Source organism: Phocoena sinus, chromosome 2, assembly GCF_008692025.1.
Source record: "Phocoena sinus isolate mPhoSin1 chromosome 2, mPhoSin1.pri, whole genome shotgun sequence".
NCBI lineage: Eukaryota > Metazoa > Chordata > Mammalia > Artiodactyla > Phocoenidae > Phocoena > Phocoena sinus.
Window position 1 is genome coordinate 146,675,099 of NC_045764.1, and position 72,089 is coordinate 146,747,187.

Genomic DNA, 72,089 nt, shown 5'->3' on the forward strand with positions numbered 1-72,089 from the left:
TCTGAGATTAGGTTTTAAAAGACTATGGATTTCTTACAACTCTCGCCTAGGCAGAAGCCGGGTAGCACGTCATGAGGACATTCAAAAAGCCTATGAAGAGACCTACCTAGAGAAGAACTAAGATGTCCAACCAAAGGGCAGCAATGGATGTGCACCTCCCAACATTGATGTGAGTGAGTTCGGGACTGGAATCTCCTCCAGTAGAGCCTTCAGATAAATTCAGTGCTGGCCATCAGCTTGACTGGAACTTTCTGAGAGACCTTGAGCCAGAATCGCCTAACTAAGATGCTCCCACAGAAATTGTGGGACTGTTTAAGAACAGTAAATTATATTTTAAGCTGCTAAATTTTGAGATAATTTGTTACTCAGCTTTGGATAACTAATACATCTCTCCAGCAATTCTGTAGGGGAAAAAAGTTATGGGTGTGTGTTTCAGAAAAGGCTGTTAAAATGTTAAATGACTCCCGATGCACACACAAAATTATGAGGCACAGAACAAAGAGAAAAAAATCCATATACGCACAGCCTCAAATACCAACAGCAGAGCAGGTCTCAGCATTTGGCTGAATAGGCTGCTGCGAAGCAGATAGAATTTGAGAGTAAAAAGGTTGTGATTAGCTCCAAATAGCTTGCCCTATTAATGTGAGATTTTACCAGTAAAGACAAATTTCGTTCGGTCTTTTTTAAAAAATTTTTTTTCTATTTCTTTCTTTCTTTTATTTATTTATTTATTTTGGCTGTGTTGGGTCTTCATTACCTCATGCAGATTCTTAACCGCTGCGCCACCAGGGAGGCCCTCGTTGGGTCTTACAGTATCAGGACTACAAGTCTGAGACCCTTAAAGACTGCATCAGGTCTTTAAGGGTCTCCTGAAAGGCATAACATCTTAAAACAATATTTATAATAGGGTCATGAGAGAAAACAAAATCTAACTCTAATAATGGTTCATCTGAAAAGACTTTTAATGCTGAGATTACTTACAAAAGTGTGGGCACGGTTACTGGCACCAAGAAAGAATGTTGAAGCATCCAGAGACCATAGGAGAGGGAAGATACTTGGGCAAAAGGTAGGAATTGTGTTATCAGAGTGCACTGACAGGTGGACCCAAGGAGGAGGGGGAACTCCATCATAACTACCACAATGTCAGGACATGGCCACCCCCAACACCATGGTTCCCCAGGGAGAGAGAAAGTGGGAAAGAAATTTATTCATCTCTGTCTTCCCCCATCCTCCAGTCTCATGTTGGGGCTTTCCTTTGGGCAAAGCTGACCAGCAGCAAGAGGGCAAAGGAGCCCAGCTGGTGCAGGGGTCAGTCTCCCAGGGCAAAGCCAGACAGAAAAGGACAGAGAATGGATGGTGAGGCATGGCACAGTATTAGAGAATTTCTAGATTCTTAAAGAATTCTAAGGTCATCTAAGACAGTCCACCAGGCAGTCTGTGTAAATCCTCTTTACTTCACCTCCAGCAGATGTACCAAAACCTCCAATGGTAGCAAAAAGCATGGCCTCTGGAGTCAGGCAGGCCTGCTCCCCACTGCCAAGTTGTGTGACCTTGGGCAAATTACCTAACCTCTGAAAACTCAGGTTTCTTCTTTGTAATGCAAGCATCATAATAACAACCTCACTGGGTTGTGGTGAAATTAAATAATAAACACAAAGGTGAGGAAACTGGGCTCTTCCCTGACAGGGAGCTGTTGACCTAGTGAAGCATGAAAAATTTGATTACCAGATTCACAGTGCTACCTGACTTCCAAACTAGTTGAGTGGTTCATCAAACCATCTTCGTTTCTACTTAAACGCCCGTCAACTGATGCCTGGTAAAAGCATTCTGATACATTCATATAAACAAATACTGTATAGGTATATTTTAAAATGCGGTAGTTCTATATATACTGAAGTACAATGGTTTTCAAGATAATACTTATAATTTAAGATAGATACGGAGATAGATAGGTAGGTAGATAGATGGATAGGTAACCTCTGGAGCGATTCACAAGAAACAAGGAACAGTGGTTCCATTAGGAAGGATTTGGGAAGACTTGGGTCCAGCAGTAGAAGGAAATTCTGATTTTTATTATATAACCTTGATACCTAAAGTCTTTTGAGTTACATTCTTCTGTTTATTCCATTTTTTTCCACAACCATTACAAAACTACAAAAAAAAAAAAAATAAGACACTATCCCTACTTTCAAGTAGCTCCAGTCTAGTTGACAAAAAAGCAAGCAGATAACCATTATGCAGTGTAATAAGTGTGGCCTATCTGATTTTCCTTATTTAAAACTTGAAGACACACACACACACGCACACACACACACAACAATTGCCCCTTAAACTCCCTTTTTTTCATTGTACTCATCACATTCTAACATCTTATATAATTTATTTATTTATGATATTTATTGTCAGTCTCCCTCCATTCTATGAATGTGAAAAGTTTTGCCTGTTTTGTTCATTGATAGATCTCCATTGCCGGAAATGGTAAATTTTTTCAATGGGTGTTTGTTGAACTAATGTTGAATGAATAAATGTTATGTAATATAAAAGTATGAAAAAGGAGCTATCAGAACACAGCAGAAGGAACACAAAATATGTACACGGAGGTCAGTAAGGCTTCACAGTAGAAGTGACGTTTGTGCTGTCTTGAAGCAAATCTGAGTGACTTTGCCTGAAAGGCCTAATGCTCTAAGAGCAAGTAAATGAGAAATACAGAAAGATGAAACACACAGGGAACTGGAAGTCCAAAGGTATAAAGATATGAGAGAATGACATGTATGAAAAACTGAACATATGGCAACAAGTATGGGTTGCTGTTCATTGTTTATGATGGTGGGATGACGGGTTCTTGAAGATTTGTTACATTGCTATTTCTTCTATGTATGTTCAATTTTTTTCCATAACACAAAGTTAAGAATAAATGGGGGCTTCCCTGGTGGCGCAGTGGTTGAGAGTCTGCCTGCCGATGCAGGGGACATGGGTTCACGCCCCGGTCTGGAAGGATCCCACATGCCGCGGAGTGGTTGGGCCCGTGAGCCATGGCTGCTGAGCCTGCACGTCCAGAGCCTGTGCTCCGCAAAGAGAGAGACCACGACAGTGAGAGGCCCGCGTACCGCAAAAAAAAAAAAAAGAATAAATGAATAAGGGGCTTCCCTGGTGCTCCAGTGGTAAAGACTCCGCTCTCCCACTGGAGGAGGAACGGGTTCAATCCCTGGTCGGGGAACTAAGAGCCCTCAAAGATCCCACGTGCCGCAGGTTGTGGCTAAAATAAATAAATAAAGTTTTAAAAGAATAAACCTTTGTATAAAAAAAAGAATAAATGAATAAGTAAACCACTTTTGAAGAGTGTAAAAGAACTTTAAAAAATGTTTTCTAGGCAGGGGGACATGGCTGTGGTTACCAGCCACAAGTAACAGCAGCCAAACTAGGGTGGCAGTAGGTAGTAGGTGAAAAGGGTAAATACCAGAGAAGGAACATATAAGCCCATAGTTTTTCAGTTGTAAATGACAACTCAAACAAGCTCAAGTGTAAAGGGGAATCACGATTGGTTCACATGCTAGGAAGTCCAAGGAAGTATCTGGGCATTAAAAACTGCAGGATCTAAGAACTTAATGGATACCACTAGAGCTTTGTCTCTCCCTCATATCCTTTTTATCTCTGTTCAACTTCGGTTTTCAGATAGGCCTCCCCTAGGTGGTAAGCAAGATGGCCATCGATAACCCCCACCTCAAATCTTCCCAACTTAAAAAACCACTCTCCCCCAGTGTCCGTATATATCTCTCAGGGAAAATTCTGATTCTCTACTTGGGTCATGTGCTCCTCCCTGACCAAACACTACAGGGTAGAGAGATGGTATGATATGATTGGCCAAGCCTAGAATAGGCACTAGCAGAAGAAGATGGAGGCTCAGACACTCTTTCTGGTGTTCTGAGCACCCAATTCCAGTGTAGGGGAGGGGGAGTTCCACCTGACACCAACAAGCAATACTTCAGACACCAGCTGCGTGTCCTACAATTAACCTCAATTCTGACACTGTCTACCCAAAGATAGCATCAGACTCCACAGGTTCTACAAGACTGCCACCCCAGCTCCTACTTCGGATGCCAGTGGCAAGTCCAGGTTGTCACCTGTACTTCTGACCAACAAGCTGTAAATCAGAGGTTTCCATGATTCCCCCCCCACCCCGCCCCTCATGTTTGATAAATTTGCTAGAGAGGCTCACAGAACTCAGGAAATCCATTTACTCACTAGATTACCGATTTAGTATAAAAGGATACAACTCAGGAACATCCAAATAGTAGAGATGCATAGGGCAGGATATGTGGGAAGTGGCACGGAGCTTCCATGCTCTCTCCAGGCATCCCGTTCTCCCCAAATCTCCGTGTGTTCAGCAACCTGAAAGCTCTCTGAATTGTGTCCTTTTGGTTTTCTTATGGAGGCCTCATTACATAGGCATGATTGATTAAATAATCGATCATTGGTGATTGGACTCCAGCTGCAACTCCTCCCCCCTTCCCCAGAAGTTGGATGTCCAAGGGCTGAAAATTCCAGTCCTCTAATCACATGGTTGACTCCACTAGCAACCAGCCTCCAGCCTTAGGTGAGTTCCAAAATCATCTCAACAGCATAAAGAAAAGACACCTTCGTTGCTCTCATTATTCAGGAAATTCCAAGGGTTTTAGGAGCTCTGTACCAGAAACAGAGATGAAGATCAATTATATATTTCTTATTATAAATCATAATATCTAGACTTCCCTGGTGGTGCAGTGGTTGAGAATCCACTTGCCAATGCAGGCAACATAGGTTCGATCTCTGGTCCGGGAAGATCCCACATGCCGTGGAGCAACTAAGCCCATGCGCCACAACTACTGAGCCTGTGTGCCACACTACTGAAGCCCACACCCTAGAGCCCGTGTGCTGCAACTACTGAGCCCACACACCGCAACTACTGAAGCTCGCACACTCTAGGACCCGTGTTCCACAACTACTGAGCCTGTGTGCTGCAACTACTGAAGCCCACACACCTAGAGCCCGTGCTCTGCAACAAGAGAAGCCACTGCAATGAGAAGCCTGCACACCACAATGAAAAGTAGCCCCTGCTCACCGCACCTAGAGAAAGCCCGTGCACATCAACGAAGACCCAACGCAGCCAAAAATAATAAAAAATAAAACAATAAAAAATGAATCATAATATAGACACCATGATTGACAGCTCTACCAGGACCACATGGAATAGGGGAAGGAAGAATCCCTTAAGGAAGACAGGGTAGCAGATCCAAATAACTGACATCATAGCCCCCATGGAGGGCTACAATTGATACTGGAGATGGGAAGACTGGGGGGTGCAGAATGGACTGAGTAGCAGGAGAGTGTAAGGATAGAGAGAGAGGGCTTATTTTTCTAAATAAGACCAGACTGAACCAGGCTCTGGAATGATAGAGAAATTTCTTGTTGGGGTGGGGGTGGGGGGATGAAAATATGAAACTCACATTAGCCTCATGTGGTTAATGTTACATCTGGGGATGAGATAGTTAAAAATCTCCCGCTTGTCCATAGAGGGATTTTTGAAGGTTGAATATGGATTAAAAACTGGTGATGGAAATGTTGTAATTTTCTCAGGTAAATTGTGAAATTGAGTGCCATTAGAAAAACATCCCGAAAATAGCATTGGTTTTGTTGGCATGTGACCAAACCCTGAACAGCTTAGATTAGTATAAAAGAGATTCAAATATATGTCTTTCACATATGCTTAAGAAACTGAGCTGAAGGAAGAGAAAAAAGCAGCACATGCCATCTGTTTAGGAGGTAAGAAAGCTCCAGAGAGAGTTTGGAAAGAAAGGGAGGCTTCAGTCTTCTAAGACCTGTAGGCAGTGAGAAAGGCAGAGACGCAAAGAAACAGAAACAAGGTCAGGACCAAGGGCACATACAGAGCCTGAGGCCCATAAAGCCAGCAGGAGCACTGTGCCTTCTGCTGTGTACCACACCAAATTCTTCCCACCAAAATAATCCACATACAGCTCTAAGAAATCCTGCAACATGTCTCAGCGGCAATGAGCTATTACCATTAGTGGTATGATCATCCATAGGACTCATTGGCTTATGCCCAGTGCCTGCCTGTTAGGAATGAAGGAAGAGGTTTTGATGACATTGGGCCAAAGAATCAATGAAACCAACCGTGTAGCAGAAACCTACTATGGCTCAACCATTGTTCTCCCCTGTGAGGTTCATGAGCAAGCGATACATTCAAGAACCATCTATAGATGAGAAGTCAAAATATTACTTTATTTCCACCTGAACAGGTGCCCGATTTCTTAGTGCGGAGTTCTCCTGTAAAAACAAGATTGGAGAAAAAGTAAAGGCCAATAGTAAAGGCCTACATGAATGCTTCCCTCCCCATTACACACCAAAATCTCACCCTCTGTCCTGCCATACTGGGCCAGAAAGAGAAGCAATAAAAAGTATGGTTGGCTATGCATTTGAGGAAGAGAAAACAAGACGGCGAGATCCCGAGAGGAGGCTCTAGCTCAGCTTACCTATTCCTGCTGCACGAAATAGAAGAGAAAACTGCATGGAGGTTCAGAACCCTGCCCTTGTGAAATGTGGACCAATTAATTTCCTGGAATCTGCCCAATCTAATGAACAAGTCTTCTCTGGGAGAAAGCAAAGATCAGGAGAGAAGGGGAGAGATGGAATGTCCCTTTCCTTTAAATATTTTCTCCCCAAAATGTGGGCCATGGACCAGCAGTATCATCATCTACTGGTAGTTTGTTAAAAATGCACATTCTTGGGCCCCACCCTAAATTAGTAGAATCAGGGAATTGCTTTTTTTTTTTGCGGTACGTGGGCCTCTCACTGTTGTGGTCTCTCCCGTTGCGGAGCACAGGCTCCGGGCGCGCAGGCTCAGCGGCCATGGCTCACGGGCCCAGCCGCCCCGCGGCATGTGGGATCTTCCCGGACCGGGGCACGAACCCGTGTCCCCTGCATCGGCAGGCGGACTCTCAACCACTGCGCCACCAGGGAAGCCCAGGGAATTGCTTTTTAATAAGATCTCCTGTGGAGTCACATGCATGTTAAAGTTTGAGAAGCACTGAGTTTGTGAATCCTAAATCCATGCCCAAATTGTCTGTCGTTTGGATCTTCACTCACTTGCTAAAATAGTGCTCTACATATAGTCAATAGTTAATGAAAAGATGTTTGAGAAATTCTCTTTGGCACCTATTTAATTCCATTTGAAGGGAGGAGGCCATTTCTGAGAAACCAGCACACACTTACCAATGAGTGGCTTAGACAGAGACAGAAGCATACTAGAAACAAGCAAACAAAACTGTTCTAGACATACACACACGGCTCTGCAGTGTGGGACAGATGGGCATAGTCAGTTTCCTCTCACACCATCCCCCCCGCCCATAATATTCCCTCCCTTCCTCACTCATGCTCTCCTTCATCCAAGCTAGTCTGAAGCTCTTATGTTGAGCTCTGTTTCCCACACAGGATAGTACCACGTGTGTTACATGTCTTTTGCAGCTCTGTCCTCAAACCCAACATTGAAGAGTGAGACACTGCACCATTAAGCCAGGACACAGAAGGAAAACAAAAAGCAATTGGGCACATCAGTACTCCTCACATTTAAATACTGTGACCATCGCGACCCAATTCACATCTTATTTCTGACCGTAGCCAAATCCCAGGCCTGGATGTTCATCTAATATTTGCTTTCAGTGGCTCTTCCTACCTGAGTAGGAAGGTAACAATAAAAATTCAGAGCACCCAACTCCCAGTTTCTTCTCTTTGCTCTACCTGACACAATACCTTAAAGTGAAAAGGGCCAGGGGTTGGCAAATATGGACTGAGTCTGCCGTAACATTGCTATGTAATCCAATAACGATAAGATTTAATGAGTCATAATTAAAGTCATAATGTGTTGAGCGCTTACAATGTACTTCACAACAGCTCTATGAAGCAAGTAGTAACCCCGTTTAATGAGTGAGGAAATCTGAAGGTGTCAGAAGTTGAATAACTTGCTCAGGAAGCAGCAAAGTTAGAATTCCAACCCACACCTGTCTAAGTCCAAAGCCTCTTAACCACTGAACTAGTATGATCTCTCACTGACCAGAAACTACTATAAACTCACTGCGTGAGTAGAAAATCATTTTCCGGTTCTGAAGAAACTAGGGGCAGGACAGGAATAAAGATGCAGACATAGAGAATGGACTTGAGGACATGGAGAGGGGGCAGGGTAAACTGGGATGAAGTGAGAGAGTGGCATGGGCATATATACACTACCAAATGTAGAATAGATAGCTAGTGGGAAGCAGCTGCATAGCACAGGGAGATCACCTCGGTGCTTTGTGACCACCTAGAGGGGTGGGATAGGGAGGGTGGGAGGGAGACGCAAGAGGGAGGAGATATGGGGATATATGTATATGTATAGCTGATTCACCATGTTATACAGCAGAAACTAACACACCACTGTAAAGCAATTATACTCCAATAAAGACATTAAAAAAAAAACATTTTCCTTCTCTGGGGCTATGAGGAGGATTAGATGAGAATAAAGATGTTCAAGCACTTAGAAAAGTAAGGTGCTGTAACATATAAGGTATAATTTAGTACATCAAGGCTGTGTCCAAACAAAAACCCTCAGTACCACACAAGTGGTAAGTACGCGTGTGAAAAGTGTTCACCCTTGAAATTAGAGATATCCCAGTTTGTTCGATACACAGTTCTTATTTATCAAATTAGAAAATATTTTTAAAAATTTAATCCTCCATGGTGGCAAGGATGTTGGGAAACTAGTACGTTGCTGGTGGGAGGTCAAGCTAATACAACTTTCTAAAAAGCAGATTGAAGGTATGTTCCAAGACATTTTTAGACATTAGCATAATTTCTTGCAAGGAAAAACAAATTAGGACGAAAATTTAAGTATAAATATAGTTAGTTAAGAGCATAGATACTGAGACCAGATTGCCTGGATTTAAATCCCAGCTCTACTTCTTATTAGCAGTGTGACCTTGGGCAAGTCTCTGTGACCTGGTGTCCAAAATAGGGATAATAATAGCACCTATTTCACTGGATTGTTATGATATAAGTGGTATCTATTATTTGTATTATCTCAGTGTTTTTTATAACACCAAACAATTGGAATCAATCTATCTGACCACAGAAAAATGATTATTAAGTACACTATCCTGTAGACACAAAGGGAATATTATGAAGTCATTAAAAATAAGGCTTTAAAAGACTATTTAATCACATTTAATGTAAAGTAAAAAGAGCAGGAAACTGTATATATCGTCCCATACCACTCATGTTCATTGAAAGAGCACTTTGTCCAGATACAGATGTATAGAAAACAACCAGTAGGAATTACATCAAAATATTAACAAAGAAGATATCTGGGTGACCGTGTAGGGTTGGGGGTTTCTTTATACGTTTCTGTACTTTGCAAATCCTCCAGAGCAGTGTTTTTCACACTCTTCACAGGCATACGAATCACCTGGTAATCTTGTTAAAATGCAGATTCTGGGTCAGTAGGTCTGGGGTTTTGCAGATTCTCCACCTTTAACAGGTTCCCGGGTGATGCTGGTGCTACAGGCCCAAGGTGTCCACTTTGAGTAGCAAGGTTTTGGAGCAGGGGTCCTCAAACGTGAGTGTGCATCTGAACCAAGTGGGGGTGGGTGGATCCCACGCCTAGACTTTCTGATTTTCGTAGGTCTGGAGTGGGACCCTAGAAACTGCATTTCTGTTGTGCAGGTGATCCTGATGCTGCAGGTCTGGAAACCGTGCTTCAAAAACCACTGCTGTAGAATATATATACATACACTTTTTTCTCAGCATCATAAAGGAGGGGGGAGCACTAAAAAAGAGGCCAGCCTTCTCCACTGTTTACAAAATCAAATGCAAACCCTTCATCCAAATGCCTCCATAATCTAACCCAATCATTTCCAGTTACTTTTGTTTAAGCCATAAAAATCACACCACTAATGCCCTAAACACACCCAAGATTCCGAACATCATGCCCTCTGCTGTTTCCTCACTCTGGTTGGGATGTCATTTCCTTCTATCTCCTCATGCCCAGATCTTACCCATCTGTCAAGGCCTTCGAAGGCCATTTCCGGTACAAAGCTTCCCTTCCTTGGGGCTCCACGGGACTTTCTGTTCCTCCCTGATGACACTTGCCAATCTCTGCCTGGCAGAGTGACTCTGCCGGTGGGTGGTGTATCTCCCCCAGTAGACTGGGAGTTAGTTAATGGTGAGCAGGGCATCCCTTCCTTGACTATCTTTGTCTGCCCCCTGACCTCAGCAAATCCGCAGTAGACAGCCGCCGCTCAGGGCAGACTGAAAGAATGAATGAACGAAGGGATGGAACCTCCCGAAGCAGGGCAGAACTGTCCTGTAAATGGAAATTCGAATGCACGCCCAGCCTTGATGACCAACAGTAACAGGTGTTTTCCATCTCTGATGTCTGATTCACTCTGCACAACTGCCTGCACACCCAGGCTTCGGCACACGGCGGCTCCTGGAATCCAGCGCCCTACACGCTGAAGTGCCCACTGTGTTCTGGGCGCCTGGGCAGCCACACACGGAGACACACCTCAGCGACAACCTGCATCCACAAAAAAAGAGGCCCTGCCACCTTAAAAATATTAACGCCTCACTGCAAGGAACACACGTGCGCGCGCGCACACACACACAGACCCCCTCCCCCGTGTGTCTCTTTCAGACTAGGCGCGTCTCCGAGGGCTGGATTGAATGGGAAAGAAAGGGCCAGTCTTTGTCATTAATCCTCCCCTCCTTCAGGAGAGCCAAGCTTCTTCCGGGTCAGCGACAATCACCGCCAACCCCAGCAGGCCCTCGGTCCCCCTCACCGCTAGCTCCGGAGCGCGCGAGGGCCAGGTCGCCACCGCCCGCAGGTTGAGGGAGGGGAGGAGGGCGAGGAGGAGGGCGGGCGGCGCGGGAGGAGGGGAGGGAGGGAGAGAGGGAGGAGGGAAGGAGGGGAAGGCAATCCGAGGAGGAGGAGGAGGAGAGAGCAGCCTCCCGCAGCTGGCGAGGAGAATGGGAGTGCGGGACGACAGACCGCCGCGGGGTGTCACGGCCGCGGCCAAGCTTGCCAGGCGTGGGGCAGGCGCCCGGCGCTTTTAAACCCGGGAGGGCGCGGCGGCGGGCGGATCGCGGCGCGCGCTGGGCGCCGGGTGGCGGCCGAATGGAGAGGAAGGGCTCGGCGGCCAAGGGGAACCCGAGCCCGCCGGCAGCCGGCGAGGCTCAACGGCCGCAGCCGCCACTGTGCGTCCCGGGAGGCGGCGGAGGGACCCCGGCGCGGGGCCAGGGTGGCGCGGCTGCGGAGCCAGCCGAGTTCATCCGGCGAGCGCACGAGTTCAAGAGCCAAGGGGCGCAGTGCTACAAGGATAAGAAATTCCGCGAAGCCATCGGCAAATACCACAGGGCGTTGCTGGAGCTGAAGGGGCTGCTGCCGGCCTCCGGGGAACGGGAGCGGGACTCGCGCGCGGCCTCCCCGGCCGGGGCCCCCAACCCCGGGAGCCTCTCGGAGGAGCAGAGCAAGACGGTGGAAGCCATCGAGATCGACTGCTACAACAGCCTGGCAGGTGAGCCGCGCCGCGCCCCTGACCCCTCCTCTCCCTGCCCTCCCGATCTCCCGCCAGGCGCCGGTCCCCATTCCCCAGCCCCGGGCCTCCGGGTCACAGCCGACCGCCGCGGCGCGCCGCGACGCACACGCCCCCGCTGGGACCGTGCCGCTCTGGGAAGGAAAACCTGAGAGGGGGGCGCTTTGGGAAAAGTGTGACTTTTAGGATTATACCTGCCAAAACTCGTTGTCATCTCGCATTCCTCCCCCGCATCCTCGTAAATCTCGCCTATAAATAACCGGACAGAGAGATGGGGACCCAGCCGGCCTGGCGGCGACTGCTACCGCTACTACGGCTCATCAGTGGCCCTGGGTCCAAATGCGGGCAGCAGCACCCAGGGTGGGCCACCCGCACCCACGGCATGCCCAGTGGCTGCTTGCCTCAGGGAACGTTAGCACCAGAGCTCGCCCTCACCTTCCCCGCAGCTGACCGCATCCCTCTGAGTCAAGTCCTTCCCCAAGTTCCTTTGGCCCCAGTAGCAAAGGGCAGTTTGCTACGATGCCTTCAGCATCTCAAGCAAAATGGATTCCAAAATGCACTTTCTTCTCTCTGAGCTCTGCTGGGGCCCGGGTTGCCAGGTGAAGAGAGCGATCTCAACGGAAAGCTAGTCCAAGGTTGGGCTTGAGCTGTGCTGCATTCTAGCTCTTCTCCCTGCCTCAGTCCGTGTAGCACTGGTTCTCACACCAGCTAGCTGCGAGGCTTGAGGAAAACGGAGCCCTTTTATTGGGATAAGAAGGTGAGGTGTACATTCCCGAGTACACTTTGGGGATTAAGGTCAAAGTCGGGTGTTTTAAAAACTAACTTTGGCACAGAAAAATTTAAAGTCTCTAAAACAGGAGGAGTCGGGGTCACTCCAGGGCCTTCATGTGAGAAAGTGGAAGCTGTTGGCAGAGGCAATGGCCTTATATTTGAAAAACACTCTCTCTCCTCTTCTCCCACCCCATTTGGTGGGATCTGGGCATGATCCAGCTCCTCTGGCCAGATAAAGGCCATCACTCCTAATCCTTAATCCTTGAAGTTGCCTAAACTAGCTCTGGACAGTTGTATCAGAGTCAACTTGGGAGAATGGGTGTGGTTGGGGACGGTGGATTTGTCTGGGGCCCAGACAGTTGGGGATGAAAACAAATGTATGGACAATTCTGCTCTGTTCCTAAGTGCCAGTCAGCTCTGTTCCCTTTGAGATCTCTGGCGCCAGCCTACCTCTGCCTTCCCATAACGCCATGTCCAGTGTCATCTCTAGTCAGGCAAAGCCCAGGCACTTTGTAGATTGTTAAGTAGTTTACAAACTTAAAGGATTAATGATAATAGTAGTAGCAGCAATTGTGGAAATGGTGGTGCTGATAGCAGTACTAGTAATAACGGCAGCAGGTAAAGTAGTAGGAATACAGCATAGATGGACTATTTCAATCCATCGCGAGGTACACCATGACTCCCTTTATTTCCCGTAAGTCTCTGGCATATTCATTACTGCCTGATGAATATAAAGGGCAGAGTGGCCATGGGGGAAGGAGGGGGCACTCTGGATCACTAATGCAGTGATTTCAGAGTGGTAATAGAGTCTTACATTTAGCGTTTTCCATGGGCATTCTAGGGTTGCCCCTCACCCCATGCTTTGGCTGCCGGCCGATGGCTAGCACTGCCTACTTTCTACCCCAGAAGTGGTTACATTTCCAAGGTGAAACCTAAGCTGTGTCCTTGGTCAGGCCAGCCCACTCAGGGCAGGGCTAAGGTCTGGACGGTTCCTCCACTTCCATACCCACCCCCCCACACACACACTTTGGAAAACTTTAGTGGCGAGAGAATGGAAAGTAGCAATGGCAGATTTCCCCCTCTGCTGCCTTCTCCGGTGCTCACCACTTATTAATATTAATAACTTGTGGATTACAAAAGTAATGCTTACCTATAAAATGTATTTTCGTTTAGAAAATACAAAATTACCTTTAATCCCACCAACCTAACGAAATCCGTTGTGATATATTTCCTTCCTGTATTTTTTCCTATACCTAAACGTAAACTATTTACAAAGCTAAGGACCTCCCGTATCCTGTTTTTATTCCCACTTGCCATCATTGTGTCAGAGCATTTTTACATTTCACTAAAATATTTTTGTGAAGATTATTTTAAATGGCAACCTAAATTTTGTAAATGGGTGTTTACAATGAGCATTTGATGGAAAGAGAAAGAAAGATGATCACTGTTCTTGCTGTTAGAACCAGAACAGTGCAGCGTGGCCCATAAGACAACCTAACCCCCCCACTCCACCCCCGTGCCTGATTAAAGGGAGGAGACAGCACCTGCGAGTTTGTTCCAGCAAAAAGGCAACTGGCCCTTCCACTGGGGCCGCAGTGGTGGCTGGGCAACCCAGTGGGCCTCAGGAGAGAGCAGTCTGAAGATGCTGGTTCTCTCAAGGACCTGACCTTCCACACAGCTGTGCATAGAGGGAGAGGTTTGGGGTTTAGAAGCAACGTGAACTAGCCCAGAAACACCTGGAGGATTAGGCTGTGTTGCTAAGGGCATCTCCGCAACAAACAAAAGACTATTATGAGGCTTCGGGAGGAAACCTAGGTTCAGTGGACCCTTGCACTCTTAATGGAAGACTCCAAGAGAACAGCAAGGGGGCAGTTAGAACCTGTTAAGAGATGTTAACCTAAAAATCCATTTGGATGACTTGAGGGGACCACTTGAAGGGTGTGCAGGCAACGTGCAAAGTGCCTGTGGTTGTGGTCTGTTCTGCCTCGGAGTTCTTTCTGATTAGTAGGGATCTGGCCAGGGGTGCAAGACCCCCAGATTTGATTTTGCATGTCTTATTCTCTAAGAAATTCAAGGAAGGAAATGAGAAGCATCTTCTTCCTTCAGAATTTCTAATGACTTTGATACAATGATTAGAAAAGATATTCTGCCTGGGAAGATGTAGACATGTGATTCTTAGCAAGGCTGCAAAAGAAGCATGTACTGGCCTGTCGATCAACTCCCACTGACCTTGAACAAGACACAGGACTCCCCTGGGGCCTTGGAATGTTCTGTGCAAAACCTCTTGAAGGACAGAACCTTTTGCTTTACAGCTGTTCCTGTGGGGCTGTAATGGCCCCAGCTGGGTTTGATCAAAAAGTTGCAATGCATGACTCTGTTGGTATTTTCAGATGATGTTCAGGACTCAAATGCCCACAGTGGAGATGGGTGCTGACAGGCCATGGCATTGGATCTGAAGGCTAGATGAGAGTCAGCTTATGTCCCTATTCCTGGCATACCTCGTGACTTTGTATAAGTCCCTACCACATCATTTTACCTCCATTTTCTCATCCATTTAGAGCTATGTTTGGGCGGGGGGTTTTTTTGTTTTGTTTCTTTACCAAAGGGGCAGATAATATCCATTGATGCCAACTGAAAGTCCCAGGACAGGGGAGTGACAAGGCCTAAAGAAGTCACGCAAGAAAAAGGCCTGGATGGGAGCCAGCTTTATCAGTGCTTGTGGACGTGTCTTGAAGCCATGGGACCGGGCCAGCTACATAATTTGTGAGGCCCAGTGCAAAATGAAAATGTGGGGCTCCTTGTTCAAAAAAGCAGGAAAAAGGTGTCATTAAAAGTTTTAAAAGATAAAGTTTTTCCCCTTTCTGTCATGGTTTCTCTCTCAACTGGATTGGTGTTTTTATCTGCTATTTAATGTCATTTCAAGAAAATTACAATTTTAAATTATTGGCATGAATTTACTATTCATCTTTATAGTGTGCAATGCCAGTTTTAAGTGGAAATATAAAAACACTTAACTGGTATATGAAATCATGTAAGTTACACAATTCACGTTTCGTAGCTTGTACATGCATATGTAGTTTATTCTTTTTTTTTTTTTTTTTTTTTGTGGTACGCGGGCCTCTCACTGTTGTGGCCTCTCCCGTTGCGGAGCACAGGCTCTGGACGCGCAGGCTCAGCGGCCATGGCTCATAGGCCCAGCTGCTCCGCGGCATGTGGGATCTTCCCGGACCGGGGCACGAACCCGCGTCCCCTGCATCGGCAGGCGGACTCTCAGCCACTGCTCCACCAGGGAAGCCCTGTAGTTTATTCTTACTGGAACCATGGAAATGCTGACAAAATGAACTCAACTGCTTTTATTTCACTTTTTATATGCATACTTTATAGGTGCCCTTTCTACCAGTCTTGGCTTTCTGATGAATAAGGAAAGGAAAAGGAGCTATTCCATACTCCTACCCTAGTCTTTCCTCCTCTGTCATCATTTTCAGCATAAGTGGTTGGCTAGTACAGGGCACTTAAGCAAGAAAGGATGTGATGGGGTTTTAGGTTATTTTTGTTTCTTAGAACACCATTGCTCTCTTTCTGCATTTGAAGCAATTTCTGGGTTGAATGGAAAGCCTGGCCTCTTCGGGCTGTCAACGTGTGTGCTTACTTAGTTATTGACCTAACCCTCTTGTTTGTTGTTGAACTCCCCTGCATTGTGGATCCACTGGAATTCTGTGCTCATGGGGCATCGTGAATGCTATATACTACATGGGCCTGCAAAGAATAGTTGTACCTCTGTCTTCTGCTCAACTTCGTGCTCCATTATCCAATCAGGCTTCACTTACAAAACACAGTTTCAAAGATAAAATAAGTAGAATTTCAAGAAGTCAACAGCAGAGCATTAAACCAAATACAAGGCCCTTCTGAGCATGGGTCTTATGTGACGGCACCCTTAAAGCCGCCCCTGCAATGGGACACCAGAAGATGACTGAGCGTATACATCTAAGGTGGACAGAATTAGATATAGACCCTGAGGCAGATTCTAAGACAAAAGGTACCCCACAGAAATTGGTGTGGGAACCAGAGAACCAAGCAGGAAGATGGATAAATTACAAATGCAAGAACTCAGTGAGCAAAAAAAAAAAGAGGTCAAGAGCTAGAGACAAGCAGTAACCTGGTAGCCAGAAGATGAATTGTTGGGATAAGAGCTGGCAAAGGAGGGGAAAGAAGAGGGGCTTCATGCTAAGATGCTCAGCCAAGATACTGCCATCTGGATGGGAGAGTTTGACTGGCCAAGCCATTGTTAACCTGAGGCTGTTCCTCAGGCAGCCCCTTGGCCAATAAATCTTAAGCCTGTAAATGTGGCTTCAAAGATCATCTTCCAAGAAAGGATGTGAGAATTGAAACTTGTAGAATGCTTTCAAGGAGAGAAAATTCTGAATGTAGACTTTGGGCTGAGTTTCTAAAGTGGATTCTGAAGTTCCTTAGTTTACCTGCAAAAGTAATGAGTTGGGTGGCTCGTAGCCAGAAACTGTCTAAGATATATTGAAGTAAGAGTCCCTACAGCCAAAAGGCATGGGAGTGCCCCATCCAAGGCAAGGGGACTTGGCTGCAGGATGGACAGGAGGGCCAAGGTGTGGAGCAGCCCAAAGCTTCACAGAGCTTCACAGGTTGGGAGTGACCTTCAGATGGGACATCCTCTCCTGCCAGCTCTTCTCTTTCTTCACCAGGTTGTGCCTCCTCCAGAGAGCTAGGATGAAAGCCAAATGTTTCAACCAAGCAGCCAACCAGCAATTTCCCAATTCCCAGATATTTGGCTTTGGGAAATCAGATGTCCATGCTGGGACCAGAGTTTGCCATTATCACCAACGCGATTAGTGTGGTCCATTCCTAATTACATAGCAGCAAGCACAGCTCTAGCACGGATAGTGGTACCAGACATTTAAAAAGCCAAAGATAGGGGCTTCCCTGGTGGCGCAGTGGTTGGGCGTCCGCCTGCCGATGCAGGGGACACGGGTTCGTGCCCCGGTCTGGGAGGATCCCACATGCCGCAGAGCGGCTGGGCCTGTGAGCCATGGCCACTGAGCCTGCGCGTCCGGAGCCTGTGCTCCGCAACGGGAGAGGCCGCAACAGTGAGAGGCCCGCGTACCGCAAAAAAAAAAAAAAAAAAAAAAAAAAAAAAAGCCAAAGATAGGGGAATTCCCTGGCAGTCCAGGACTGGGCTCGGTGCTGTCACTGCCGGGGCCCTGGGTTCGATCCCTGGTCAGGGGAATAAGATACTGCAAGCCACGTGGTGCAGCAAAAACAAACTTAAAAAAAAAGCCAAAGATAATATGACAGAAGATTAAAAGAGTTTAGTCTTCCTCATGGCGTTCATATGGCCTTGAAATGATCATAAGCAGTGTAAAGCTCATTATCTTCCTTTTAAACATGCATACACATTTTCATATCAGCAAGGAAATGATGCCATGTCTGGTAGGACTCAAAACCAACAGTTCCCAAAGATTTTTTAAAAAGAAGCAGGATGTAGGAGCTATACTCAATATTTTGTAATAACCTATAAGGGCAAAGAATCTGAAAAAGTATGAGATTATATATTATATATATATATATATAATATATATAAAATTGAATCACTTTGTTGTACACCTGAAACTGACACAACATTTGTAAATCAACTATACTTCAATTAAAGAAAAAGAAAAAAAAAGCAAGGGGAATGTGTAGTGCCAAGGAGAGCTGACTTGAACTAAAAGAATCCTGGGTTGAAATATATCCAAGTGGACCTTCTCTTCTCTTTCAGCCAAAAGGAGTTTAAAACAGCACTGAAATTACAGACAGCGTTTACAGAGAGGAAGCTTGTGGAGCAAAGTTTCCCTGCCACAGTGTGTCTGTGGGAAAAGAACAAAAGTGCTTAGGAAGTGCTAACTAGCTAGCTCGAGAGTTATGGAAAACCAGAATTACGATTTCAGATTTGGTTATGACTCCATACCTTACAGAGGTGTGTGAATTTCCTTGTCAACATTACCACCTTGTTATCAGCGTGAGCTTAGGCATTTCCAAAAACAGGGATACTCACCACTACCTATAGTGACTTATTTAATAACCACCACCACAAAACAACAACTATAATAATAGCAGTAACAATAATGGTAGTAAAGACTACCGTGATGAGCCCAGCTTCTGGCACCCAGTAGATGTTCCATAAATGTGTTTGAAAGGAGTGAAAATGCTTATCCCAGCATTTGTCTCATATTAAGGATCCAAGAAATTCAATCATTTCATTAATATTCATTGAGCAACTAATTCATTTCATTAATATTCATTGGGCAACTAATAGGTGCTAGACGCTGGGCCTTGAGGGCTGGGAACACAGGAGTAAACATGAAGAACAAGGTCACTGCCTTTCATGAACTTACATATATACCTATATACCTTTGTGAGAAAGAAAACTCAAGCTGCAGCAGTTAAGTCCCTTGCCCGTGGTCACACAGTAGTATGTGGAATACTTAGGTACTAAAATTTGCCTCCTTGAAATTTCTATCAATCCATCCATATTCTATCTATCTTTTGAAGCAACAAAAAATACATCTCATCACTGTAACAAGGAAAAGCCTTGACATTTTTAGGGCAACTCGCTTGCCCGTCCTCCAGTCTTGTCTTCTGTAAGTTATTCCTTTTACCGTGATTGTGCCTTGTGTGATCAGGATTCCCATTCCAGGACCATCCTGGGTGGTTACGGGGAAACTGTCCTGCTCTCTGTAACCAGGTTCTCTGTCACTAGGAAGGTGACCTGAGAGGAATGAGAATCTGATGAGTCATAATTTCTAATGAGCCTGGAGGCTTACAGAAGCCCCACCCATACCTCCCCTAGTTTTTATCCCCTTTGCTCCAGAGTGTGTGAATTCCAGTTAAGAGGTCTTGAGAAATTTAAGTGGATGTGGTAAGAGTAGGAATTCATTTCAGCCATTACTTTTCAGTAACCAGTTTGTGGATACAATGACGGGAAATGACCCATTAGAAGAATAACATCTGGACTTGTGCAGACGCATTACTCCAGACCTGGTCAGTTTTAATGTCATGAGAGCGATGATACCAACATTTAAAAATATGTTCTGGTTTAAGTGCTAAGCGAGATTGGACACAGTATTATTCTGTGTGGCATGGAACATTTTCTCTCCTAACATCCTGTAAAGTAGTATTTATTTTTTAGTTTCTGTTTTTATGACTGGCTGATAAGTTCTAACGTTGTGAGCTGACACCTCATCTCCCAAGAAACAAAAACAACCCCTCCCCCAAACCCAGCAGTAAATAGACCAGTTGGCCCTGTGTCTAGTGGGACGGGAACTAAGGGAGACTCGTGTGACAGCTGGTGGCACATTCGCTACATATGTGAGCTTAATCTGGTCTTGAGTTTCCTCACATATTAAATGGGTATAATCATGCCAGCCTGACTCGCAAGATAAGGGTGAAAAGCAAGAAGATAACGTATGAATGTACTTTATAACCTACAAAGTATTAAAAGTGTAAATTATCCTTTTAAGTGGGCAGGGATATTTAGGAGAACAAAAAAAAAGAATAGAAATAAGAAGCGGGAACTGGGGCTTCCCTGGTGGCGCAGTGGTTAAGAATCCGCCTGCCAGTGCAGGGGACACGGGTTCGAGCCCTGGTCCGGGAAGATCCCACATGCCGCAGAGCAGCTAAGCCCGTGCGCCACAACTACTGACCCTGCGCTCTAGAGCCCGTGTGCCACAACTACTGAGCCCGCGTGCCACAACTACTGAAACCTGTGTGCCTAGAGTCCATGCTCTGCAATAAGAGAAGCCACCGCAATGAGAAGCCCGCGCACCGCAACGAAGAGTAGCCCCCCCTCGCCACAACTAGAGAAAGCCCGCACACAGCAATAAAGACCCAATGCAGCCAAAAATAAATACATTAAAAAAAAAAAAAAAGTGGGAACTGCCCAATGAAGGAAATTTCCACCTTTAATTCTAACAGTTTTAAGACAAAAGATACTTGAGTAGTACCTACTAGGAAAACTCTCTTGATGCGTGGTTTCTGCATTAAATATCTATTGATGCTGACTCTCCCTTTTTGTTTCAAACGCACACAAAAAAACTGCTCCCCAAATGCACGTACTCCACCAAAAAAAGCACTTGCTAATACAGTAAAACAAAAGCGTTTCTGATGAGCAGAATGCGAGGGCCGTTCTTTGAACGTCCCCCATCAAAGACACAGCGGAAGCGTGACTTGGTAAAGAGTGACGTGGGCAGTAAGTTCTGTCTCTAACTCACCAGCCGCCTTGGGTCAAGGAATTTTACCTCTTGGGCCGTAGTTTTCTGATGTCTAAAAACCGAGGGTTGGAGTCCAGGATCTCAAAGGTCCTTTCCAGCTCTGGAAAGAATAATTCTCCATTCTTTCTGAACTGGGTGGCCATTACCCAGAATGGGAGAGTTCCGTGTGGACTGAGAGAGACCGGTCTCCAAAATCTGTTATTACGTGAAAAGGCAGAATGCAAAACAGTGTTTATTTGCTTTGTGTTTGAAGAAAGAAAAAAGATACAAACTAGCATCAACATACACTCTAGTACAATACTTGCTTTCAAGAAGATTATCTGAAATTATGCAAGTGAAGCTGTTCATGTCACTTGAATAGGGACTGGCCAGAGAAATTGGGGAGAGACTTTCACTTCCTTTTTTTTTTTTTTAAAAAGATTAAGACTTGATTGTTTTTAGAGCAGTTTAAGGTTTACAGCAAAATTGAGGGGAAGGGACAGAGATTTCTCATATGCTCCCTGCACACATACATGCCTAACCTCCCCCGTTATCAGCACTCCCCACCAGAGTGGTACATTTGTTACAGTAGGTGAATCTATACTGACACGTCATGATCACCAAAAGTCCACAGTTTACTTCGGGGTTCACTCTTGTGTTGTACATTCTATGGGTTTAGACAAATGTATAATGACATGCACCTATCACTGTAGTACCACACCGAGTGCTTTCACTGCCCTAAAAATCCTCTGTGCTCTGCCTCTTTTATCTCTTACGCCCCACCCTTGGCAACCACTGATCTTTTTACTGTCTCCATAGTTTGCCTTTTCCAGAATGTCCTATAGTTGGAATTATACAGTGTGTAGCCTTTTCAGACTGGCTTCTTTCACTTAGTCATATGCATTTAAGGTTCCTCCATGTCCTTTTTTAACTTTTTATTCTAAATCTTTCTATAGTGCATGACTTTTCTAAGTATATGCATTATTACTTTTATTTTTTACGGAAAACGATGACAGGATTATCTGTGTAGAAAGATTACGGGTAGTTTTGCTTTCTTCTTTTATATTCCCGAAGAAAACCTACCTCATACACATAATTTTTAATGCCGTTCTGGACATTATCTGTGCCTTGTCTAATCCTGTCAGACTGTAACACCAAAGATGTCAAGCAAACTTATCCCAAGCCTCAGACTTTCTCTTAGTTTCCCATAATATGACTTATCCTTTCTGCAGTGCCCACCACCCCAATGCACACATAGGGCTGGATCCTGGCAGCATGGTACCCCACAGTAGGGGGACGCCCCTTTGGACTCAGTAGCACGTGAGTGACGGTTTGAATCTGCTGGTGAGGCAGGGAAGAAATTTGGGTCACAGCTTGTGATACAAACTGGTCCTGAGCATTAGTGATGTGCCGCTGGTGTGGAGGAAGGGACCGTATGGGTGGTCCATGTCCAAGATGCTTGTTGGCCCCTGAGTCTAGGAAGTCCTGCCCATCGATAGCTCAGACACAGCACCCAGAAGGAAGCTCACTCAATCATCAGATCGGTATTGGATACTTGCCATGGCTCTTCACAGCCCAAATCTCAAATGCACTGTGTTCTCCTCAAAACATGGCATGCGGTTGTGGGAACAGGGTTCTAATCTAGAGTCTGCTGTCAACTTGCTCCGTGACTTTGGAAAAGTCACATCACTCTGAGCCTCAGTTTCCTCATATGTAAACAATCGGTGTTGGGTCAGATGCCCTACAAGTCCCCTTTCAGAAGTGTTGAACTGTCTAGGAGTTTGAAGACCCTCTAGCTCCCCTCTCCCCCACCTTCTAGCCTCTCTCTCTGGAAGCAACCAGATTTAGGAAGGAAACAGGAAACAAGCTCTCTTTTGTTCCCATTTACTGATATGTGCTGACAAATAAGCGTAAAGATCTCAACTAAGATTTCCAAGGTAACCTTGCAAATCTGAGGGTAAACCAAAGTAAATGGCAGTCTCCCCGGACGATAGAGTCAGACAGAGGGTCTCAGAGAGAAACCAGAGTAGGGGTTGGAAGCCTCTATAAAATATTGCCTGGGCCCTGGAATCTAAATTGATGGCACCAGAGATTACCTACTGCTGCTAGACCTTCTCAGATTATTCCAAAATTCAGACTTTGATTCTAAGCAGGCAGTCGTTCACCATAAAAATCTGGTAAGAGTAGCTGTATTAGGCCAGGAAGTTCTGATGGAGGAAAAAATAAAAAGCTTTTAAGAAATGAAGTGGCAGTGGCAGGGCCAAGAGTTTCAGGGAACAGTTGCTGGCTAAGCTATAGCATCTCAGAGAGTTGCCACCATTGACTCAAGACTGGAGAGCCCTGAGGAGTCTGGGCCAGATCTGAGGATTTGGGGGATGTGATTCTAGGCCAACGGCTCATGCTGAGTCAGAACTGAGCTCCTTTCTTGAACGGACCTGAACCTCAGGCTGTAGGTGCCACTGGGTCATTGGAACTTGTGTGGAATTCTCCCTGTTACCTAGAGAGAGAGAGAAGGGCTGTGTTCCTGTGTGTGCCAGTGAAGATGGGAGGGAAGAAAGGGAGTACAGAAAACCTGTAGGGCAAGGTGGCCTGATGGAAAAGATCTTTACTTAGTGTAAGAGGATCTGGGTTTGACTCCTGACTTCCCATTGACTCCTCCGTTAACCTTGGGATGGTCCTAATCTTGACAAGCTTCTGTTTCCATTATAGCATGGGAGTAGTAGTATGCACCAAACAGGATTGTGATGGTGATTGAAATTGAAGGATGCATGCACGCATGCCTAGCACAGTGCCTGGCACGTAACAGATGCTTAATAGATGACGGCTACGGGGACTTCCCTGGTGGCGCACTGGTTGGGAATCCGCCTGCCAATGCAGGGGACACGGGTTCGATCCCTGGTCCGGGAAGATCCCACATGCCGGAGCAACTAAGCTCGTGGGCCACAGCTACTGAGCCTACATGCCACAACTACTGAAGCCCGTGCACCTAGAGCCCATGCTCTGCAACAAGAGAGGCCACCACAATGAGAAGCCTGCACACTGCAATGAAGAGTAGCCCCCGCTCGGCGCAACTAGAGAAAGCCCGTGTGCAGCAGCGAAGACCCAACGCAGCCAAAAATAAATAAATTTCAAAAATAAATAAATAAATAAAATATTTAAAAAAAATAGATGATGGCTATGTGTAAATCTAACTCCTACTCCGGTAGGAACTATGGCGGGAATGTGTGCAAGAGGGGAGGAGAAAGGACTCAGCAAAGGAGGCTGTGGGGGAATATGGGAAGCAAGGGAGCAATAGAGGGGTCACACCTTGCTCGCCTCCCCTGCACTGTAGCCACTTAAGAGCAAGTTTCAGCTCTTAAGTGCAGGGGAGGCAAGCAAGGTGTGAACCAACAGTCTTTGGTATGGATGTTTCCTACCTGGGCCCACGGGGCTGGATGAACAAGTAACCCATCAGGCTTCCTCTGAAGGGCAGCTGAGCTCCAGCAGAACCAAGGACCTTTGGGTCCTGAGGTCTATGCCTGCTTCCAGCTTCTCAGGATGTAAGGCGGTCCAGAAAACACTTAGAAACTGCTGAGTTGGGACTTCCCTGGTGGTGCAGTGGTTAAGAAACCACCTGCCAATGTAGGGGACATGGGTTCGAGCCCTGGTCCAGGAAGATCCCACATGCCACGGAGCAACTAAGCCCGTGCGCCGCAACTACTGAGCCCGCGTGCCACAACTACTGAAGCCCACATGCCTAGAGCCTGAGCTCTGCAACAAGAGAAGCTACCACCATGAGAAGCCCGCGCACTGCAATGAAGTGTAGCCTCCGCTTGCCGCAAGTAGAGAAAGCCCGTGTGCAGCAACGAAGACCCAACACAGCGAACAATAAATAAGTAAATAAATAAATGAGAAACTGCTGGGTTCTAGGCAGACATGTCTCTGGCCTGAGGTTGTGCAAGCGAATAAGCCTCAGTTAGACGGTGTCTGTTCTCTGCTACTTTCCATCCTCTGCCCCAGGATTCTCTGACCCGTTCTTTGAACTGAACTAGTAGGGAAAGAACTTCGGATTCTCTCACAAGTTAGACCAGTTCAGAGTCTGAGAGCAGAGAGCAAGGATGTTCCAGGAAGAGAAGATATATGCTGTGATCAGCTGGGTTCCCCGGGGAGCTTCACAAGCAAGAAAGTTGACTGGTGCTCTGGGGAAAGGAGGCTGTGGAGGAAGGCAAGGCCCCTGCAAGAGGGAGAAGCTGCTAAGCTGGCAGCCTCACGCCTGCTCTGCCTCTCCTCTTGTGTCTTAGGCTGGTGCCAGTTTCCTGAGCTGCCTTCCTCATGTCGGATGAAGAAAGCCCCTGGCTTGATCAGGTGTCCTGGGAATAAAAGCACTAGCAGCCATGTCCCCTGGAGCTTCCTTTTAATCCCGCCTTACGGGCATGCCTCTGCCATAATGCCTGGAGTCCTCCCATGACCCTCTCTCCAAATTGGTGCTCCATGAACAGCCAGTGCTTTCTGCTCAGTAAACCCTTCAGAAGCCTTTCCTGCATCTCTCCTCCCAGGTTCCCCCACTGCTCTCTTTGAAGACATAATGGGCAGAGGTGATCTTTTTTTTTTAATAAAATCACAGTTGATGAGGGTATTCTAAAAAAAAGATAATTTCTTCCCTAAGAGGAACTCTGATGCCTGTTATTACACATTCTTCACCCTGATACACACACACACACACACACACATTTATTTTTCACAAGATTCAGGTTGTACTGCACAAACATTCACAACTTTTTCCACCAATATTTTACACTAAAAACATTTTTCAGTGTCATTATTTTTCTACAGTGTGATTTAATGTCCGTGTCGTGTTCCATTATACCAATGCCCTGTTATTTATTTAACCAGTCTCCTACTGATGGACCTTTATCTCCAATACTTTGCTGATAACACACAGTGCTGCCATAGAGAGGCCACAAAGGTGCTCTTTCTGCTACACGTGTGCCTGTTAACTAACTTATCCCCAAACATATCTGGTTACGTGGTATTTGCCCTGTTGGCACGGAAAGATGGCAGGAGAGGCAATAGGAACAGGAGAGTTGTTGCTGGGGTCACAGAAGGATGGAGGGAGAGGTGATCAGAACAGGAGAGGTATTTTTTAAAGTCTAAAAAGAGAACAAGATGGCATTTTGGCTTCTGAGATTTTTCCCCCATCCTGGCTCAGAATTCCTGCCAATGGGCATGACATGTGTCCTTGGCCAGAGCTAACAAGGTAAAGATACTATCAGGCAATGGGTTTCTTCTGAATGTTTCTGGGTATATACTCATTGTCATATTCCAGATGGCCCAACTGGCCCTTCCAAAGTCCCACTTCTAACCCAAGAAAGGGTGTTAATGAAGACAAACAGTAATCCTGTCCTACCTTCTTCCTACTACTCCACTTCTCTCTCTGTATGTACCGCAATGAAGTCGATAAGAGTTGGGCCCCGTGGATGGGATAACTTGTAAGTATGCCGCTGTAGCACCCAAGTCTGCTCCTTCCCTCATGAACAGGAGCATGTGACAGGCACCAAAAGGCTGAGCTGACCTCAGGCTTTGGCATTACCACTCTCTTGAGCAGATTTCGATATCCCTTAAAGGACTGTCAACATAAGCTTTTAGCTTATAAGAGTTTTAGACTGGTTTTTCACTTGAGCTCTTTCAAATGCCACTTTCACAGCCAAGTAGTGGCCAACAGAGGGTGAATAAGAAGAATATAAACTCCTTGAAGATATCAATATCTTTTGAATGCTCTCCATTTCCTTACAAAGCCCCGGCACAGGCCGTGATGAATGAATCCTCATCGAATAAGTTTACGAAGAGCCTGTACCCAGGATTGTGTGGTGGTGGTGAGAGGGATGCAGCAGCCCTTGAATGCTGGGGACATCCATGTGAAGAATTCGAAGGGCGGGAAACAAAGGGCAGCTTGGGAATGGTGTAAAGGGACCTCCAAGAACAATGTTGCTAAAACAAAACAAAAGAAACACTTCGCAATGTTTGTTTGAATCCAGTGTAAGCATGTGCTAGATTGGAAAAACAGAAGGTCAGAAATTAATGTGAATGGAATCAGAGGAGATTTAGCCCATGAGATAAAGGCAGATGATCCCTGGCCATGGGAACAGCATCAGCAGTGATGGGGGAACTCTATCTAGGCGCCAGGCAGGGCAAGAACAACGTGAATGAAGATACTGCCACTTGAAGGGCGCTGGCTTCCTGAGTCAGCAGGAAGTTGTCATAGCTTCCCAGTGCCTTAGACTTGGAAAAGACCTTCAGGGATCAGTGAGTCCAGGTCTCTTTACCCACCAGCTCTGCTGGAGGGGAACCAGTGTGGGCTTGGGCTTAGACGGTCCTGGCTCTTTCCCTAAAACTCAAATGGCCTTAGCAAATCACTTAACTTCTTTAAGCCTCAGATCTTGGAAGCAGGACTAATAAGACCTATTTTCCCAGAGCACCTGTCAAGGTCAAGTGAGTCATGAAACGCTATATAAATGTTTGGTGTTGCTACTTACTGAGCATACAATATGTGTAAACCAGTATGATGTAGTTTTGCTGTGTGAGGGTTTACAGATGCCCTACAGATGCTTGTCTGGAAAGCAAAGAAGGCATGTGTCATAGATAGCCTCCATGATGGGCAAGAGCTGAGTCTATGGCTGTGAAAAATGATTTTATTCATTGGGAAACAAAAGGGCCACCTGATGACTGTACCTGTAGACCTGGCCTCATTAGAAAAAGACCACCCTACATGTTCCGTGAAAGTGTTACCATTAGGGAGGGTTGTACTATAATTCACAGGTATTAGAAAGATGGTAACTTCTCAGCAAGTTAGAAATAGAGGGAAATTACCTGATCTTGAGCAGCTACCAAAAAATCTAAAGGTAACATCGTACTAAGTGGTGAGAGACGGAATGCTATCCACAACCCTTCATAGCAGCATCATTCATAATAACCAAACACTGGAAATGGCCCAGATGTCCTTCAACAGATGAAGGGTCGAACAAACTCTGGTATGCCCATACCATAGAATACTACTCAGCAATGAAAAGGAATGAACTATTGATACTCGTAACAGCTTGGATGCATCTCAAGGGGATTATCTCAAGATTATGCTAAGTGAAAAACTTAATACTATATGATTCCATTTATGTAACACTTTGAAATGACAAAATTTTAGTAATGGAGAACAGATTAGTGGTTGTCAGGGGTGAAAAAGGAGGTGGGGATACAGGAGAGACATGGATGTAGTTATAAAAGGGCAACAGGATCCCTCCTGTGATGGAACTGTTCTGTAACTTAACTTTGGGGGTAGACACAGGAAACCACGTACGTGATAAATGGTATAGAATTAACACACACACACACACACACACACACACAAATGAGTACAAGTGAAGCTGGAAAACCTGAATAAGATCTGCAGATTGTATCAGTGTCAATATGGTAGTCAATATATTATACTATGGTTTTATAAGATGTTATCATTGGGGGAACTGGATAAAGGGTGCAAGGGATCTCTGTATTATTTCTTACAACTGTATGTGAATCTAATATTATCTCAATAAAAATTTCGATTAAAAAATAATACTGTTGGTGTTAGTCTGGCCAGCAGCAGCTAAGATGGATGTTGTTTCAGGAAGAAACCAGAGATGTGTCATGTCAGCCCTATTAGGATCGCAGCCGACTCTCAATGGAATTGGAGATGCAGGTGGTTTTAGGACTTAAAAAAGAGAAGCCTTGGTGGAAACTCTGCACTTGGTTTTGTTTGTTTGTTTTTATCTTTGAATGCAGAGACATAAGAGGAGTAGAGGGTCCCGGAGAGTTGTATGGGAAGCTTCCAAATGAGATGTATACAGATAAAGTATACAAATAAAATGAGCACAGTTTGGTACCAACAGAGTCCCACAGTTGCACCTGGCAAGAAGCAGAACTCAAGCCTCAAAGCTGTCTAATGAAGGAACTGAATTAAAATTCATTATAGGCAGTTGAACGTTCTAAGACAGCACTGTGGGTAATGCTTAAGATCACGGTCTCAGGTGACAGATGGCTTAGAATCAAATCCCGGCCCTGATGCATATTAGCTTTGTGACCTTTGGCAAGTGACTGAACTTCCTTGGGCCTTAGTTTCCCCATCTAGAAAATGGGCAAAACACTAGAACCTACCTCATAGGCTGCTGTCCAGATTAAATGGGTTAATGCTTAGAACACTCCCTGGCCAATTCATGCTTGATCAAGGTTACCTGCTCTTACTCTTACTACCGTTCCGGGAGGATAGATGAATACTGCCTGTGGTGCATGGCTAGATTCTCCTGAGCTCATCATGAAGCATCTCAGCGTTCTACCCTGTTTCTTCATTTCCTTGGCCTGGGCTCCTATTCACCAGTCAGAAGTCTCTAATCACCAAGAAGGAAAGAACCCAAAATATCACATGTTGACTGTCGGAGAACAGCTGTTTGCCTACGTGTGCAGATCTCCTGGCTCTAGGGCATGGCTTTCTGGGACCTGTTTGCCCTTGTGGGTAATCCTGGGGCCTCCCATGGTTATCCTGGGCTCTCATGGTTTAACCAATAGATGTTCCTGAAGAAACATACATCGAAAATGGTAGAATGTAAAGTACTAGCTCAGGTGAGACGGCCCACCTGCAGGTGCTCACTGGGGACTTTTTAAAAATGTGGATTACAGGGACTTCCCTGGCGGTCCGGTGGATGAGACTCCACGCTTCCAATGCAGGGAGCGCAGGTTCGATCCCTGGTCGGGGAACTAAGATCCCACATGCTGTGCAGCTCAGCCAAAAAAAAAACAGACTTAAGAAAAAAAATGTGGATTACAGAGTTCCAGAATCTCCATGTTAACTAATGATGATCAGTTAGCATGGATGATTTAATGAGAAACACTGTGGGGTTCTCATCAGATGTCAGTGAAACCCTGACTTTTCTCAGCCCGCTCACAAGCCTTCAAGGTAGGGAGCAGCCATAATTACCTTCATTTTTACCCACTTCAAAACTGAAACTCTGAGAGGCGAGCTGTCTTAACCCAAGGATGCCAGGTGAATGCTAGTGCTGGGGACATTGTCTTGTATCAACTAACTCAGAGGCACTGAAACTGGCCAGCAACTTCTCCATAAAAATATTTCCGCCTTCTCTCGAAGGCTCTTTCACACCCTATAGAGTCAGGAACAAGGCCTATTCATTTTCCTGCCACAGCTGGCTTTTAGAGCTCCTAGCTTTCCCAGATTATTAGGACTCCAGAGGAGCCCAGCAACTTTGGGTCTGTCTGCCACCCCATCCAGAAAGCTGTCGGTGAAATATCGGCGGTGGTACCCAATCATCCACTCGTGATGAGAGAAGGGCTGAGAGCAGGCAGGAGGCAGCATTCATGTCTGCAGTTTAGGGATGTAGACGGGTGGGAGGAGGATACAACCAACTGTTGACTCAGAGGCTGTCTAATCTATAAGTGAAAAGAAAATAGTCCCAGAACCCTACCCCATTCTTTCCCTAAGCCCCCTTTTCTGGCTGCAAAGCTGCTTTTATCATGTTCTCTGCATATACCCACCCACCCCCGACAGGAAAACACACCTTTGAGCACACTTTTGAAAGGAAAACTGGTAAGTAAAACCAAGCATCAAACCTAAGTGTGGGAAACATTTGTGGCAAGTGTGAGTTTATGTACATCCGAGACCATGAAAGGAAAAATGAGAAATCGGGGATGGGCTCTGCCCTCGCTGCACAGGTTTGGGGGCGGAGCATTTTTGCTGATCTCTGAATCAGCTCATGTCCACGGAGCATTTGCTGTGGGCCCAGCACTGCATCCAGCATTGTGGTGCACTTTCTCACTTCATCCTCAGAACAGACCGGTGAGTTCGATAGAGTTGCTGTCTTTATTTCAGAGACGAGGAAACGAGTCTTAGAGAGGGCCAGTCACTTTCTAAGGCCGCATAACTGGCCAGGGGCAGTCAGGATTAGAACCCAGGTCTGCCTTACCCCTAAGTTCTTCATCTCCCTTAGAAAGTAGACATCTCTTTGTGCAAACTGGGGTTTGCCCATCTCCTTCCAGCTGTCTTCTTTGCCCTCCCCACAACCCAGTGAAATAAAAGCAAGCCAAACATAGATTATTTCTGAAATGAAGATTCCTAGGCGTTTGGGAGGGCCCAAGGCTCTAAGTAAACAGCCACTGTCAAGGGGAAAGATCTGTGTGTTACGTGGCAAAGGCCACTCAGACAGTCACACACCCTGACCTAGTAATTGTAACCCTGGGATTATAGGTTATATTTAACATAAACAAAACCTCCATGAGTATATTTATTATAAAGTTACTTCAGTATCTAAAATGTAGAGGCAACATAAATGTCCAGAAAGAAACAAAAAGAGAGAAATCAAGAAAAGAAAGTTGTTTTCAGAACTCTGAGTGTAAGCATTTGTGTGCAAAGAGAGGAAAATCAGTACTTTTATGGAAAGGTAAAATTGGGTGGGTCATAGCAGTCCTGGATATGAAGCCTAATTAGTAAAAATACCCATCATTTCACTGCACACACTACATTCCCATTGCTCTGCCACAGAAAGACCCTCTGTCATTTTGCAGTATATACAAACATCAAATCACCATGTTGTACACCCGAAACGAACATCATGTTATGTCAACTTTACCTCAATTTTTAAAAATCTTTTTTCAATTTCTTTTTTTCTTTTCTTTGGCCACACCACACAGCATGCAGGATCTTAGTTCCCCGACCAGGGATTGAACCTGCGCCCCCTGCAGTGGAAGTGCAGATTCTTAACCACTGGACCGCTAGGGAAGTCCCTACCTCAATTTTTAAAAAAAGAATCAAGATGCTAAAAAAAGAAAGAACTTCTAAATTACCCTCCAAAATATATCTGACCTATTCTTGAAAATTGGCTTTAAATTAAGCTGTAGTTTCCTGCACTGTGTGTAGGATTCAAAATGGAAATTTCCTCTGGTTAACGTAACGCGTTGCTGGGGAAACCACACTCGACCAGTGATTTCCTAAAGAACTAGCATTTATGAGAATCAGTTTTTGTGCCCAGCGCTGTGTGGGGCATATAACATACAGTAATTACTTCATTTTATCATCACAAGAGTCTCTACAACATAGGTATTATTATCTTCATTTAACACATGAGAAGAAGGAGACCGAGAGAGATGAAGTAACCTGCCCAAGGGCCCGGGCTAGTGCATGGCAGAGCTTGGATTCCAGCCTGGGACCGTATCTCCAGATCCAGCACTGATGCAGCCAGAACACCCCAGAACTAGCACAATCCCATGTGCCTATTCAGTGTGGTTAGGACCTATACCAGTTGTTAAATAGCCTGAATGTCACCTCTATCCTGATCCAAGCTCTTTCCACTTGACTCCTATGCCAATGCCCCTTGAAATCAGTTTGAAAATGGGTCAAAAAATTTGGTTTGGGAAAATTTCCCCCAGGAATGTAATAGCCAATTCCTGGGCCCACTTCCCAAAGAAATGACCAGCAAGGTGTATTCGTTTCCTAAGGCCACCATCATAAAGCACCACAAACTGCATGGCTTAAAATAACAGAGAAACACTGTATCACAGTTCTGGAGGTTAGGAGCCCAAGATGAAGGTGTTGGTAGGGTTGGTTCCTTCCGAGAGCTGTGAGGGAGAATCTGTTCCAGGCCTCTCTCCTAGCTTCTGGTAGCCTCTGTCATTCCTTGGCTTGTAGGTGGCCATCTTCTCCCTGTGTCTCTTCACATCGTCTTTTCTGTGTGTGTTTGACTCTGTGTCCAAATTTCTCCTTTTTATACGGACACCAGTCGTACTGAATTAGGGTCCACCCTACTGACCTCATTTTGACTTGATCACCCCTATGAAGACCCTCTGTCCATATGGGATCACATTCTGAGGTGTTGAAGATTAGGACTCCAACATACCTTTTTGGGAGGACACGATTCACCTCCGAACAGGGAGCAGCCTCATGAAGTAGGTTCCCCCTCCTCACCCCTGGCCCCAGATGGGTCTCTCCTTCCCTCCCATCCAGCCCATGCTTCCCTCCCGTCCAGCAGGTAAGGGCAAATGGTAGTGAATCAGCTGTCAGAAGAAAACCAATGGCTACATGAACTTGGCCTTCCTCCCCCCATCCAGTTTCCTTTCATCTCATGCCAACAAGTGGCGTTTTGCCCGGGCTGTCACCGTGCCCTGCATGCACCAGGAAAAACAGGAACAAAACAGGTGGCAGAGCCAGGAGAGCCTGACGTGTTTTAGCCTGAGGTCTCAGTGTGGTTGCCTTGGGGAACATCAAACTTATGATTTCCTCTGTCTCTGTGTGTGAGTGCTTGGGGCTGTTTAAGTTTCTGATTCTCTTTCTCCTACTGAAGAGTCCTCTGCGGAGCTAAGAAAGCCTGCCAAGCTCTTTCCATAAAATCACACCCTAACCACCCAAGGTTGGCAATGGAAGAGGAATCTCCACGTGGGAGGAGCGATTGAGGACTTACCGCCCCAATTTTGTCCTCCAAATTTACCTTTCTCTTGTAAGTTGCACTGGCCACTACTGCTGCCACCACGGTAGGCTCAGGGAAGGCAGTTTCCCTTCTAGCGCTCCTTTCCAAGTATGAATGGAAGCTTGTCCTAATTCTCCACAGCTTGGTTGATTCCAGGATGCAGCATTTATTCAAACTTGTCAGAAGACCCAGAGACCAGAAAGTTCATAATATTTCTCTGAAAAGAGCTTCTAGATATGGTGGTCTGGGAGCCCGGGCCCATCTCCACATGTCTACTTTGGACATGTCTCCCCACCGGGCATCTGCTGCTTAATAACTGCATCTTGGAAGCCAAATATATACTCAGAGCCAAGGCCATGGACAAGAACAAGCTCCCTTTCCATCTAGCCTGAGGCCTGCCTTCCCAAGTCCACTGTCTCCTGAGCTGGGACTGGCCAACAGCGGCGGTGCTTACGCCCTGCAGGGAAAATCCTGCCCCAGGGCCTTGGCTTGGGAAGACCACATCCGAACATAACCCAGTCTCTGTGCCAGAACAAATCTCCACATGGCAGGACTGTCTTAGACAAGCCCTTCAATCGCTGCCGCCCCCCATTTCTGATTGTCGTCTGCAGTAGAAGATGCCTTTTACCAAAAGTAAGAGAACAGAAGTCCTTTTGAAGAGGAACCAGTGAAACAATTTCATCCTTCTATTAAGTGGCAAACATTTATATTCACAGGCTGTTAGGTATGGTAGAGATTACTCAATGAAGTGTGGGCCCCTCGTTTTTACTGAGGCCCCGAAAGGGAAAGTGATTTTCCTAATGTTGGCTAGTGGCTGATTCCCAGCCCAGTACTCTTTAGAATAGTGATCTGTGCCGTATAGTAGAGCACAGAGACTCGTATTTTAAACCTTATTTCAAACGGAGACCAGGTTGCTACAATGTGGAAGAAAACTCATGGATCATCAGTGGATCCAAAATGGCAATCTCGGATCTCCTGGGATGACGGGATCTAAGCACGTGAGTGTAACAGCAGAGGGGACATACTTCAGGGGTTCCCTAATGCTAGTCAGTTCTGACTCCTGGGTGCCGCTTGAATGAATCCCTTTCTCCTGCCTTTCTGCCTCAGCTTGAGTCAACCGAGTCACCATTATTTTATCATCCAAATCCACTCTTGCCCTAAGAATAAAGTCCCAGATCCTCAACATGAACCAGAAGGGTCTGTGTGTCCTGGTTTCATCTTGCTTCTCTAGCTTTATTCCCTTTTACCCTTCCCTTCAGTCTCTGCTCCAGCTGGGCTTGGCTACTCAAACCTCCTCAAATAAGCCATAATCTCTCTTTCTTTCTATCTTCCTTCCTGCCTTCCTTCCTTCCTTCCTTCCTTCCTTCTCTTCCTTTCTTTCTTTCTTTTCTCTCTTTCTTTCCTTCCTTCCTTCCTTCCTTCCTCCTTTCTCTTTCTTTCTTTCTTTCCTTCTTCCTTCCTTCCTCCATCCTTCCCTCCCTCCCCCCCCCCCCCACATAGAAAGCTTTTTCTCCTTTCCACCTACATCAACTGTTCTCACACAAGCGTGATTCCCCCCACCCCCCACCAGGGGACATTTGGCGATATCTGGAGACACTGTTTTGCTTGTCACAATTGGCGTCTAGTGCGTAGAACACAAGGATGTTGCTAAACATCCTACAATGCACAGGACACCCCCCCCCCCCCAGCAAACAATTACCCAGCTTGAAATATTTATGGTGCTGAGGTTGAGAAACACACAACCTCTGGAACCCAGCTTAAACACCGCTTCTTCCAAGAAGCCTCCCATGATACTTGATCTTGGTTTAGGGCCCTCCCCCCCTCAGCAGGCTCCCACTCATCACTTCTCCTTCACAGCTCTTGGCACACGGGGGTATTTGAGATAATGCACCATCTGCCCTCCCCAGCAGTCCGTCAGCTCCAGGACGGGGCAGGGTGTTTGGTTCACCACCTCATCCCAGTGCCCTGTACAGTGCTCTGTGCAGTTAGTTTTTGTTTTGTTGACCCTGGGACACAAAGGAAGGCTGTTTACACAGGTGCCCTGTCTTTTACGAGGGGTGACGTGGTTTCTAAAGCCTTCACATGTAGACCCACAGGTACCCACGGGCAAGAGCACAGTCTTGGGAGCCAGGCAGAAGTGGGAGGATATCGTAATTCTGCCACCTCCTAGTTGAGTGACCTCCAGCAGGTTACTTACTTTCTCCGGAACTGGGTTTCATCGTCAGTAAGAGAAGCATAACGGAGAACCTGTTTCATAGATTTGCTGTGAAGATGAAAAGACATAGTATATGTAAGGTACTGAGGTAAGGTAAGGTATCCTCTGACACAAGGTAAGGGATTAACGACAGAGAGGAAGAAAGGGCAATGGGACAAAATGACCTAGTCTCAGGGTCTCCTGCAGCCCCCAGGCCCTGGGTAGCAGGCAGAGAAACGTGGAAGAGACATCAAGAGACTGCTGGTCAACCTCTCCTTCTTGACTTCTTCAACTCTAAAATGTGCCTACAGACATCCCATTTTACTTATCCCATGGGCTTGTTATATGTACCCCAGATAACTCCCCACCCAAACAAGAGAGGTACCTAAAAATCACCTGCAGGTAGGGCTGAGTGCAGCCCAGACTGTCTCTTGCCTCCTCCACCCTGGGCCTTCTTAAGAGCTCTGGCCTGCCACCCCTTGTTTCTTATCCGGATTCCCCCTCTCGGTGCAGACTTTTGGGAAGGCAGCCCATCTGGACCCGAGCTAACTCCAGATTTCTCCATCTCCCTGGGCTCTGCCTCTGGTGCCAATAGGGCCTCCACACCCTGTAACCTGCCGGGCCCCACCTCCCCTGCGGTCTGAACCCAGGTCCACAACCAGGTCTCACAGTTCACACCAGATCTGCAGGGGAATTCCAGACATTTTCACTGAATGAGTCCTGGAAATCGACTGCTATCCTTCTTTTGCCCAAGGTGGGGGGATGGTGTGTTAGCAGGAGGACTTTCCCATTTCCAGGCCTTTTTGCTTCCCCCCCCCACCCCAGTTTTAGACATTCAAAAACTGTTTTTTAAAACAAACAAAGATCCATTTCCTAGACTGCTCAGGTCAGCAAACAGAAGTGTCTGAGGATGGAGGGCTGGACAGGAAGAGGGCTCTCAGCTGAGAACAGAGGACACGAGATGGCCTGTGGAAGCTTGGACAGGAAACCCTTCAGTTCTGGGGGCAGCTGTTGGAGCCAAGTCTCACACAGGTAGCAGCCAGTGAGGTTCCCAGGCGGGAACCTCATGACAGAAGCCCTCCCTGTCCGCAGAGCTGTGAAAGCACCGAGGCAAACTCCAGCAGCAATGGGGTAGGGCAAGGGGGCAGGGGGGTCTCCACCCCACAGCTGAGGGAAGAGAGGGCAGGGAGCTGGTGGCATCAGCTTGGCAGGGTGCACCCCTAATGTGCCAGCAGGTCTGCGTGTCTCTGAGACCACAGCCACCCGCGCCCATGCCCACGGGGTTAGCAGTCCGCTGCTTCTGTCGGCTTGTTTGGCTTCCTGCCCTGTAGCGAGTGGAACGTGATGGGTCAATTTCCAGATCTGGGCTGATTCCCTGCCACTTCCTGGTTGTCCTAGCGCCAACTCAGCCTGCAAAAGGATGTTTTTTGTTTGGGGTTTTTTTGGTCTAAAATGCCCGATGAAAGATCTGGTCTCTTAATCAGCAGTTCACATCCCTGGGAAGTTATTTAAGGAATCAAAACAGCAGAAGGTAGACCCCTGAAGATTAAAATCAGTGACTTGACTCTATCCCGAGGATGACTCTTCCAATGTGGGAGAAACCTGAGTGCAAAGGAGCAGCGCATCAGCCTCCTCCCACGTCCCACGTCCCACCAACCAGGTCTTGGCAGGAAGCAAGAGTTTGACCCGCTAAGTCTGTTTTCATTCACTTTGAAGAAGCAGACAGGTGCCCTTCCGCCACCTCACCCCACCCCCTTTTAAAAAACTCCTCCAGTGTGTTTGACACCCCTCTTTGCCTTTAGTCAACGCCTACTGAATGCTTGAGGGATGGAATGGAGGCCGAGGTAGCTCAGCAGGGCTGGGATTAAGGTGAGGCGAGTGAGGCCCCTAGGGCACAGTATGTAAGGAGGTGCTCACTCAAGGGTACAAGATTCCTCACACTCGCCCTAGCCCTGGCCCTGTGACTGATCGCTGGTGAGAGAAAGCTTCAAGGGGGAGACGGTTTACTCAGAGATAACTGACTCTGGAATAGGAAGGAGCCCCATAGCTGGTCACTAGCCCATCAGAGGCCCCTGCTCCCAGGGACTGCAGAGACAAACGTGTGGAAGAGAACTTGAGGAAATTCAGAGGCAGTTGTCACCACAGGATTGCAGGGGCTGCAAAGAATTATAATTACATGAAGTAACAGTGTGGGTGTTTACTATGTGCCAAGCCCTGTGTCAAATACTGTGCCATCATTTTATATAGTCCCTTCAACAGCTCAGTGAGGAACTTGGGCTCTGGAGCTGGACAGTTTTGATTTAAATCTCAGCCTTGCCTCTTTCATGTTGTGTGTCCTTGGGAAGTTACTTAAACCTCTCTGGGCCTCAGCTTCCTCATCTGTAAAATGGGAACAATACTTGGACCTTCGTTATGGTATCCCAAAGATTCTATCAGGTGAGACAAGTAAAGCAACGAAGCAAGCATCCGGCACAAGGGAAGCATTTGACAAATATTGGCCAAGGTTAGTATTGTCATTGCCTCTTGTGGCTTGTCCCTACAGTAGCCACAACAAAAGTGTCACAGACTGATGGCTTAAACAATAGATATGTTCTGTCTTATGGTTCTGGAGGCTAGGAGTCCAAGATCAAGGTGTTGGTAGGGTTGGTTCCTTCCGAGAGCTGTGCTTCTCTCCTAGCTTCAGGTAGCCCCAGGCATTCCTTGGCTTGTAGGTGGCCATCTTTTCCCTGTGTCTCTTCACGTCGTCTTTCCTGTGTGTCTGTCTTGGTGTCCAAACTTCTCATTTGTCCTAGTCTCTTTGGGCTGCTGTAACAAAAGTATTGCACAGTGGGTGGCTCAAACAACAGCCATTTATTTCTCATAGTTCTAGGGGCTGGGAAGTCCAAGATCAAGACACCGCAGATTCAGTGTCTGGTGAGGGCCCACTTCCTGGTTCATAGATGGCTGCTGTCTCTCTGTGTCCTCACATAGCAGAAGGGGTGAGGGAGCTCTCTGGGGTCTCTTATAAGAGCACTAATCCCAGTCATAAGGGCCCCACCCTCAATACCTAGTCACCTCCCAAAGACCTCACCTCCAAATACCGTCACTCTGGGAATTAGTTTTCAACATGTGAATGTTCGGGGGGACACAAACATTCAGTCTATTGTACCCTTTTTATAAGGACACTGGTAAGATTGGATTAGAACCCACTCTAATGACCTCTTTTTAACTTGATTACCTTTGTAAAGACCCTATTTCCAAAGAAGGTCACATTCTAAAGCACTGGGGGTTAGGACTCAGTGAGGGGGGCGGGGGGCACAATTCAATCCATATTACAAGGTCAGGTAACTTGCTCAAGGTCACACAGCTTGTTGAAGATGAAACTGGATCCTAGAACCCAGGATTATTTGATGAGAAACTCCATGGCGTAAACCCCACCGTAAAGCCCCAGCACTCGTAAACCTTCTCTGGTCAGAGAGGAAAAACCAAAGGGAGACATTCAGAGCCTGCTGCTGTTGTGTTGATGGCACTTTCCCTTCTTTCTCCCTTCCTCTGTAGCCTGCCTGCTCCAGGCTGAGCTGGTGAACTATGAACGAGTCAAAGAGTACTGCCTAAAAGTCCTGAAGAAAGAAGGGGAGAATTTCAAGGCCCTTTACCGGTCCGGTGTGGCCTTCTACCACCTTGGAGACTATGACAAAGCACTCTACTACCTGAAAGAAGCAAGGACCCGACAGCCAACAGGTAAGGAAGCAATTGCTCTTTCCTTACCACCAGCCCCCTGGGGCAGCTCCCAGGCCGTCTCATTGCCGTGGTCAGAGTTCCTGGCTGGCAGGGCCAGGCAGGGAGGGAAATGGCAAATGAAGGGTCAGGTGTGTGCTAGGTCCTGGAACAAGGAGAACACATAGTCCATGCCTTTGCCTGGGGTCTGGGTTCCAGGGAGCCTGGGCATCTCTTCTTTTCAGATGGAATATGGAATTCTTCATTTTTCCAACCGAGAATCCAGCCCTCTTTACTTATTCAATGAGTACATATTGTATTCTTACTATGTGCCAAGATTTGTGCTGGGTGCCGAGGATGGAGATGAGAAGACGTGGTCCCCACTTGTGAGGAGCTCACATTCTGGTTGATGAGACAGAATACAAATGGATAATCTGGGAGCTAAGCCCAACATCCTCCAGGAAGCATGCTTCAGCTCCTTCGGTCAGAACCCAGTCCTTAGAGCAGGTGTTATCTGTACCATTCACTTAAATCACATCCACTAGCCCCGCCATTCATTCATGCCACAGATATATATTGAGCAGGTACAATGGGCCAGGAACTCTTCTAGGTGCTGGGTAAATAGCAGGGAACAAAAAAAAGTTGCTACCTTCAAGGACTTTATGTTATAATGGAAGGAGATGGACAATAAACAAACAGACAAATTGATAACGTAATATTTAGCAGTAGTAAGTGCTATGAAGGAAATAAAGCAGAGTCAGAGGATCAAGATTAAAGGGGGTGCTATTTCAGACCAGGTGGTCAGGAACACCCTCTCTGAGGAGCTATCATTTATTTATTTTTTTTTAATAAATTTATTTATTTATTTTTGGCTGAGTTGGGTCTTTGTTGCTGCGCAGGGGCTTTCTCTAGTTGCGGTGAGCGGGGGCTACTCTTCGTTGCGGTGCGCGGGCTTCTCATTGCGGTGGCTTCTCTTGCTGTGGAGCACGGGCTCTAGGCGCTTGGGCTTCAGTAGTTGCCGCTTGCAGGCTCTGTAGTTGTGGCGCACGGGCTTAGTTGCTCCGCGGCACGTGGGATCTTCCTGGACCAGGGATCAAACCCGTGTCCCCTTCATCGGCAGGCGGACTCTCAACCACTGCGCCACCAGGGAATACTTGAGAAGGTATCATTTAAACCATGACTTTGACTTGCTGTTGCCATGGTTGTTCATATGGCTGATTTTATCTTTTAACGCAATTCTCCTTCCAAGGAGTCTTGTTAGGATGAATTTGCAAATACCCAACATGCTTTTTTCTTTATTTTTTTAAAGAACACTAATATCTTTATTTTTATGTGTTGTTGATTTGTTTTCTGTATATAAATCGTGTTCCCCCAGCTCTACTATAAGCCACTTGAGGACCAAGAATGGGACTCATTCAACAGAATTCTCTTGAGCACCTGCTATCTGCCAGCACTGTTCTGGGTGCCCTGCCAGGCATTCTGGAATATTATACAGCATTCATTTGTACTTGTGGAAGTAAACATCTCAGGCAGCCTAATTCATATTTCGGTGTGTGCAGGGCTAAACAGTTGTTCTAGGTCCTTCCGCACTCACTAATTTAAGGGCTGGAACTGGGGGGAAATTCCCCAGTTTGTGGTGAGGTGGTTGCCTAACCTTTCTGGTAAGAACGAGATAAGACAATGAAGCAAATTTCTTCTAAACTCTCCAACTGAAAAACATTACAGGGGCTTCCCTGGTGGCGCAGTGGTTAAGAATCCGCCTGCCAATGCAGGGGACACGGGTTCAAGCCCTGGTCCAGGAAGATCCCACATGCCGTGGAGCAACTAAGCCCGTGTGCCACAACTACTGAGCCTGCGCTCTAGAGCCCGCGAGCCACAACTACTGAGCCCACGTGTCACAACTACTGAAGCTCGCGCGCCTACAGCCCACGCTCCCAACAAGAGGAGCCACCGCAATGAGAAGCCCGCGCACCGCAACGAAGAGTAGCCCCCGCTCGCCACAATTAAAGAAAGCCTGCGTGTAGCAACAAAGACCCAACACAGCCAAAAATAAATAAAATTATTTAAAAAAAAAACATTACAATCAACTAATATTTATCGATCATTTGGATTAAGCCCTTTTAGACATATCTACTTTGGTCCTCACAGCAATTTTATAAGGAAGATATGATCCCCGGGAGAGGCAGCCTTTGGATTCAGATGCGGCAACTATGTGTGTCTCCTTGGGCATCTGACTTAATCTCTCCGGGGCCCAGTTTTAACTTTGGTTACAGTGAGGATGATGAAACATACCTTACAGGATTATAATGAGGGTTCAGTGAGACGATGAAGGTTAAAATCATGGCATAAAGTAGGCACTCAAAAACGGAGGTTGTTTCTTGCAGACGAGACAGGAGGCTCAGAGAAACTTCTAATTGCCTGAGGTTAAACTCAACTAACTGTGCTGACTCAGGACCACTGGGGTTTGCTGCTCCATAGAAATAAGGGGAGAAATTCCCCTGCCTCTCCTCTCCTTGCCATCTGTGCTCTGGGTCACAGGGACCTGTCCACGTGGAGACGCGGAGCAGTGAAAGAGAGGAAGCACATCCTGGTTGCCCTCTCAGCCACGCTGGACCTTGAGTGCGTCTGGCTTGTCCATGGTCTGCAGATACAGCTTTGGTCTGATTCTCCACAGACCCAAGAGTTCCCCTCACCAGCTGTTCCCTAAGGTGTGTTTCTCTCCTCACAGACACCAACGTGATTCGATATATCCAGCTGACGGAGATGAAGCTCAGCAGATGCTCCCAGAGAGAGAAGGAAGCCATGTAACTAGAACACCTTTCTAGAGCCGAGCCTAACCTGGGACATCCAGGCACCCACTGGTGGAGAGCCCTTCCCAGGGTTCTGTTCCTTTCTCCCCACTTCCTCCTCCTATTGCCCCTCAACTCTTTGTCTACTCCCAGTGTGAAAAGAAGGAGACGGGCAGATTTGGAATCTGGTGGGTTGCCCTGACAAGGGACATCCTCTTTCCAGTAGGGCAGCCGCTGAGAGGGACCTAACTTCAGCGGGAACTGCTGGAGAGGACTGTCACAGGTTGGGAATGCCATTGCAGCTTTGACTTGGGCCAGTGCTTCCGGCAGAGGCAGAGCCTGGCAGATGCACCATCCCAAAGGCGTCAGGCACGGAGCCCACGGGCTGGACCCCTCCACAGCTGCCTGACAGACTGCAGTATCTCAAGGCAACTGTGACAAATCCAGGGATGAGACAGACACCAGAAGCGTTGGTTAAGCCAACAGAGTCTGAGAGTCTGTGCACTGGATTTCTGCACACAAACCCGCTCCCCACCCCCAAAACCTCAGGCCCTGCCTCCCTCCCTCACTCGTTGTCCTGGTTTGTGCTTTCTCCTCTCCCACTTGGGGATCTGAGACTCTGCCAGGATTCACAGGCCATCGAAGCCCACTCTCAGTGCCCTCTGGTGAACACACATACCATTCTCCCAGACTCCCAGCCAGCAGGCAGCTGTGACAGCAGAAGGGCAGGGTAGAGTGGGCCAGGGGCTGACCACATAGGGACGGGGAGAGGGAGAGATGATATCTAGGGGAAAGAGCATGGTATAGACTGGGAGACTGAGCTGCGGAGGAATTAAGTGTAAATAAAAATAAGTTAACGGGCAGCAGTTCCTGTCATTTCTGTTGAAAGCAGCCCACTCCCTCACTTGTACTCCCTCCCGCAACCCTCAATCAGAGCTGCTTGCAGCCAGGTAGGATGGGGCTTCCCCCAAAGCAATGGGCCATTTGCGCAGTGGTGTACAATGCTGGCTGCGCCTTTGTGCTTTTAGAGTAGGCTGGCATTGTGGAGACTGCCCAGGGATTTGGCTATGTGGGAACCTGTAGCCTCTTTTTTGATGAAATTACCTGGACTCAATATCTAGCACATAGAATGTGTTCAACAAGTATTTGTTGAATGACTAAATGATGACTGCAGACTGGCTCTCCTGCCTTAAACTAATTTTATCCCAGCCTAGTCTCCTGATACCTATGCCCTTTTTGCGATGCCATGTTGCTTCAGTCAAATAAGAGACGCTTACTGAGGGCTTCTTGTTTGCCTGTCATTGTGCAGTTTGCCCTGGGACATAGGATGTAGTCCCAGTCTTCAAGGAGTTGGAAGAGTTGAGAAATAGTCATAGGAGATTATTACCAATGATACCTTTAATTTATATGATGCTTTAAAATTTTCAAAGCACTTTCATGTATTTTTTGTGTGATCCGTGAGACAATATTGTACAAATTAAAATATATACAGATGCAATAATATTAATAGTGAGCATTTATTAAATGCACTGTCCTCAGATCTTTACATGTATAATCTCATTTCTTTCATACAATTACCCTACTATTCCCATCTGATGGATAAGAAAACTGAAAAAGAGAAAACTAGCCCAATGTTGCATGGCCTTAAGTGGCATAGCTAGGATTTGAACCGAGTCTGTCTGACTCCAGAGCTTCAGCTGCTAACTACTCCGTAGTTAGTTGCTGCCCTAAAACGTATAATATTGGGTAGTTACAACCATTCAACAGCAGGACAGTATGTGTGACAAACCTTGACTACGTCAATGATGGTACGTGGGCTGCCTTTCATATTTAGCCCAAGGTGAAAAATTGTCCCTAACACTTGACTCCCTAGTGGCGGAAAAGGCAGCTGAGACCCAGCAGTTATTTCTGTGTATTGTTTATTCTCCTTGCTGACGGGCCAGCACGTATCCAAACAATCCACCTAGCATTCCTCACCCCATCCCCAGCTTTGGGGAAGAGTCACAGTTACAGGTAGAGACTGAAAGGAAACACACAGTTAATTCTGGCTTATTTGTTTAATCAGAGGCTCCAACACTGCAGGATCCAATCACTTCTGAGGGGCCCAGAAGGCAGCAGCACAGTTTATATTCACATAGCTCCTCAAAGGCTTCCAACGGGGGCTGCAAGAAGGTGCTAGAAATATCCAGGGGCCCCCAGTTGGTTGCCTATAGCTCACCCTCTGGAGAAGGGAAAAAGGGAAAAACGCTGATACTGCTGCCACATCCTCCCCCACCCCTACCATGTCCTCCTCTCTGCCCTCTTCCCCCAAAATGATTTCACATGACCCCAACTCAAATCCACCCCGCAGCACACATAGTACAGGCAAACGTGCAAAACTCCCCTCTTCCTTAGGCTCCAGCCCAGAAAGTTTGTGAGTTGGCAGACTGCTTGTTAGGATCTGAAGGATGAAGATGAGGTCAGAGGTGGTGTGCAGAACCAGTTCAATCCGGGAGGGTTTTCCTTTGGTCTTCGTGCCATGAAGAAGGACTCAGAGTAACTATTCGCAACGTGGAACAGGAGAGGGGTCTTGCCTCACCGAGTGAGTTGGGGCAGAGCTGAACAGATGGGGATGATAAGATTGCTGCCATCCTTCCAAAGAAAACGGTCGAAAACCAGAACTAGGTGAGGACAACCTCATGGGACCTCATAGAACAAGCGACCAGGTCTTCTGCTTGTCTGGTAACGTAGGTACGCGTGCTGGGAACTCCATTCACTGTGACCCAAAGTTAAATGATCCCAAAGAGAAAAGCTGCCTGGGACTTGTTTGAGATGGTGGGACTGAACTTCCTGTGCGTTTGTCCAGAGACTTCAGAGAGCTGGTAGGCAACATCAGCTCTGTTCCCCTTAACAAACCATCAGCTTCCTTCTCCTCGTCCCTCCCCCAAACAGGGACTGTTATTTAATTATACGTTTTGTTTGCAGATATCACTGCTGAGCTATACTTGGAGCGCTCATCCTGGATCTGACCTGCTTTGCCATCTCCCGCTTGGACTTTTGTGATAGAGTCTTTGGGGAAAAAATATTATACTTTTATTGTAATTATTATGAAAGCCTCACATGTGTATTGTAGAAATATTAGGGGGAAAAAAAGATAAATTCCGCCCCATAATCCTACTACCGGAGACAGATATTGTTATCCTTATGGATGTATCTTTTGGTTGTTTTGGGTATAAATGTACACATGCACATGCATTTTTTTAAACAAAGATTGGATCATACTGTACATACTCTTTAATAACTCACTTTTCAAAATGTGTATTTATATTGTAGAATACATAATGCATACACAGGTACAAAATTCAAGAATTACAAAAAGATTTGGAGTCAGAAGTAACTCTCTTTCCTGCCCTGTCTGCCAGCCTCTAGTTTCTCTCCAGCTACTTGTATACCCTTTCAGAGACAGTTACGCATTTTCAAATGTATGTACCTATTTTGTCACAAATGGTAGCACATGGGACACGCTTTTTGCACCTTCTGCTACTTCACCCACTATAACACGAACGTAACATTTTTTGCTGGTCTCCCAAACTGTTTCGACAGCATCCTCATTATGTGGGTGGACCCTCATTTGGTAACCAATCTTCCAATAGTGATTATCTCATGCGTTCCCAGTCTTTATTGTAAATAATATTGCAACAGACATTCTTGTAGCTAAATTTTGCACATATCTAGGACTATTTCCTGAGGATAAAATCTGAGAAGGATGTCGTTTGGCTATCTTTAAGAATTTTGATATATTTTACCAACTGCCCTCCAGAGAGTTTGTACCAAAGCACTCTTCTATTTGCAGGCTTGAGAGTGCCCTGTTCCCTGCACCCTCACTACAGGTGGGTATTATCACTTACCAAATCTTTACCAATTTGAGAGGAAAATAATAGTATATCAATGTTATATGAACTCACAATTCTTTATTAGTGAAGAGCATCTTCATATGCTTATTGACCATTTGTACCTCCTTCTTTGTGATTTTTCTATTTATTTGATATTGGTATGTTTATTATCAATATGTAATTTTATTAAGAGTATTATTTTGGGCAAGAAACACTGCCAAGTATGCTTTCCAAGTGCTTTGTTTTCAAATTTTGTTTATGGTGCTTTTTGACATACATAAATTCTTAATTCTGCAATTAATTTGTTCCTCTGTTGCCAGCTTCTTCTGCCTACGGTTCACCTTTTCATTTCTAGCAGAGTGGCCCTTCTAAAACACAATCTGATTATGTCACTCCACAGCTTAGAAATCTTTAGTGGCTGCTCATCACTTTTAGAATAAAGGCCAAACTCAGCATAACACACAAGGTCTTTCATGTGATTTCTCCCACTGACACCTCCTGGTCCTCTTCCCAAGGTTCCCTACATTCTACTGCTGCCTAGCTTCTTGTGATTCCCCAAACCCATTGTTCTGGGGTCTCTGGGCCTTTCCATGCTGTTCCCTCTGCCCATTTGGCTATGCCTCACCCCTCCAATCCACTCTTTGCCATGCTGACTCCTATAGGACTTGTTCAAGTCATCACTGCTTGAAAGCCTTCCTTGATCCCTTAGTCTGCATTCCAAACAACATGAGTCTACCTCTGCCTAGCATCTGCTACAAATAGGAATCAGAACTTCCTATTTCTATTCGTCTGGTCCACTATCCGGATGTTCCTCAGGGCAGACACTGTGGTTTATTCATCTTTGCAGCTAGAATGCCTAGTACAACGCCTGGCACATACTAAGCGGCCAATAAACGTTGAGCATTGAACCTGGAATCAGTGATGGATCCAGTGGCAAATGTTACTTGAAGTAAGTGCAGGGCTCACTGGATCTTGGCTTCTAAGGACTGAAGAAATCCTAGGAGACTTGGGTTAGAAGAGAAGCTATGGGGCTTCCCTGGTGGCGCAGCGGTTGAGAGTCTGCCTGCTAATGCAGGGGACGCGGGTTCGAGTCCTGGTCTGGGAAGATCCCACATGCCGCGGAGCAACTGGGCCCGTGAGCCACAACTACTGAGACTGCGCGTCTGGAGCCCGTGCTCCGCAACAAGAGAGGCCGCGATAGTGAGAGGCCTGCGCACCGCGATGAAGAGTGGCCCCCGCTTGCCACAACTAGAGAAAGCCCTCGCACAGAAACGAAGACACAACACAGCAAAAATAAATAAATAAATTACTAAACTCCTACCCCCAACGTCTAAAAAAAAAAATCACTTCTGTCATATAGTCACAAGCCCAACCAGATTCAAAGAGAGGGGATATAGACCCCATCTCTCAGTTAGAGGTGTGTCAAAGAATCAGTGACCACGTTCTAAAAAAAAACCACCTAAAAAAACAAAAGAAGAGAAGCTATGTGCTCCAGTGCTGTGCTTTTTCCAAAACATCAGAATCACTTGAAGCAGCTTTTAAAAAATACATAACCTCAGGCTGTGCCTTAGATCCACTGAATCATGGGGATGATGCTCAAGCTGCTATAGTTTTTTAATGTCCTGAAAAGTTTCCGCTGACTAGCCAGGTTAAGGAGCCACTGCTGAGGTAGACCAGCAGACAATCAGAACACCCAGCTCCACTATTTCAAATCCTGTGATCTTTCGGTGTGGATAGATGGAGCTTTGTTTGAATACCAGCTTTGATGTCTACTAGCTGTGTGACCTTGGGGCAGTTGCTTGACTTTTCTGATCCTCATTTTCCTCACCTATACATGGCATAATGTCATATTTCTTAAAAGGCTGTTGGGAGGATTAAGAAGTACCTGTCTCCTAGCTCAGTACTTGGCACAGGGTAAGCATGGAATAAACATTCATTTCTTCCTCCCACCCTGCTCAGCCTCAGTTTCCTCATTTATAGTGTGGCTACTAATACCTGTATGTTTATCTTCTGTATTTCCCTACACTGCACTCTAGAAGAAAGTGAATTTCCAGCAGGCCCCTGGGTTACTCTCTGATCAAATAGAACAAGTATAGATACTTGGGGGTTAGGGGAGCAGAGGAAGCCCCATACTCCATCGCATGCCTTCTGCAAGCATATATCAGACTCCACAGCAATCGGTTGGAATAATTCTGATGGTTTGCAGAACCAGGTGTTTCCTAGTCACACCCAAAGATCAACACAGTTTTCTTGCTGCAGTTGCTCCCACAGGCTAGCGGCTTCTGCGCTGCAAGGAGTAGGCAATTGTCAGGGAAGAGGATAGCCATCGCCCACTCTCCTTCCAATGCCATGATATCCACATCCTGTGCCTCAGAGCAGGAAAGACAAAACTGGCTGCAAGGCCAAAACAGCTGATCTGCAGCTGCTTAGATTAAGGTGCCCCTGCTTCCCACTCCCAATGCCTGCACTTTCTCTTCCCACCAGCCCAGAGCGGGTAACACAGGCAGGGAAAATGCATTCAGTCCATCAGGCATGACAGAGTTCAAATTACCAAGTCAGCATGAAAAGTCCCCCTCTAAATGGACTGAAATTGGATTCTGTAAAAAAAACCACACTCAGTGAGGCCCTTGGCTATTCATATTTGCTAAGACATGGAGAAGGGGGAGAAGGCAGAGGCCCCTGCAAAATGTTGGGAATCTCAGCTGTTCTGTTGAATTGCTTGTCTGGAAGTAAGCCAACAATTGAAAGCCAGATTTGCCCTGTCTTCAGCATCTCACAGAATATTAGGGCTGGAAAGGATCTTAAAGCTCGATAGTTCAACCTCTCAACTTACAGATGAGGGATCAAGTCCAGAGAAGATAAGTGACTTCTTCAAGGTCACACAGCTAGTAAGTAACAAAGCCAGAACTAGAACTCACATTAGTTTTCACATCAGTTTTCTAACAACAAAATTAAATTCTACCCAGTGAACCAAAATACACTTACAAAGCATCTTTCTTTTTTTAATGTAATGCTGTGACATTACTCTCTTCCAAAGAAAGAAGGAACATAATACTCATGCAATCATTCCCTCACTCAATGTTTATCATTCCTATCCCTTCACTCTAGGTGGTTAACGAGGTATTGTCTCTGCTTGAGAAACTCACAGTCTACAGGGAAGAAGGAAAAGTAAACAGGCAACTTCAAATCTGTGTAATAAATGTTACAGAAAACACCAAGGGCACACCAAGAAGGGGCATCTATAGCAATCCTGAAGGATCAAGGAAGATTTTCCTGAGGGAGTGCCAATGAGAGGAGCAGAAGTGCTGAGAGAGGGGTCAGCTTCAGACCAGGGTCAATGGCAAAGCTCTGTTACTCCCTTTCCTGGATACCATATGAAAGGATTTGAGGCCGTCAGCATGAGCTTGTCTTTTCTTACCCTTTCCCTATTTCCTCATGCCTGGGCTCAGGCAATGGCAATGTCACTTTACTACCCTTATAGGCCCAAGGGCTGAGAAGTCACAGAAAACTCTGCAGACTCTATCTGATTAAATCCCCTCTGTGCAGAGTAGGGACAAGTACACCTGTTATCTCTGAGTGCGATCAGAAGCTCTTCAACACTTGTGATTTCCATAATAGGTGAAAATCCTACACTAGGTTTCACAAATGTAGCTCCAGAGCCATCACGGCATGCATACTTTTGATATATTCCACTGTTTTATGTTCCTCTTTTCCTCTAATCTCAGCCTCTTTACTCTAGAACAGCACTGTCCATAAGAAATATAATGTGAGCCACCTGTATAATTTTAAATTTTCTAGTAGCCAACCTTAAAAAAGTAAAAATAAACAGAGAAAATTACTTTTAGTAATATTTTCTAAACAAAAATAAAATTAAGAAAACAATCAAAAAATTAAATCATCAGGAATAAATGTAGCAAAAGCGCAAAACGTATACTCTGAAGACTACAAAACATTGTTGAATAAAATTAAAGAAGACCTGAATAAATGGAAAGACTTTCCATATTCATGAATTGAAAGTCTTAAGGTTGTTAAGACAGTAATATTTTCCGGGACTTACCTGATGGTCCAGTGGTTAAGACTCCACACTTCTACTGCAGGGGGCAGGGGTTCAAACACTGGTTGGGGAAGATCATGAATGCCTCGTGGCGTGGCCAAAAAAAAAAACAAAAAAACCCCAGAAAGGTAGTAATACTTTCCAAGTTGATCTATGGATTCAACACAATCTCTATTAATATCCCAACTGATTTCTTTGCAGAAATTGACAAACTGATCCTAGACTTCATATGGAAATTCAAGAGACCCAGAATATCCAAAATAATCTTTAAAAGGAAGAGCAAAGTTGGATGACCCACACTTCTTGATTTCAAAATTTACTACAAAGCTACAGTAATTAAGACAGTGTGATACTGGCATATAGATCAATGGAATAGAAATAATAGTCCAGAAATAAACCCTCTCGCTTGTGGTAAATTCATGTTCGACAAGGGTGCTAAGACAATTCAATGGGGGAAGAAGAGTCTTTTCAACAAACAGTGCTGGGACACCTGGATAACCACATGCCAAAGAATGAAGTTGGACTGCTACTTCACATCATATACAAAATATTTCCTCAAAATGGATTGAAAATCTAAATCTAAGAGCTAAAACTATAGAACTCTTAAGAAAAGAACTTCAGCGAAAATCTTTATGATCTGGGATTAGGTGATGATTTCCTGGGTATGACACCAAAAGCACCAGCAACAAAAGTAAAAATAGATGAACTGGACTTTTTTATCTATTAAAATTAAAAACTTCTGTGCTTCAGAGGACACCATCAGGAAAGCAAAATGACAATCCATAGAATGGGAGAAATTTTTGCAATCATCTATCTGAAAAGATAATTGTATCTAGAATATATAAAGAACTATTAAACCCTATAATAAAAAGACAATGGGCGAAAGCATCTGAATAGACATTTCTCCAAAGAAGGTATACAAATGGCCACTAAACACGTTAACAAATGCTCAACACATCATTAGCTACTAGAGAAATGCAAATCAAAAGTATAGTGAGACACCCCTTCCTACCCACTAGGATGACTATCATCAAAAGACAGATAACAAGTGTCCCGATGCAGGGAATTGGAATCCTTATACACTGCTTGTAGTAATATAATGTGGTACAGCTGCCGTGGAAAACATTTTGGCAGTTCCTCAAATGGTTAAACATAAAGTTACTGTATAACCCAGCAATTCCGCTCCTAGGTATATACCTAAGAGAACTGAATACGTATGTCCACACAAAAACTTACACACTAATATTCGTAGCAGTATTATTCATAAAAGCTAAAAAGTGGGGAAAATCCAGATGTTCATCAACTGATGAATGGATAAATAATATGTGACATATCTGTACAATGGAATGAAAGTAAGTAGTGATACATTGTACAACGTGGGTGAACCTTGAAAACATTAAGTGAAAGCAGCTAGTCACTAAATACCACATGCGTATGATTCAGTTTTTATGAAATTTCCAGAATAGGCAAATACTAGAGGCAGAGAGGAGATTAGTGGCTGCCCAGAGCTGGAGGTTTGGGCGTGGTGGTGGGAGGATTGGGGGGTGATGCCTCCGTGGTGCAGGGTTTCTTGCTGAAATGTGATGAAAATGCTCTAAGATTGATCATGGTGATGGATGCACAGCTCTGTAAATATACTGAAAGCCATTGTCAAGTACATTTTTGTTTTTTGCTGCATTGCCCGTTCCCCCACCTGGGAATCAACCCGGACCCTCAGCAGTGAAAGCGCCAAGTCTGAACCACTGGACCCCCAGGGAATTCCCTCAAGTACATTTTAAATGCGTGAAATTTATCCCAATAAAACTGTTTAAGTAATGTCTTTTATTTAGCCTAAGGTATCTAAAATATTACCATTACAGCATATAATCAATATAGAAATGATTAATGGTGTATTTACATTCTTTGTTTATAATCCAGTGTGTAATCTACACTGACAGCACTTCTCCATTTGAACTAGTCACATGTTAATTGCTCAATAGTCCTGCGTGGCTAGTGGTTACTGTATTGGACAGCAAAGTTCTAGAGCTTCAAGGACGGTCCTATGAGTCCTAAACAGTCATCAGGGGCCTTCCTGGTTATTTTAATCTTGCTCTTTCATGGAGTTTCCATGTCCCCCAACTCTAGACCCTTCCGTAGCTGCTGCCACTGAACCAAGGCAGAGGGGCAAGGATTGCAACATTGTAGGAGAGAGGGCAGCAGGGGAGAAGAGAGCTCAGTCTTCTGCTCCCTGGGCCTCTACTCCTGACCCCACTCTGGCTCACACACCTTTTGTAATGTGAGCCAGTCAGAGTTCAACTTCAGACTTTAACACTTATTGTTGTGTGTCTCCTTTCTGAAACTAAGGATAATAACAGTACCATTCTCAAAGATTTACTGTGAAGATTAAATGCAATAATGGGGGTAAACTGCTTTGGATGGCGTCTGGTACAAAGTAAGCATTCTTTAGCATTAGCTAATTATTTAATGAGAATAATAATAGTAATAAGATGAGAAGGAGGAAGAAGAAGGAGCAGAGGAATATTTTTTAACAGAATATATAATTATATGCATTATATATGCATATTATATATAAATATATAATATAATGTAGTATGTTCCTTATCCATTCATCCTTATCCACATCTTTGTCATCCGTTCATCCGTTGATGGACACTTAGGTTCTTTGCATATCTTGGCTATTGTAAATAATGCTGCAATGAACAACCAGAGTGATATTATCATTCCTAATGTCTCTAGCAGGTTTTAGCAGAGTGCCTGGCATGTAATAGATACTCAGGAAACCATAGCTCTCCACCCTGGAAGCTTATGACATCCCCAACAGTTGGTCCTCTAGTCTCTGCGTGAATGCTTCCAGGGAGTTTCATATCAAATAGAGCCCATTCCATTTTTAGGTACTTCTACTTGTTGAAATCCACCATCTTATATTGGACTGGAACTCATAAAATGCACAGGTTTCACGTCTTACCAAGTATGCAAACTGATAAGTCCTAATAATGAATACTGCCCTGCAACCAACACAACAATCATGATATAGAACATTGCTGTCACCCTAGAAAGTTCTCTCATGCCCCTTTCCAGTTAATCTCCTCCCGGAAACCCTAGAAGTAACCACTATTCCAATTTCTAGCCCCATAGATTGGTCTTGCAGAAATAAAAATTGTTTTTAAAATTCATGTAAATGGAATAATATAGTATTGTCACATTGTATTTTTATCTCAATGCACAATTTTACCCCTATTACATTTAATCATACTGATTTCAGTCTTCCCTTACAGCTTGTTGTGAGCATTTTCATCTTGTTCCCATCACCCATATCTGCTAATTTCTCCCACTTGGTGCCATCTACAGATTTGATAATAATTCTTTCTTGTCCTTAACCCAACAGGAAAAAAGAACAAAGATGGAATCCAGCAGTACACGACTAGAAATCTCCACTAATTTGAAAACTTAGGAGATGAGAAGCATTGTGGAAGTGCCGCCAAAAAGGGGGCATGGGGAGAGGCTCCATGTTGATGGAGAAGACTGAGTTCTGCCTGGATTCATGGAAAGAGGGCAGTGGTGACATGGCACCCTGCTGGGGAGAGCGCAGGGCTGCAGAGGAAGGGCTGAGACTCACATGCAGAGAAATGAGTGCTGAACTGGAGGGAGGAAAACAGCTTGGGGCGGGGGGTATGGAGAACCGAGGACCCATCACTCACCCATAGTTAGAGGGCCACGAAAGTTTCCAAGATCATCTCGGAAGTCCTGAGCTAAGGTTATTGTTTGGTCTGGTTTTACGTTTGGTTTTATTTGTATTGATAAGTCCCAAATGGAGTCTGGCAGCTTATAAGAAAAATTATTTTCCTGGATTTAGAATCTACTGAAATTGTTAAAACCATGGAGCGCTCTTAGTCTCTCCCCAACTTCAAATCAGTGAGGCTTTGGGTACCTGCTGAGTGCAGGCTGGAAGGTGGTGCTGCGGGAAAGGATGTTTGGGACTTGTTGGCTCTTTTCATCTTTCAGTCAGGGAATAATTCTGGTAAAGTAAAGCCCACCTTATCAAGATGTTCTTTAAACTTTTACTTTGTGATTACTTTTGATTCAGCATCATAGGGGCTTCTGTTTCTTTGACACACATGTGAACTCAGAAATGTAGATAAGTGCATGACCTATAACAAAGGAAACCTGAACCTCCATCTGCCATCATTGGCTTTGGTACCTTGAACGTGTGGCAGACCTCATTTACCTTATCCTCAACTATAAATGGGTGAAGGTGAGTCAGAATCCTGTCTGGGTATCAGGAGCACCCAGCCAGCATTTAGAAAATACAGATGTGGGGTCCTGGAAACTGCATTTTTTTAGAAGCTAAAATTCTGATACTGGTTCACAGAGTCATATTTGGGAATCGCTGAACTATTGAGGTCTCTGGCAGTTCTAATAGTCTATAAATATGTGGTAGGAGATCCTAGCTGACACCAAACAGAACTGGTCCTTTCTGGTCCATGTATTTATTTCGTTTATTTGCACGCATCAATATACATATTGGTCAAAGTTGAGAAAACGCTTTTTTTTTCCGAGAGAGAGATTTAGAGAAGATAGAGAGATAGACATAAAGACAGCAGGGATGGAGTGTCTGACCATCAGGTGTGGTTATAAGTTCATGGTAGACTGACATTTGATGGAAACTTCTATGATGAGGAAATGAGGAGATTAAAAAGGTATGCCAGGGGAGTTCCCTACTGGCCTAGAGGTTAGGATTCCAGGCTTTCACTGCTGTGGGCCAGGCGCAGTCTGGTCGGGGGAACATAATTCAGCATAAGCAAGGTACTGACACCTCATCCCCAGTGGACTGAACTGTGAAACCTCTGAGCATGAGGTTACTTAGGCCTCTTAGGAACCATCAGAGCCGTCATTGAACTTGTAGAGGAATTAAATTATTTCACTTCCTCCATTCTCCTTCTGCTCCTTGTAACCACAGCTACCTTTTAAGCCACTAAGTCCCACTTTCCTAGCCTGGGTCTAATCTTACGCCTGCCCAGGTTTGCACCAGTTTCTAGTTAAAAGAACCCAAGGTCTTGGCTGAAGCGTGTTCTGAGATCCAGAAAAAGGAACGGGAAAACAGAAGAGGAAAGGAAGCTGAGAGAAGCTAAAACTCTCTTTGTCAATCATGTTGCCCACTTTGCAGTTGAGAAACTGAGGCACAGAGCACTCATGCACAGCAAGAGCATTGCTAGCCTGGTCTTCAGTCTTTCTGGGATTCACTGCACAGAGATCTCAAAGTCTCTCTTTAGGACTGCTGGAGGTTGCTGAAATTGATTTCCTACATCCCCTGGCAGGTGGCAACAGGGGAATTTTGGATAAGACTATTAATAGAAGGTATGCATTAGGGAATGTCTAGTGAATCCACTAATAGAAGAATTATGTCTGGTGACTTAAAAAAAAAACTCATACTGAATATTGCTGATGTTAAACTCTGAATATATGCCAAGGCCGAGAATGTTTGATATGGCAAAGGCGTATTGGTGACGTGGATCCCTCTTGCTACTGGTCTACATGCAAAGACTTTATTCAAAGATGAGCTCACTAAAGTATAAAGATAATTTCAATATAGAATGTAATCCAGTTCTTAGCGTACCTGATGGCATTACATCCTGGCTTAGAGTTTAAAAATCGTAGCAGTTCACACATCCCCTATGGAGAACCTGGGACCTAGATGGGTGAATAGCAGTGCTTCTCAAACTTTGATGTGCCCAAGAACACCTTGGAGATCTAGTTAAAATGCAGATAAACTACTGAATGGGAGAAAATATCTGCAAATGATATGACTGATAAGTGGTTAATATCCAAAATTTATAAACCGCTCATACAACTCAATATTGGAAAAAGAAAACAACAAAGAACACAATTTTTTAAATGGGCAGAAGACCTGAATAGACATTTTTCCAAAGAAGACATCCAGGTAGCCAACAGGCATATGAAAAGATGCTCAGCATCGCTAATCATCAGAGAAATGCAAAGCAAAACCACAATGAGATGTCAACTCACACTTGTCAAAATGGCTATTTTCAAGAAGTCTACAAATAACAAATGTTGGTGAGGATGTAGAGAAAAGAGAACTCTAGTACACTGTTGGTGGGATTGTAAATTGGTGCAGTTGCTGTGGAAAACAGTATGGAGGTTCCTCAAAAAATTAAAAATAGAAGTACCGTATGATCCAGCAATCCTACTCCTGGGTATACATCCGAAGAAATCGAAAACACTAATTGGAAAAGATACATGCATATGTTCATAGCAGCATTATTTACAATAACCAAGATATAGAGGCAACCTAAGTGTCCACCGACAGATGAATGGATTAAAGAAGGTGTGGTATATATACACAACGGAATATTACTCAGCCACAAAAAGAATGAAATTCTGCCATTTGCAATGACATGGATGGGCCTAAAGAGTATTATGCTTAGTGAAATAATTCAGACAAATACTCTACATTATCACTTATATGTGGAATCTAAAATATAAAACAAATGAATGTATATAACAAAACAGAAACAGACTCACAGATATAAAAAGACAAAATAATGATTACCAGTGGGGTAAAGGTCAGGGGAGGGGCAAGAGAGGGGTATGGGATTAAGAGACACAAACTGCTGTGTATAAAATAAATAAGCACCAAGGATACACTGTACAGGACAGGGAAATATAGCCATTATTTTGTAATAACTTTAAATGAAGTATTATCTATAAAAATATTGAATCACTATGTTGTACAGCTGAAATTAACGTAAAATGGTAAAAGTCAGCTATACCTCAGTAAAAAAAAAAATGCAGATTACGATTCAGTAGGTCTGGAGGGAGGCCCAAGATTGTGCCTTTCTAACAAGACCCGGGAGATGCTCCGCAGCTGGTGTATGGGCCATGCTCTGAGTAGAGAGAGAAGAGAGTAGTAGCCTGACTCCTGAGCAGAGACAGCCAGCCTGCAGAGTCAGCTATTCCTAACCCTGCATCCAGGTACTCCTCTGACCATATCTTTATCTAGCTACATGTTGTTTATAAATAAACTACTGTATGCTTAAGTCTCACTGAGACTTTTGGGTATTCCGGCACTGCAAACATCTTGGGAATCAGGATCTGAACCCCACAAGCCACCTCTACTTCCAACCCCTTTTGCTAACCTCTAAGTTCTTCTTTGCGCAGTCACCCTAATCCATACCCTATAATCCATACTCCCCAATTTACCTTATTTCCCTATTCTCCTCCCTCTGAAATAATTTGCTTCTATAATAGGAAACGTCAGTTGACTTCTGTGTGCCAGAACTGTGTTTTACGGTCCTATCAGGTTTGTAAACATCATTTTATGAGACAGTTATTATCAGAACAACCATTTTACTGACAAGAAACTTGAGAACCAGAAGGGTTAAATAAACTGCCCAAGGTCGTGAAATTAATAAGTGGAAATACCGAGACGTGATCCCAGACCATCTGACTCCAAAGCCCACATTCTTGGCCACTGTAATGTGGGGAGTTGTCCTGGGAGCTAAGCAATCCATTCTCCCTGGGATGTCAAAGACTCATGCTGCCTCTTCTCAGCCAGACTGTATCTGGTCCTAACCCACTCTGGCTGCTTTCATCTCTCGTTAGCCTGGAACAAAATTACATTAGGTCCTGAATGTCCGGGATCAAAGTCTGGGTTAACCTTTGAGCCTCTTCAACACTAGAGAAGTTGGCCAGATTGATGTCTGAGACCCCCAGCCTCCTCTTCCTGACCCTCCCTGCTGGCCCCCATGGGACCACCTTTCAGTCCGCTCATCCCTCTCACTTCAGGAGCCTCTGCTTTCCTTTGTTCTCTACTCTCCTTTCCTTCTACATCAAAGGTGGCTTTCAGAGAAAGATCTGAAAAGATTTCTCAGTGTCTTCACATGCATGAGTTTTATGAGGCAGTTTGCATTTTAAGCCTTATCACTTAAGGGAGAAAAGTTCTGGGGCGCTTAGGTCAGAAGGATACATGGCTGTTGATTAGGCCCAGGCTGGAAAGGGAAGTGGGTGAAGAAAGGGCATTACAGGCAGGAGGACCTATGCTTGCATATCGTAGTTACTCAATAAATGTTTGTTGACAAAACACTGAAGAGGAAATGGATACGTTTAGGTCCACCGGGACCAGAGAGGGATCTCCCTGCAAAAAATCTGGCCTCCCCTCCTGAGCCTTTATCCAACTCTGAGAGAGTTGGACAGAATATGCTTAATAGATAGGGTTTTCCCCCTTCTCTTGGCCACATACGTTGATTTTTCCTTTAATTTAGTATTCTAAAAGTAAAAATAATAATTCCACCAGGTACCACTTAAACAAGAGGAAATCTCTGACATTCAACCAAAGGTACTTGTTATGATGGAACAGGTTGGAATTGCCTCCTTTGCCTTCCCACTAGCTCCTTTGGTTATTCGGGCGTCCACAGTTTCTCCTTCTAGAAGAGTGACAGTAATCATTAGGAGTCTGGCCTCTGACCTTTGGAGCCTTGTCAGGAATAGGAACCAGAACCTAGAACTTTGCCAGGGAGGCTACCTATCAACCCAGTGCATGATCTGGCAGCTCCACCCATTCTTCCGTTTTTCTGGCCCTCGCTCTCCAACCCCTTGGCTTGTCTGTTATGAGGACCTGTGACCACTCCTCTAAGAGAGCAGCAGGCAAGAAGACAGCAGCGAAAGCAGCTTTAGGGTAAATCTCAGGCAGCAGGAGGGCTCTACCATTGGTTGATGCCTGTGTACCAATGAATAGAAGTGTATTAGACTAGACTAGAATGGAAGATAGAAGTGTGAGGAGTGGGGACCTGGGGATGCACTGGGATCATAGGTACAGGCTAAGGAACAAGGGTCCAGACAAACCGTCAATTTCTTATCATCTGCTGAAACATCTCCCCATTGTCTCGTGGGTTGAGAACCAGGGACACTTGGCTGGTAAGGGTCTACTTATAAGAACAAAGAGTAAGATGAATGTGTTAGCACAGACATTTAGAAGGAAAATTCTGAGCTTTTATATTGTCAAGTGTGGCATAAGAGATGTTAACCAGTAGAACATCTTGCTAGAAAAACAAAAGAAATGTTCTCATCCACAGAATGTCTGGGCAGCGACCTGGAAAAGAACTAGCTTATTCTAGGAACAGCCAGGTTAAATTTTTTTAAAGTTATCTCTGGCTGTTCACTGAAGGTGATCATCTAACTATCAGTATTCATGTTTCTGTCCCCCATTAGACACAAGTCCTTCAAGGGCAGAGACCATGCATCATGCTTGCTTTTGCATCCTTGATGATAGCCATACAATAGTGTGGGTAATCCACTGACCTTTAATAGCCAGGGAAAAGAGTTCACAATAAATATCAAGGGCAAGAAAAAGAAGTTGAATAGCTAGAACTACTTCTGCACAGAGCTAAAGGCAAGGGAAAACCTAGGCCCTACATTTGCCCTAATGGAACTGCAGCCTTCCCTCAGCCTCTACTGCTCTCGTGTTGAATTTCACCCACGTCACTGTTTTTTGTTTTTTTTATTTTATTATTTTTGGCTGCACTGGGTCTTTGTTGCTGCACGCGGGCTTTCTCTAGTTGCGGCAAGCGGGGGCTACTCTTCGTTGCGGTGCACAGGCTTCTCATTGCGGTGGCTTCTCTTGTTGCGGAGCACGGGCTCTAGGCATGCGGGCTCGGTAGTTGTGGGTCATGGGCTGAGTTGCTCCACGGCCTGTGGGATCTTCCTGGACCAGGGTTGAAATCCGTGTCTCCTGCATTGGCAGGCGGATTCTTAACCACTGCGCCACCAGGGAAGCCCTCACCCATGTCAGTGTTGCCTAAGCATTACAGCTTTTCCCCCTTAAAGCAAAAACTTCTAATTCTGACCACTTTGGTCACTGAGTCTCAGTCGGGAAAAACCAACTCTACGGCATGTGACTCCTCCCCCGATAACCCCATAAACAGTCACCAGCAAACCAGTGTCACTCGTTCAAGCGTCATTTAGGAAACATAGTCTTAAGGGTGATGGCGATCAGTTCAGAAAGATCAGAGGGAGAATTTGGGCTTTCCCATCATTGGCTCGAAGGAATAGCTCCCAGGCTGGCTCCAAGACAGCTGGCAGGCTCTGTGTTGCCACAAAACAAAGAGCCCCCCCTGTCCAAAGCTAGGAGGGCTCAAATTCTTTCTCTACAGCCCCTCCTACCAGGCCGATGACCCCAAACAGAACCAGTTAGAGAAGGGTGACCTGGTGACACCCAAGAAACTATGGGCCACTTCTTCACATCTTCATGCCTTGTCATGCCTATAGCCCTGGAGCTGACAGAAAAACTTCATTTGCTTTCTGAAAGACAACTCACAAGAAACGAGAATAAAGACACCTGGCAACAAGAAAACTAAACCCTGCTGGCATCACCTTCTCTCATCCCTCCTTTCTCCTGACTTATTCCTTCTTGCCTCAAAGACGAGCATCTTCCACTCAGGCTGCCAAGCGAGGCCCACTGACAGGAGGACGATGAGCTCTCCAAGCCTTAGCCTGGTGATCTAGCTTGAAGGCATCCTCTCCGTCGTCAGGCCATTTTGGAAAACTGTAATTCACCTAGCTATTCTGATTTGTAGGAGGCTAATCGTAAAAGAATGAGGACTCGGAAGGAGTCGTGGCCAGAGAAGTAAATACCTCAGTTAACAAAATGTTTTTATTGCATAAATTTCACAGGCCTTTAGAACTTAAAAGAAGCTCATCTAATTGAACACTTTATAAACAGACGGAGGCCCATGGTGACAGGGCTGGGACTCAAATCCATTTCTTTCAGAGCCCGAGCTCCGTACTTCTTAGTGGCCCTGGACCTTCCATGTACTTCTAGATTGGCAACTTGTTTCCTGGGTTGGGAACTCCCTCCTGGAACCCCTCAATGTGTACCTTAAAACTAAGAAGGGAAGGAAGAAGTGACTTTGGGGCTTCACCGTCAGGTCCCTGAGCTGAAAGAGAGATGCCACCATAATAAAAATCCTTCATGCCTCCTCGTGGGAGTCTTGGCTTCAGAGTTTCCCAAGCACAGGAGCCATGGCTGTGACCTTAGAGATCTTAGCAGTTCTCTACACCTTGGGTCGTCATGGAAAGGGGGTGACCCCTGAGCATGTTTGACAGAGACATGCATGGGAAGGATTGGCTGGCAGGAAGGACCATGTGCCAAGTTATACTTGAGGGCCTGGAATTGGAATTTACGTCACTGTTAGCAAAACACAGCAGTAGTTAAGCTGAGCAAATCCCATCACTTCTACTTTCAAAATATATCTAGAATCTGACCACCTCTTTCCACTCCTACAAGTACCACTCTGGTCTGAGACATGACCTCTAGCCCCCTTAACAACATCAGCTGGACCCAGTACTCCTGTGCTTGACTCCCCCAGTCTATTACAAAGTGATTCTGTAAAACTTGATTCCAGTCATGTAACTCCTCTGCACAAAACCTTCCACGGCTTCCCTCTCACTCAGAGTAAAAGCTGAACTATGAACCACTTACTATGAACGACAGGATCCAACAGGATCTGGATCTGTAGTCTCTGACTTCATCACCTACTGCTCTCCATCTTCTCCAGCAACACTGGTCTCCCTGGGACTCCTTCTTGGTGCCCACCTCAGGGCCTTTACACTGGCTGTTTCCCCTGTCCAGAATTCTCTACCCACCCCCTCACCCCAATAACATGACTAGCTCTATCACTTCTTTCAAGGTCTTTAATCAAAAGACACCTTCTTAGTGAGGCTCTCCCTGACTAGCCCCCTTTAAAATGTTGACACTCATCGCAGCCGGCTGACATTTCATATATCTCTTTCCCGTTTTATTTCTTCTCCTTCACACCTGCCAGTGACACATTACATATTTTACTTATTTATCTTACTTGTTGTCTTCCTCTCCCACTAGAATACAAACACCATGGGGGTTCACTGCTGTAACTCCAGCAACCAGGATGATATCCAGCACAGAGTAGGTATTCAATTAACATCAGTTAATTGTTGAAAGGCCAGTGGATTACCCCCACTATTGTATGCTTATCATCAAGGATGCAAAAATGAGCCCGACACATGATCTCTGCCCTTGAAGAACTTGTGTCTAATGGGGGACAGAAAAATGGAGACTGATAACTAGATGATCAGCTTCACTGAATAGCTAGAGATGACTTAAAAAAATTCAACCTGTCTGTTCCTAGAATAAACTAGTTCTTTTCCAGGTCACTACCCAAACATTCCGTGGCTGAATGAAGAAAAGTGTGGTTTGGGTGCCCATGACATGGTAGCACTGACCTGCGCCTCAGCTGGGAATGAGGAGTCAGACCCCCTGAAATAGCGACATTTGAGCATCCCCATCCCCAACTGTTTACAACTCTGTCTCCCCCTGTAGGCGATGAATAAAGACACGCTCCCCAGGGACTTCCCTGGTGGCGCAGTGGTTAAGAATCCGCCTGCCAATGCAGAGGACACGTGTTTGAACCCTGCTCCGGGAAGATCCCACATACTGTGGAGCAACTAAGCCCGTGCACCACAACTACTGAGCCTGCACTCTAGAGCCCGCGAGCCCCAGCTACTGAAGCCCACGCGCCTAGAGCCCGTGCTCCGCAACAAGAGAAGCCACCGCAATGAGAAGCCTGTGCACGGCAATGAAGAGTAGCCCCTGTTCACCGCAACTAGAGAAAGCCTGCGCGTAGCAACGAAGACCCAATGCAGCCAAAGACAAATAAATAAATCTATTTAAAAAAAGAAACATGTTCCCCATATTCCCAAATCCCATCCCTTCAGCCTGACCCTCCTTTCCTACCCAGGCCCATCCAGCCTCAGAGATCCTCCTGCCAAGTCCAGTAAACCTCACCTTGAATAAGAGCAGTTGTTCAAGGGGCAGCACTTACTATGTCAGCCACAACGATAAGCACTTTACGAACAGTATTTCATTTCATCCTCATGAGGTAGGTAATATCGTTCCCATCCTCGTATGAGAAAACCAAAGCTTAAAGACTGCATTGAACACCCAACTGAATGATTTTCCACTTCTTTCTCTTCTTTGAGGACCTGCCATCTACCCACAAAGGTGGGTCATTGCTGGCATGCTGGTACCAAGCATGCCCCACACTCCTCAGGCCACGGTGGAAACTTGACCCCAGAGCAGCAGGTTCAGTTTCTTTTTCCCAGAAATGTAGATGTGGATATAGAGACATTACTGTAAGGCCCTTCTTGAAGGGGGGACTGGAACATCAGCCTGTGGTCATGCGTACAATGAAGGCTAAGCCAGAAAGAAGAAAGAATCAGATGCGCTGAAAATCAGGTGCACAGAGAACTTTGCAACTCCAGGGAAGAAAGAGGAGGAAGAAAGAGGCCATGCCATGGACCATGGTGACTCTTCCACTGGCTCCCAGATTTTCTGGGACTCTTTCAATTAGGTACTCCATTCTGATTAAGATAAACCAAGTGGCTTTCAATTATTTGTAACCAAAGGGGCGTGACTCAGAGAAGTTAAGTAACTTACCAAATTCTACATAGCTCCAGAAGGATGAAGCTGGACCTTCAAAGCCCATGCATTTCCATAACTGCCAAACCACTCGGGCTGTGTCTTCTCCCGGAGGCTGGCAGGGCAGCTGTAGGGCATTCTCTACCAGGTCACACTCTCCTTGTCCCTCCTTTCACACCCAATACATTGTCCCAAGGAAAACTGAGGTCACAATAACCTCCAGGGCAGCCTCAAATGAGATGATAAGAATCTGTAGCAAGTAGAAAAGAGCAGAACCGTATTGTGGGTAGGGAGGAGACATCATGGGGTAATTGATGTTTTTACCAAGTCTCAGGTCTTTGCGGGGAGCAGGTGAACCATTTCCTTCCCTCCATCAGACCCAGCTAAGCAGATGGCTAGGGTGAGGAGGGGAGAGCCCAGGAAGGAGTATGGGGGCAGTCTCTGGAGAGGGGACTTTGTCCATGAGGCCTCCAAGCCCAAATCCCCCATGAAGAGAACTGCATTCAGACTTGTCCCCAAATACACAATCAAGCCAGGTGAAGCCCAAAGAAAAGTGGGCCAAAGGCTTCTCTGGGCAGATCCATTAGAGGTAGCCGCTCCCTCGGAGCCGCTTGAAGTCTGCAGCTCCTGGAGCTCTGTTTATTGACTCTCTTTATTTCTCTAATTTGTCAAGTACTGTCTGCAAGCATGTGCTTGCCTCCTAAGTGCTCAGCTTCTATCCTGCCTCCCAGGCTTCTCCAATTTGATTAGTATACTCGGCACTCCATCTTTTGAGTCATTAATGAAAACACTGATGAATATTGGGCATAAGTCAGATCCCTGGGAGGTCTCTCCTCGGCTGCCATGTCTTCTTGACTTGCTAACAACCCGGTAGGGATGACCCCTCTTTTCAGACAGGCTTCGCCTGTTGTTCAAGAGTTTTTGCCTCCTATTTTCATTTATCCATTTATTCAATCACTCATTCGTTAATTGTGCTAGGGCTAGAGACTTCCCACAATTTCTGGCAAGTGCAAATTCATGGAAAATGCTTAACAAATACTAGTTATTACTACTATGAAGTGCTGTGGGGACACAAAGATGCACGGGACAGACCCCAGCCCTCAGTAATGAGAATGAGGATAAGAATAACAGCTGCCACCCGCCAGTGCAGGTTAAGTATCACACAGATATTATCGAGCCTGTGCTGGACGTTATCCACCCTAGGGGGGCAGTTGTTGGTAAGGATTAAGAGTAAGGATTCTGGGCTTCCCTGGTGGCGCCGTGGTTGAGAGTCCACCTGCTGATGCAGGGGACACGGGTTCGTGCCCCGGTCCGGGAAGATCCCACATGCCGTGGAGCAGCTGGGCCCGTGAGCCATGGCCACTGAGCCTGCGCGTCCGGAGCCTGTGCTCCGCAACGGGAGAGGCCACAGCAGTGAGAGAAAAAAAAGAGTAAGGATTCTAATCTTATAATAGCCTATAATGGAAAAGAATCTGAAAAAGAATGTGTGTATATATATATATATATATATATATATATATATATATCACACATATATATTTATATATCTTTGAATCACTTTGCTATATATCTGAAACTAACACAATGTTGTAAATCAACTCTACTTCGATAAAAAATAAAAGTAATAAAGAAAAGAGTAAGGATTCTAAAGTCAAACTTTTTATTCTGGCTCTTCCACTTACTGGCTTAAACCTTCTTTATCTTAGATTCTTCTTCTGTAAACTTACTAAATCGGGTTGTTATAAAGGATTTAAATTATTTAGTAAGATAATACAGAAAAGGTGCTTAGAGAACAGCCGAGCGCATAATAAGCATTCAGTAAATGCTAGCTATTATTATTATTTCACGCCATACAACTACCTGATATGAACTACTATTATCTGGGTTTTACCAACAAGAAAACCGAAGGTTAGAGAGACTAATTTGCCCAAAGTCCTACAGCCAATAACAGAACTAGGATCCAAGTTTGATGCCAAATCCCATTTGCTTAATTATTATAACCTAGAAAGGACAGAGACGTGCATAAATAACTATTCAACAAGATAGAAAAGCAGATGAGACTGTAAGGCACAGAATATTGTCATGACACAAATAGATTCTCAGTAAATACTGCCAAGTGATGATGATGATGATACGATTATAAGTGCCACACTAAAGTTTTAAAAGAAAGTGTTTTAGGGTATCAGAGGAAAGAGAGATCATTTCTGGACAAGGAAATAGTTGGGGACTTTGAGGGAGGAGATGCCATTTGAGTAGGACTTAGCATATGGATAGGAGATGGACACAATGAGAAAAGAGAAAATGATCCCCACGTAGAGGACACTGCATGAGCAAAGGCAAGAAGATGGGGCTACCATATGACCCAGCAATCCCACTACTGGGCATATACCCTGAGAAAACCAAAATTCAAAAAGAGTCATGTACCAAAATGTTCATTGCAGCTCTATTTACAATAGTCAGGACATGGAAACAACCTAAGTGCCCATCATCAGATGAATGGATAAAGAAGATGTGGCACATATATACAATGGAATATTACTCAGCCATAAAAAGAAACGAAATTGAGCTATTTGTAATGAGGTGGATAGACCTAGAGTCTGTCATACAGAGTGAAGTAAGTCAGAAAGAAAAAGACAAATACCATATGCTAACACATATATATGGAATTTAAGAAGAAAAAAAATGTCATGAAGAACTTAGGGGTAAGACAGGAATAAAGACACAGACCTACTAGAGAATGGACTTGAGGATATGGGGAGGGGGAAGGGTGAGCTGTGACAGGGCGAGAGAGAGTCATGGACATATATACACTACCAAACGTAAGGTAGATAGCTAGTGGGAAGCAGCCGCATGGCACAGAGATATCGTCTTGGTGCTTTGTGACTGCCTGGAGGGGTGGGATAGGGAAGGTGGGAGGGAGGGAGATGCAAGAGGGAAGAGATATGGGAACATATGTATATGTATAACTGAGTCACTTTGTTATAAAGCAGAAACTAACACACCATTGTAAAGCAATTATACCCCAATAAAGATGTTAAAAAAAAAAAAAGAAGAAGATGGGGAACATGTTGGGTGTGTTTGAAAAAAAAATATAGCAAGAAGTTCCCTTTAGATAGTATGTGGTATATGCAAGGAAATAGTTGGGAATGAGCTAGAAAGGAAACACACACACACACACACACACACACACACACACACACACACACACACTACCACACCAGTGGCCTCATTAAATAAATGAGGCCTTGAACAAAAAATTGGCCAAAGCAGAGAGATTCGCACATTCCAAGAGTCTCCTGGAACTCATACTGGGGAAGGAACCATAGTAGGGATTTGGGAAGGAGGAATGGGATTTCTTTGATATTCGGGCAAGAGTAACTTCCAGGACTCCTGTACAACAGGGCTTAAGTTTGAGGTGGAGGCTGGGTGGGGCTGACATGCGGCCAACACACGTGCCTAAATATGGGTCCTTAAAAGATCAATGTGCTTGGAACCTCGAGGACATGATGCCAAGTGAAATGAGCCAGTCACAAGAGGACAAATACTGTATGATTCCACTCCCATGGAGGATCTAAAGGCATCCAAATCACAGACGTAGAAACTAGAAAGGTGTTACCAGGGGCTGGGGAGAGGCAGGAGGGGGGAATTTGTGTTTAGTGGGTATAGAGTTTCAGTTTCACAAGATGCAAATGTTCCAGAGATCTGTTGCACAGCAATGTAAAGATACTTAACACTACTGGACTGTACTTTAAAAATGGCTAAGATGGTACATTTAATATTATGTGTTTTTGACAATAAAGAAAAAAAACATGAATACCACCTCCCTCAAAATAGTGTTTCCCTTTTAGACGGTAAATGGCACTGCCCTGAGCCTCCTTCCCCTGGACCTCCCTGACATCCTGCTATAAAAGGATTCGTGTCTGGCACTATTTTGAAAATCACCCCTGGGGCTAGGGGACTTGGCTCAAAGATGCTTTTGCACTGCATTTTTCTTAAGATGGAAAAACACAACCATTATATTGATGAATGGGGGAGGTGGGCAGGGCCACTGCTGAAGGGTGTGGAAAAAGCAAACAGACCCAACCACTATGCTCTGGCCTCTGATTTTCCTGAGGCGGGATCCCTGCAAAAGCGAGTAAGCACTGCCTGGAACTCTCTTCCTGCTGAGTCACCAGGGCGGTAACCCCACCCAGCCATGCCACTGTGTTCTTTAGGCGTCTGGAGGTACAGACCCTGAGATGGTTCCTTCCTGAGCCCAGGATGATCACGAGGACCATATCAGGACATGAGGCGTCGCCACCCCGCTGGGCATACACCCTGACTGTTCACCTTGTGGGCACCTGGTTTTCCTGATGCTCCCAGCATCAGATACCCCTGACCCCTCCATTAGCTTGGAAATGCTGTGGAAGGTGTCAGAAAGAAATAGTCCGGAAGAGTTTGTTCTTGGCAGCTCTGCCGCCATCATTTCTCTTCCTAATGAACCAGTGGAAAGCCGGATCTGTCGGCGCATCACAGCTCCTCGCCCGGCTCCCGGTTCATCATCTGTCAGGCAGGACAGAAGGGGAGGGGAGGTGAAAGCTTAAGGCCCTGCTCTCACCTCTGCTCTGACTTCCTCCTCCTGTCCCGAGCAGCGGGCTCTCTCAGTCCTGCGTTCTAATCTGATTCCTCCGACTTCCCACAGTACCTCCCGCCAACCCCCAGTCCTTCACAAAAAGAGAACCAAGAACAGGGAGGAAGGGATTCTGAGCCAGAGTCCCTGACTGGCCAGGGTCCAAGGGGTGATGCCAGAGGTCAGATGTGACTGGTGCTCCAGGATGGACGGTGCCCCCAAGCCCTGCCTTCCGGGGGCCGTGCGTGCCATATGCTGCTCCTCTCTTGGGAAGCAGTAGGAAAAAGCCTAGACCTCCAACATCTGCCCTCCTGCTGGGAGACGATATTCTTTCTTTAATAAAAGTCAAGGCCTTCCAGTCCTCCCAGAGAGAAAACTTAGAAGACACATAGAAGACCTTATCATTCACCCTCAGCTATGGCTGCTCTCAGGGCTTTTCCAAGGGGTCTCCCCTGGGAGGGGAAAGGAGAGCCCATGAATGGCATTGAGGACCTGAACAAGGGAGAAAGGGCACAGGAAATGGAGGGGAGGCAGTTGTGACAATTAAAATGGTCTTTATTACGGTATGGAGGCTCCTCAAAAACCTAAAAATAGAACTATCATATGACCCAGCAATTCTACTCCTGGGTATATCTTAAAAAAAAAAAACAAAAAAAAAAAACACGAGAAACACTAATTTGAAAAGATACATGCACTGCAATTTCATAGCAGCATTATCTACACTTGCCAAGATACGGAAGCAACCTAAGTGTCCATCAGCAGATGAACGAATAAACAGATGTGGTGCACACACACAATGGAATACTACTCAGCCACAGAAAAGAATGAAATTTTGCCATTTGCAGCAACACGGATGGACTTAGAGAACATTATGCTAAGTGAAATAATTTAAACAGAGAAAGACAAATACTGTATGATATCACTTCTATGTGGAATCTGAAAGATACAACAAACTAGTGAATATAACAAAAAGGAAGCAGACTCGCAAATATAGGGAACAAACTAGGGGTTGGCGGGGGACTGCAATATGGGGGTGGGGCTATGGGAGGTACAAACTATTAGGTGTAGGATAGGCTCACGGATATATTGTGCAGCACAGGGAATATAGCCAATATTTTGTAATAACTGTAAATGGAAAGTAACCTTTAAAAATTGTATAGAAATTAAAAAAAAATTTTTTAAAGAAATAACAGGAAAAAAAGGTCTTTTTTTGCACATCAGTCCGGCTTACGCAGTGCCTCCTGCCTGTCCGTCTCCAGCAGCTTCCTAGGCAAGCCTATGTGTTTTCCATCTTGGCCATCCCTCCCCCTGCAGTGGCACACACTCTCTGTTCCCCAGCCCACTGCTGGCCTGATGCTCCAGTGAGTGCTGGAATGATGTCATCCCCGCCCGTGCGGAACCCACCTTCCATTCCCTACCTCAGCTCCCCTTCTCTACGGCAGTCCCCACGTCTCAAGACGACGGTGCTGATTTGGGGATTTGGCTCAGCCTTTCCTGGGCATCACCAGTGTTGGCTTGGCCACTCTGATGGCAGCAGACACTGATCAGCACCCCCCGCCCCCCGCCATAGCCTGGTCACCCCATCGTGTCTCGTGATTCAGCTCGTCACGGCTGGAAGGCGGCCTTTCCTACACACAGAAGAACTCTTTTTGAGCTATGGTACTTCGATTCATATTTATACAGATAACAACACCTAATTTTTCTAGAACTTCTCAAGTGCCAGGCACGATCCAAAGTGTTTACATGTATTATTCATTTAATCCTTACAACTCCGCAAGTTCTATACTGTTGTAAGCCCCGACTTATGGACTAAGGAAACGGGTGCCTAAACGTTTGCTAATATACCCAGAGCTGCATGTAAGGAGGAGAGCCTGGATTCCAACCCAAGCTATTAAACTCCAGAGTGCAGGCATTTTCCGAAACATCATGCAACGAGGCCACCGAAGGTACAGAGGACTGGTACCCAATTCTTTCCTCAAAACAGGTGGCGATGCGGTGGATGGAGAAGCGTACGAGGAGGCAGATACCTGAAAGAGGGAGGGGAAAGAGCGCAGAAAGGGGATTGGAGCCAATGGCCAAAGATTTGGGATTTGCTTTCCTGTTCCCCAAGACCTGGCTCCCGTGGCAGATGGTAAGCTGTGGGGTGGGAGTGAGGAGAAGAGGAAATTAAGGACCTGGAAAGAGAGTAAATGAGCAGAGGGGGCCTAGAGGCAAGGAACGCAGGCAGGCTTGCCTGAGACAAGCGGTCAGATGGATACATCACATCCGGAAAGCATGATGGGAAGAGGGGCTGGGGAACCAGTGCTGACCCCTCTGTCGAGGTCGTTGATCCCGGGCAGAGCCAGGCAGTCACTGACTTTAGCTGTAAGCCATGAAAACAATCAGTTTATCACTACAGCCCTCTTATCGACCAAATGTTTCCAAAGGCATGAGACACCAGTGACCTCAAAACGGGTCTTGGGGAAAGGAGGGCCAGGCATGCAGAGATGGAGACCAAACACTAACATTTCTGCCAGCGGGGCTCAGGGCCTGCCTGGCAATGCTGGTTCCCTGGCCCTGAAGCAGGCTGCAGGCTGCCAAGGCAGGCCGGGGCCTAGGAAAGGGAGGAAGGCCACCTCCCAATGCCCTTGGGATACCTTGTCAACGGGCTAGCGTCCTTTGGAAGACACTCCAGAAAAAACAGCAAAAGTGAGGCAGAGGATTTCCTTCCTCCTCTGACCTGTCAGAAATTCCCTTAGGGCTATTCCGGGAGCTACGGGTCTGTCTTTATAACAATCCTAGACACTGGTCAAACTTTTCAATCCACCCTGCAAACAGGAAATGGAGAAGGAAGCAAGATGGAAAAGACATGTCAGAGTCTGTCACTGTTGCTAGTTCCTGTCATGGGGGATAAAGCTGAGGAAACACAGATTTTTCCGAGTTGTACTTGATGGGGGTGGAAGCTGAGACCCACAGCCTAGAACTGGGGGTCAGGGGGAAACAGAGCAGACCTTTACAGAAAGGGGTTAGCAGGAAAGAAAGAGAGTACCAGAGGCAGATGGGGGAGGGGCTGCAGGGAAAAGAGGGAAAAGGGAAGGATGGGAAAGGAAAGATGGGCAGAGGAGGAAGGGGAGGGAGGAGGGGGGGAGGGGACCACCAGGAGGGGGGGCGGGGAGAGGGGAGAGGAGAGATGGAATCCTCACTGATTAGCCTGTCTTTACTTCTCGCTGCCTCTCCCATCTGCTACATGCTCTCAGTCAGCAAGTTCTTGCCATATGGACACTTAAATTCTCTTCACTTTATCGGCCCCACTGCCCAACCCTCCAGGTCCTTCCTGCCTCTCACCTGGACCTTGTCAGTGGTTTCCATTAGTCTCTTAGCTTCAGTTTCTCCCATCTCCAGCTCATCTTTCCACCCCTCTAGGCTAACCTTCCTAAACTAATTTTTTCATGACTTTCTTACCCTACCATATCATTTTTTTCATAACCCCTTCTTCAACTTTCACCACCCAATTTGGTGTAATGGAAAGAACATGGGATTTTTGTAGAACAGACCTCAGGGGTTGTCAGTCTCAGTGCTACTGACGTTTGGGACCCGATCATTCTTTATTGTGGGGGGCTGTCTTGTGCATTGTTGAACATTTAGTGCATTCCTATTACCCAGTAGCACACCCCTATCTCCCCACCCCCAACTTGCTACAACCAAAAATTTCTCCAGGCATCGCCAAGCCTCTTCTGGGGGACAGAACTGCCCCCAGTTAAGAAACACTGACCTAGATCCAAATCCTGACTCTGTTACCTACTAACTAGATTCTCTTGGTGATGTGATGGATGGAGAAGCATATGAAGAGACGTAACTTATTTGAACCCTTAGTTTCCCTGACATTAACACAGGGCTGATAATAGCTACCTTACTGAGCCATCGTGAGAATTAAATACTTCTAACACATAACACATACTTAAACCTAACGCAATGCCTAGTACACGGTAAGCACTCAGCAAATATTTGTTTCTTTCCCTAATCTCCATTCTCTCATCCAAAAGACTTTAGCAGTTATCATTGTATACAGTCCAAACCAGAGGTCCCCCCAACATTTAGCCCCATCCTGTATGTATCAGTTAGCCATTTGTCTGTTATTATAAGGTACAAACAACAGTAGATTAAACAACATAGGAGCTTCTCTCTCCAATTACAGTCTAAGCGAGATCAGTCCAGGCCTGACACAGCAGCCACGTGTTGTCTGCGTCCAGGCTCTGTCTATCTCGTTCCTGCCATCTTCAACATCTCATGGTTTAAGACAGCTGTTCCAGTGCCCAC

At 45.6% G+C, this 72,089-nt stretch overlaps 1 protein-coding gene across 2 annotated transcripts; it reads left to right on the forward strand.

Moving 5' to 3' along the window:
• Window positions 1-11,000: 11,000 nt before the first annotated feature.
• TTC9 (tetratricopeptide repeat domain 9) lies at window positions 11,001-45,997 on the forward strand. Of its 2 annotated transcripts, none has more exons than XM_032624877.1 (3): window positions 11,001-11,597; window positions 38,843-39,025; window positions 41,730-45,997. In XM_032624877.1, the coding sequence occupies exons 1-3, from the start codon at window positions 11,198-11,200 to the stop codon at window positions 41,807-41,809; spliced, it is 663 nt and encodes a 220-aa protein (XP_032480768.1). In that variant the 5' UTR covers window positions 11,001-11,197; the 3' UTR covers window positions 41,810-45,997. The 2 variants fall into 2 exon arrangements, with proteins under 2 accessions (XP_032480768.1, XP_032480767.1); XM_032624876.1 differs by having other exon boundaries at window positions 11,053-11,597; window positions 44,755-45,894.
• The last annotated feature ends 26,092 nt before the right edge of the window (window positions 45,998-72,089 follow it).

What these genes read in the sequence shown, in the direction of transcription:
- TTC9 (XM_032624877.1), top strand. Translation starts at nt 11,198, where the DNA reads ATGGAGAGGAAGGGCTCGGCGGCCAAGGGGAACCCGAGCCCGCCGGCA. An exon ending in CTGCTACAACAGCCTGGCAG is followed by an intron (nt 11,598 to 38,842) that starts GTGAGCCGCGCC and finishes CTTCCTCTGTAG; the next exon opens with CCTGCCTGCTCCAGGCTGAG. An exon ending in AAGGACCCGACAGCCAACAG is followed by an intron (nt 39,026 to 41,729) that starts GTAAGGAAGCAA and finishes CTCTCCTCACAG; the next exon opens with ACACCAACGTGATTCGATAT.